A 71524-nucleotide genomic window follows, 5' to 3' on the forward strand; every position below is an offset into this window, starting at 1 on the left:
CAACTTGATAGACTTCGGCGAGGCTGCGGAGTGTTCTTTTTCGCACATTGTTTGATGCGAAAGTCTCGAAGACTGTGAGAACGATACTGGTGTCCTCGGGCTGGCTTTCTGCGGCCTCCAGGATTAAGAGGTCCTCGCCAATTTTGGTCACCTGCCGGAGTATCCAACATGCTCTAAGGCTGTGAGTTGGTGTGGCGTCCTCTGTACTGTGAATTCTACAGGGTCCATCAAGCCACCTTTCCAGTACGGTTCCGTGCCCTGTAGAGGGTTTTGGCTTTCTGGTGTTTATCTCGGGTGTCCTATGATGATGCACCCTCTTAGTTCGGACGGGATTACTATTCAAGGCCGGATTATCCCAAAATTGTATTTCGGTTTTCCAGGCGCTTTCCATCGCACAGTATTTTTGTACTATGGACGCCAAGTCACCGAAGCGTGTAATATCACGGCGACTTACGGCGTTAAGGATTCCCTCGTCCGTGCAATTACTGCAGAAAATTGAGATTGCGTCTTCCTCGCGGCAATCCTTTATCCTGTTCATAACCAGGAGGAATCTGGCCCAGTAATGATGTACTGTTTCCTCGGGCCTCTGCCTGATTTGGGAGAGATCGCTTATGTTCGGGTGGGCGGGTGTCATTGAATCTGAAACCTTACCCAATCCAAGATTCGGAGGCCGAAGAGTTTCCGAACTCTGAAGTTCGGATTCTTGGATGTTGTCCAACGAATCTAGCCCGTTGCCTGATCCTAAGCTCAGGTCTTGAGTTACATCCTCCCCTCCGCGGGTATCCGGCTTGGAGGAGTCGGGAATTCAGACGTAGCTAGTCCTTAAAATAGATGAAGGGTCGCCGCACTGCGCCTCTACCACGGCAACGTGGTGGGTGACTTGGGGAGAGTTAATTTCTCTTAGATCGGGTTTAAGCCCAACCTGATCGTAATCCGTAGCGACCCCTAGGGCGGCGATGCGATCCAAGAGCTCGTTTACGGAAGAGAGCTCCATTGGATCTAGCTACTCGACGAGCTCCGAGCTGACGTGTAGGTTGCTTTTGATGACCCGACAGGTCACCGTCGGCGCAACAGCCGAATAGGTGGTCATGAGGAAACCACCTAGCCGGAGGGTCTGGCCAACAGCCAAGGCTCCCTTAGCAACAGCACCGTCTTTAAAGACGGGAAGAGGCATCCTTCCTGATTGTGACGGCACAGAGGAACTCTCAATGAAAGCACCAATGTCGGTGTCAAAACCGGCGGATCTCGGGTAGGGGGTCCCGAACTGTGCGTCTAGGCCGGATGGTAGCAGGAGGCAGGGACACTTTGTTTTACCCAGGTTCGGGCCCTCTCGATGGAGGTAATACCCTACTCCTACTTGATTAATATTGATGATATGGGTAGTACAAGAGTAGATCTACCACGAGATCAAGGAGGCTAAACCCTAGAAGCTAGCCTATGGTATGATTGTTGTGTATGGAGTTGATTGCCTACGGACTACAACCCTCCGGTTTATATAGACACCGGATAGGGTTAGGGTTACACAGAGTCGGTTACAATGGTAGGAGATCTTGAATATCGCATCGCCAAGCTTGCCTTCCACGCCAAGGAAAGTCCCATCCGGACACGGGACGAAGTCTTCAATCTTGTATCTTCATAGTCCAGGAGTTCGGCTATCCAAACACCCCCTAATCCAGGACTCCCTCAGCGCCCCTCTCCACAGTTTACGCCTTCGGTCATATTGTCGTAGTGCTTAGGCGAAGCCCTGCGCGGATCACTACACCATCACCGTCACCACGACGTCGTGCTGACGAAACTCTCCCTCGACACTTTGTTGGATCAAGAGTTTCGAGGGACGTCATCAAACTGAACGTGTGCAGAACTCGGAGGTGCCGTACGTTCGGTGCTTGATCGGTTGGATCGAGAAGACGTTCGACTACATCAACCACGTTAAGCTAATGCTTACGCTTTCGGTCTACGAGGGTACGTGGACACACTCTCCCCCTCTCGTTGCTATGCATCTCCTAGATAGATCTTGCGTGAGCGTAGGATTTTTTTTGAAATTGCATGCTACGTTCCCCAACAGATGCTTCCATACTTTGTATTGTTTTTTAACTCTTGATTTCATTGCTACCACCATTGCAATATGTTACGCTTCTGTATTATGGTACATATGTTTTTATGGTCTAGGTAGTTTGCTTCCATAGTTCATGTTTCTCTCTTTCTTTGATTTTATTGTTCTCTTTTTGGGCACCATTTAAATTTAAGCATGGCACCATGTATGATATGACATATCAACTCATTTCTTCGTGTAAGCCATGCTTCCTATTATGTTTTGCATAAGTTCCCTACAACATATTGATTTCCCTTCATCCTAATTTTGTTATGCTTCCATTGCTTATCATGTATGTTGTGATAGATTAACTGCTTCTTGTTGTACATATGTTTTGCGCCAAACAATGCCAACCGTGCATCACTGCTTCCTCAAATGCATTGTACTATCCTCTCCTTATGATGCGACAGTGTCGATCTGAAGGTGGAGATGGGATTTGGTGGAGAGATGGGCGGAGACACGATTGAAGCCGCTGTTGAGGATGTGCTTGCTTACGTACTCCACCGGCTTGATGACGTGCGTTAGTTGTAGCTTTCACGACAAGCAAACTGACTAGGATAATTCCATGTGGCGGTCAATTGCTAGCAGTGGCGCCCTGGTGCTTGCTTTCATCACAACGACGACGACTTTTATTTGGTGATTCTTCACCTATGTGTTGCCTATTGTGAAGTTACAGCCTAAGACAATACCCTCGGTTCCTAGCCGTCTTAGTCTCTTAAACATGGACCTTGTATCAGAATATTTTTGTAATATAATTAATTTGTTCATTTTTTATTATATTAGACTTTTTTGTGCACGGAAGGAGATTCCCTTCTCTTTACAAGAAATCTTTTGTTTATTTGAAAACAATTTACTCACTACAGTGGAAACCATTCTATATCTGAGTGGAAGACAATTTAATTGTTGCTCACAGATGCAAATGTAATTTTGAATGGAAGCAAATTTTCTGGTCGCCTGAAACAAATTCTTGCTTCATTGCATACAAAATAATAAAAATTTATAATGGACACAAATTTCCTAAGGAATCTCTGTTAGATGGAATTTTTTGTGGCTATAGTTGAAGCAAATTAATGAGTTGATGGAATCAAACATTTGAGAAATATAAATCGAAAGCAAACTTGGCCGCATAGTTTGAGGGCTTCACGTTTCAGGGTAACCAAACCTTTTTTTTAGAAGAGGATAAGCAAACTTGATTGGACAGTTTGAGGGCCATAACTTTAGGAGAGTCGTTAGTGAGGGTGTTGTGGGTGGTAACTGGAAGCAGTTATTACGAAGCAATAAAACAATCCATGCACCGGCCTAGTAGCAGATCCAGTGACCATCATTCATCTCATCCTATGGCATAGGATTGGTCTGATAATATGCAAAGGATCAATAGTCTGATTTCTAGCGGCTCTTTTATATCTCCCACTACCATATTTGATTTTTACAACTGGCAAGAACAAAGGGAGTGATGCCCCCTTATCTTTGTTGGGTGCAAGCATCTACTTTGTGTATGCGCATGTATTGTCGACGTTGTCTGTGTGCCATCTCCTTCTGGTTCATAAATCTTGGTTCTTAACTGAGGAAAATACTATCTGTTACTATATTACATCACCCTTCCGCTTTGGAGAATCCCAACACTATTACAAGTAGCAGTTTCCTCTGAGCACGAGGGAGAGGGTCGAATCGGGGCCAAGACAACGCCTCCATGGATGGGTCGACGTCGTGGGCGTCGCCGTTGTCAACCTCGGACATCGCAAAGTAGGGATTTCTTCCAACCCAGACCACGAATCCCTAAGTCCACCGGAGCTTCTCGAACGAGCCGACCACGACAACGGGAGGAGAGCGCATCTCGTGGCACCCATCCACCACCACCAGACAAACTAGATCAAGAACACGGCAAACACGGCTCTGCCTAGATCAATCCCGCCACCACAGCACCACCTTCATCACGCCCAAAGGACCCCACCACCTCCACCGCAACCTCTGGCCTGCCCCAACAACGTCGGTGGTGTGAACTACCGTCGTCCATTACGTCGGCCGACATCCGGGCCACCACCACCCACATCAAATGGATCTGGGCAGGGAAAAACCCAGTTCCGCCGCCACCGGTGTCCACGGCCGGCCCCCACGCTGCCCTCGCAGCTGTGATGGAGCAGCCCCGCCGAGTGCCCCTTGGGTCGCCGCCCCAGCACTCAGATTCCATGTGCGTGCCGCCCTGCCTCCAGCGTCCGCAAGACCGCGTCATGCACACACTAGCGACGCCTTGCATTCGTGTCGTCGGGCACCTCCTCATCCCGGCTGAGCATCCCCACGCAGCTTTGCTCCAGACTTGAGGGAAGGGAAGGCCCATCGCCGCCGTCGCCGCGCGGGCTTTTCCCGACGGCGCTCGCCGGCTACGGCGGAGGGAGGGGTTGGTGGCGGTGTATGGGGCTGTCGCGGCTAGGGTTTCGCACCCAGGTCGCCCCGCGGGGGAGCGACACGGGGCTGCGACACGATAGCGTATACCTAAAGATTATTCCAAATTACTTTATTAGATTTGACTATACCGATATATCAATCAAACGCCAAAACGTGTCTAGATATATTCGTATTTAGATAAATCTAAGACAAATAATTCGAAACGGAGGGGACGGTTTATTTGACAACGAAATATGGGCTTGTTGTACATTAGTAACGTGTGAAGGGTCGAAATGAAGGAACATCCCAACTGAAGGGTCGAAATGAAAGAACATCCCGAGGGCCTTTTTAGTACACCAGCACACCGGGCGTTTTCGCTCCGGTGTCCGCCGTCGTATCACTAGTCCACTGTCCCCGGCGACGTGGATTGATCGCTCGCCCTACATCAATCGAGACCGAAATTTTTTCCTGTCTGCCTCCCTCAACATCCCCGGCCGATCTACCGCTGTGCGCCGCCACCCTAGTTCTGGAGGTACGCCGGAGCTCTACCTTGTCCCTCCTCGGCATTAGGTGTTAGCTTTTCTTATCAAAATTGGACTCACAAGCCTGCCACGGTCTACGAGTCGTCTCCAATTCAACTGCTGTAACCCTAGCTCCGTCCCTGTCCTTAAAACCCTAGCTCGCCCTAAACCGTGGCGCCCGCCGCCGCCCCCCATCCTGGGCTGGCGTTGGTCTTCCGAAGCGGCGGAGGCTCAGGAGTGCCCTCGATCTAGGTCAGACCTCACCGACCGGCACGCCGTGCTCACAACTCGCACATCCTACTGCCAACATCAGTTCATTTTCCATTTCGTTTTTTTTGTGGGGGCCCAACCTCCATAGCGCACGATCGAGTTCGAGTCCAGCCCTTCTTATAGAGAAGGGCAGTCCTTATCTGTACTATGCTATACAATGATTGCTTGGCTAATGGGGGGCCATTAGTCGATCTGATGATGGCTACCTATGGTTTATTTACTCTATTTTATTTGGGAGGGGGGACAGAGCTGGGGCCTGATGGTGTGGTTGATGGACCATCGCCATCACCATTACATGGCAACTTGGTCTCGTGGCCGTTGGAGTTGGACGGCGTAGATTAACCTGGTTGAACGGTCAGTCGACACGTGGTGGCGGTCTCCACCGCTCTTTTTGCGATTTATAAGGTTTTGTTTATTCAGGCTGTGCATTAGCGAACATTTTGTATTTAATTGTATGGCATGTCTTCACTGTTTTATTTAATGTTTTCAAGTGATGTTTTATCATATTTCGGGTGCTGATTAGTATCTTCACGGTGACGTGACTGTTTTCTAGGTGTTATTAAGTCTCTGGCATGCTAGCATTTCTAGTATTATTGACATCTTCGGTGGGCTTTCCTAGAAAATTTAGTACTAAATTTAGTAAGTACCCCCTCCGTTCTAAAATACTTGTCGTGGTTTTAGTTCGACGACAACTATTTTGGAACGGAGGGAGTACTTTTTTTCCCAAGTGCATGGTTCTGTTTATGTTGATTTATCCTGTAGATCTTCAGAGACTGGAACTTCCATTTCTTTCCTAGTTGAGCCAAAAGAAGATTTCAATCCAATAAGCAAAAACTGAAGGGTGCAATCTGACCCTCTTTGCCCACCACCACGACCACTGCGGGTTACCTTAATAGATTGAAATTTATAACAAAGACACTATTCGAGACATTATTTCAGTACTTAGGTTGCAAATATTCCCATATTATATAGATGCTCGATATGTCCATAAAATCCTTCCTTTTTAATTTTAGCTAACAAACACACTTTTGTTCCATGCGCTTACTTTATTTCTTTGAAAGGATCTGGTCCTGACTTCTCTCTTTTTTTCCCTTGGGATATGCGCTTGTATAGGTTGATCTAAACAGCAAGAGGGCATCACATTGTACCAGAAAGCGCCAAAGAAGGACCGATTGCAACACAAGTGATGGGATGTAATAGTCGAGAAAATAAGGCTGCGCCGGAGCAAAAACTAACTACTTTATCCGGTAAAAAGAAGTGCTTTGCTTGTAAAGAGACATCACACAATTTGGATCAATGCAGGATAAAAGACAAACTGGGTACTGCGGCTCAGCTATTTGGACATTCTACAAGGTTTCCATTCTACATGATTCAGCCTTCAAAGGAAGTTGTCGAAAATGAAAAGTTCTACCATCACTGCCTGCTGATCACATCTAATGCCTATAACTTGGACCCGGCAGCAGTGAAAATTGAACTAAATAAGTTCTGGAAGCTGACTGATGGCTGGTATATAAAGAGAGAAGGTAGACAGAATTTCGTGGCATCCTTCAACTCAGAGGATGACCTACTAAGCTGTTTAAATCCTGCCAATGTAGAAACATTTCTAGATGAAAAGGAGGTGAATTTTACTGTAGCAAGGTGGGATGAAGGTGATGGGGAGAAACTTGACTTGATCAGAGAGTGGCTTTTGGTCTATGGGGTCCCAGGTGCATATAGAAACTGGAAGGAGCTATATCAAGTTGCATCTGCAGTTGGAGTTTTGCTTGAGGTGGATGAGGAAAGTTTGGAAAGCGGAGATAAGGAGCCTATTAGGTTGAGGATAGCGTTGGGAAGTCTTGTTGGTTCTCCTTTCTCTTACCACTTTGTGTTTGGATGGTCATCTAGACCAGTCAAGTTCATGATTGAAGACAAAGCAAGAAGGATAGAAGGGCAATGGAAAGAAGTAGAAGAACGGAAGGTCAGCGTCATGAAGGAATATGCAGATATAAGAGAAGGTATTGAGGTACCTCCAGAAACATTGAATAAAGGAATGGATTTAGAGGGCACTGGAATAGTTTTCGCAGGCAATTATTCTTTGGATTTTGGAAGTTGCTCATGCAAGGAATGTAAAGAAGAACTGAAAACCACAGAACGAAATGGTAACATCATGAAGGAATATGCAGATATAAGAGAAGAAGGTATTGAGGTACCTGCAGAAACACTGAATGAAGGAATGTATTTAGAGGGCACTGGAGTAGATTTCACAGGCAGTTATTCTTTGGATTTCAGAAGTTGCTCAGGCAAGGAATGTAAAGAAGAACTGAAAACCACAGAAGGGAATGGTAGCGTCATGATGGAATATGCAGATATAAGAGAAGAAGGTATTGAGGTACCTGCAGAAACACTGAATGAAGGAATGGATTTAAAGAGCACTGGAGTAGTTTTCGCAGGCAATTATTCTTTGGATTTCGGAAGTTGCCCAGGCAAGGAATGTAAAGAAGAACTGAAAACCACAGAACGGAATGGTAGTGTCATGAAGGAATATGCAGATATAAGAGAAGAAGGTATTGAGGTACCTCTAGAAACACTCAATAAAGGAATGGATTTAGAGGGCACTGGAGTAGATTCCGCAGGCAATTATTCTTTGGATTTTGGAAGTTGCTTAGGCAAGGAATGTAAAGAAGAACCGAAGACTACAGAAACAGTTACATTGCTGGAAGTGGCAAAGTTCATTCCAGAGTTAAGAGCTGATGAAGAGATCGAGGAAAACAGCGGAAGTGCTATGGCAGCCACCACAACAAACTCAAAGAAAGCAGCAGAAGGGGGGCAATCCCCAAGTGAAAGCTCGGCAAGAGGTGATCATATGTCGGGTTTGGAAGATTGTTCTGACAAGAAACATCAAAAGAAACTGATGACCTGCGACATGGCTACATTTCTGCAAGTCTCGAAGTTCACTGAAGAGTTTAAAACTGATGGAGAGATCAAAGAAAACAATGCAAGTGCTATAGTGGGCACCAGAACGAACTCCGAGGGAGCTACAGTAGACATTCCAAAAGCTACAGAAGACATGGCTACATTGCTGCAAGCATCGAAGTTCACTGAAGAGTTAAGAACTGATAGAGAGATCAAAGAAAACAATGCAAGTGCTATACTGGGCACCAGAACAAACTACGAGAGAGCTACAGAAGACATTCCAAAAGCTACAGAAGACATGGCTACATTGCTGCAAGTGTCGAAGTTCACTGAAGAGTTAAGAACTAATGGAGAGATCAAAGAAAACAATGCAAGTGCTATAGTGGATACCAGAACGAACTCGGAGAGAGCTACAGAAGACGTTCCAAAAGCTGAAGGTGGGCAATCCATAAGTGGAAGTTCAACTTCAACAAGCTTGATTGAAGAGGTCTTCAGAGGTCAGTGAAAACTGCACATTTGTGAACTTTGCTGTGCTATATTTATCAAATATGTTTATGATGTATGTTGTGAATTTTCTTGGCACAATAACAATTGGTTGACACTTTGTTTGCTGACATCATTTCTGATCTGCCCATGAAGGTCACAAGCCATCTATAAAAAATGTGTACACAAGAAGAGATCGGAAGCAAAAAAAATCGACAGAAGGTTCCACTTTGTGTGCTAACATCAGTTCTGACAGTGCCCATGAAGGTTTACAGAAGCCACCTATAAAAAATATGTACGAGGGAAGTGATCCCAAGCAAAAAGGATCCACAGGGGGGCAAGTTGCTTCAAAGGAACTGAACAAAGGAATGAACCCAGGGAGCAGCAGTCACGCCACAAGGATTGCAACCTCAACATGCAATATGATGGACTCAGAAAGTTTATTGGAAAAGGAACACGAGAAAGAAATGAAAATGGCAGAAACAGCAGCAAAGACTGTGGGAGCTGAAGGAGCACAATCTATCAAGGGAAGTTCAGTATGCATGCTTAGAGTAACTCAGACAAAAGGTGAGTCAACCATCCTATGTGCATAAAATTGTTACACTTGTATACCTTCAAACCTTTTCTTAACCAAGTCTTTTATCACAAGTTAGAAGGAAAACATCCAATTAGCATTTGACCACCAGTCTTTATAGAAAATGAAAAGCAAACTGATTTTCAATTTTTGAGTGGCACAATTGGGAATATAAGAAAAGGGGTGTACACCAAAACATGGACTGTAGAGAGTGTGCAAGATGACAGCCTTAGAGCATGTCTAGTAGAGCCCTCAAACCCTTAAATCTGGTTTTAGTTTTAAGGGTTGAGAATTGGCCATTTTTGACACTTTTAAGGGTTGAAAAACAGGGGCAAAGACTAGAACCCTCAAACCCAACCCTTATAACAGAATATTCCGTTATAAGGGTTGGGTTTGAGGGTTCTAGTCTTTGCCCCAACCCGAACCCAAAACTGTCATTTGACATATCACAATTTTCACTAGAAAAACACAATCAACCTTCAAACAAACACGGAAATGAAGATCATTGATGCATGGTTTAATAGTTTACATCACACAATCATCATCTTCCCCCTCTCATCGGCACCATCACCAAAAAGTTGCACCTGGCGCCATCTCCTAGACCACTTCCACGTCCATCAAGCACCTCCATTGTCGCCGGTGGTGGAGTCCTCCACACCGCCATCGCCACCACCACTCATCGGAGTGTACCTCGAAGAGTAGAGGACGCACCACGGAATATCCTCTTCCTCTCCGCGATGTCCTGCTTGTACTCCTTCCACCACATCAATTGGTCTTCATCCATGTCCTTCTTGGACATCATCATGTGCTCCTTCTCTTCCACCATGAGTTCTTTCCATGCCTTTGCTTCTTTGACCTTGATCATCCTCTCCTCCAAGTCGGCCTTGCGCTTGGCATCTTCACGCCTTGCTTCAACTTGTGGAAGCTTCACCTCTTTCTTCTTCTCGTTGATAAGAAGCTTTGTCTCCAATCTCTCCATTGTCAATGCCTCCCTTGACTTCATCATATGTTCTATCTTCTCCCTTATGCTTGACGCCTCTCCTTCCATCTTCTTCCTTAGCTTATCCTTCTTGTTTCCAGCGGGCTTGTGCTCGTTCCTTCCCTCCTCTTCACTATCATCCATCCTAACCATTGCCGACTTCTTGGGTGCGGTCTCTTGATCCCTCAACTTCCACTTGTCATAAGTTTGAAGAATTTTCCAAACATGTTTAAATGGGAATGCTTTGCCCTTGGAAGCGGCCATCTCCTTGTACCTCAAGTCAGCAATTGCCTCCTACAAACCCACCAATAGCATAGTAAACATTGTTAGAGTTATAATATAAGTCATGTACCCCTTTGTATTTATCCTGTTGTATAAGGGGTTTCCTGCATATGTTCCACACCTGTACATGTATATATATATATCGGCCTATGGCCTCATGGGAATACAAGTTGCATATTCCTAACATGGTATTAGAGCTTTAGGTTTTTTTTCCGCACGCGCAACTCGTGCTCAGATCCTGTTCATCCGCCGCCGCCGCCGTCCTCTCCCCGCCGACCACCAAGCCCAATCCCAAGCCCTCCCGCTCCTCCAAGCGCTCCCGCCCCTCGGACTCGGCGCCCGCCAAGCGCGCCCGCTCGCGGCCCCCGGATCCGGACCCCGCCGCCGCGGGATCCTCCTCCTCCCCCCGCCGGCGCTGGCGCCCACGCGGATGTGCCGGCTGACGCCCCGTTCTCTGCCATCGCAAACGTGGACGACTTCGTGCTCCGGTCCGGCGTGCGCGTGGGGCTGAAGCGCGAGTTCGCCTTCGCCATCGCCTCCCAGGCCGCCCTCGCCCCCTCCCTCGGCCGCACCCGCTCCTCCCGTTCTGTGCTGGCGCTGTTTTCCTCCAGGCTGGTGTCGCTCGGCTGAAGCTTTGCTTCGTTCTACTGCAAAAAAAAATGTCTGCTGCATCGGGCTATGTTGCTGTCCCTCGCTGTCCGGTGATCTTTGATGGTACTAACTACACCGAGTTTACTGGCTTCATGCGCATTCACATGCGTGGCATCCGTCTCTGGGGTGTTCTTTCTGGCGAGGTCTGCTGTCCGCCACGTCCAGTTCCTCCGGTGGCCCCTACTCCGCCAACTCCATCGGTTCTTCCTACGGATGCTAATCAGGCCGCCAAGGATGCGGCCAAGGTTGCTGATGAGGCTGCTGATCGTGCTTATGATGAGAGGGTTTTGGCTTATGAGGAGGCTCTTCAGACGTATCATGCTGCTCTGTCTGTTTACACCCAGTGGCTTGATGATGATGCTCGTGCTGCAGCTGTTCTCACTGCTAGTGTTCTGCCTCAGTTTGCTTCTGAATTTCTGGGTCTTTCTACTGTCTTTGAGATGTGGACCCGTCTTCGTGAGCGCTATCAGCCCTCTGGTGATGCCTTATACCTCTCTGTGATCCATCAGGAGCATGCTCTTCAGCAGGGTGACTCTACTGTTGATGACTTCTATGCACAGAGTTCTGCTATCTGGCGCCAGCTTGATTCTCTCCGTAGTGCTGGGTGTCGTACCTGCCCCTGTTGCCAGGCTGTCCAGGCCAATTTGGAGTTTCATCGCGTCTATGAGTTCTTGTCTCGGCTCCGTAAGGAGTTTGAGCCCCGGCGTGCTCAGTTGTTTGCTCGTGGCCGTATTTCTCTCATGGAGGCGCTTTCTGAGATTCGTGCTGAGGAGACTCGCTTACGTGGTGCTGGTTTGCTGGAGGTTCCCTCTGTCCTCGCTACTCGTGCTCCTACGCCACTTGCTCCACCGACCCCTTTCTCGCTCGAGTGCTCCGCCGCTCTTGCCCACTCCTTCTGGAGGCTCAGGTGCTATCTGGCGCCAGCTTGATTCTCTCCGTAGTGCTGGGTGTCGTACCTGCCCCTGTTGCCAGGCTGTCCAGGCCAATTTGGAGTTTCATCGCGTCTATGAGTTCTTGTCTCGGCTCCGTAAGGAGTTTGAGCCCCGGCGTGCTCAGTTGTTTGCTCGTGGCCGTATTTCTCTCATGGAGGCGCTTTCTGAGATTCGTGCTGAGGAGACTCGCTTACGTGGTGCTGGTTTGCTGGAGGTTCCCTCTGTCCTCGCTACTCGTGCTCCTACGCCACTTGCTCCACCGACCCCTTCTCGCTCGAGTGCTCCGCCGCTCTTGCCCACTCCTTCTGGAGGCTCAGGTCGCCCCCGTCCACATTGCGCCTATTGCAACAATGATGGTCATCTTGAGTCTCAGTGCTACACGAAGAAGAAACACCTGCGCAAGGCTCGATCATCATCTTCAGGGACTTCGTCATCTACCTCGACAGCTTCAGCCATTGCTTTGACTGAGCAGGATATTCTGAGACTTAAGCGTCTGCTCGCGGCTTTAGGTTCTTCCTCGACGGGTACTGCCGGTTCTGTGACTGATGCTTCCCGCACTGAGCGATCACCCTCTACACAGTCAGGTACATCCCCATGGGTTCTGGACTCTGGAGCTTCTTTTCATATGTCTTCTCATTCTTCCACTTTGTCCTCTCTTCGATCACTGGATTCTCCTATTCATGTCTTCACTGTTGATGGTACCCCACTTTCTGTTGCTAGTAGAGGCAATCTTACTACTCCTTATTCTGTTCCTGATGTTGCTCATGTTCCTCGACTTACCATGAATTTATTTTCTGCTGGTCAACTTACGGATTCTGGTTGTCGTGTCATCCTTGACGTTGACTCTTGTTCTGTCCAGGACCGTCACACGCACACTCTGGTTGGGGCTGGCCCTCGCCGCCGTGATTCTCAGGGTCTTTGGGAGTTGGACTGGCTTCATGTTCCTTCTGCTGCCACCACCATCGCCAGTTCTTCCGCTTCTGTCGCCTCCGTCACTGGTTCCTTCCAGCAGTGGCATCATCGACTTGGTCATCTGTGTGGTTCTCGGTTGTCTTCTTTAGTTCGTCGAGGCCTTCTGGGGTCTGTCTTAGGAGATGTCTCTTTAGAGTGTCAGGGTTGTCGTCTTGGCAAGCAGATTCAGTTACCATATTCACATAGTGAGTTAGTGTCTAAGCGTCCTTTCGATTTAGTCCATTCTGATGTATGGGGCCCGGCCCCTTTCGCTTCGAAAGGTGGTCATAAATACTATATTATTTTCATAGATGATTTCTCTCGTTACACATGGCTTTATTTCATGACTTCTCGTTCTGAGGTGTTGTCTATTTATAAGCGTTTTGCTGCCATGGTTCATACTCAGTTCTCTTCACCCATTCGTGTTTTTCGTGCTGACTCCGCTGACGAGTATATCTCTAAGATGTTGCGTGGTGTTCTTGCTGAGCACGGGACTCACTCTCAATTCTCTTGTCCTGGTGCTCATGCTCAGAATGGTGTGGCTGAGCGAAAGCATCGACATCTTCTTGAGACGGCTCGTGCATTGATGATTGCTGCCTCTTTCCCGCCTCATTTTTGGGCTGAGGCCGTCTCCACATCCACCTATCTTATCAATATACAGCCTTCCGCTGCTCTACAGGGTGGTGTTCCTTTCGAGCGACTTTTTGATCGTTCTCCCGATTATTCGATGCTTCGCTTGTTTGGTTGTGTTTGCTATGTTCTTCTTGCCCCTCGCGAACGCACCAAACTGACCGCTCAGTCTGTTGAGTGTCTTCTTAGGCTACAGTGATGAGCATAAGGGCTATCGTTGTTGGGATCCTATTGGTCGTCGGATGCGTATCTCTCGAGATGTGACTTTTGAAGAGTCTCGCCCCTTCTACCCACGCCCATCTTCCTCGACTTTTTCAGTACAGGATATCTCTTTCCTCACTTTTCCTGACTCACCTATCACCCCCGCCGAGACTGTACCTCTCCGTTCCACTTCCTCTCCTTCTCCACATCTAGTTGATTTGCAGCCACCATCCTCCCCGGTCTCCTCGCCTAGCATGTCACCGGGTTCTCCACCTTCATCTCCGGTGACTTCCTCCCCGGTCTCCTCTCCCAGCCTGTCACCGGATTCTACACCTTCATCTCCGGTGACTTCTTCGTCGCCACCCCCTGATTCTACCTTGCCGATTCCTCCTTCTATTATTCCATCTTTTCCTCAGCATTACACTCGTCGTCCACGACCAGTCGATGCCTCTGTGGATGGGTCGTCATCTTCCTCTCAGCCTACTTATGGCTTGCGTTCTCGTCCTCGTCCGCCTGTTGATCGCTTTGGATTTCCCACCGCTGGTGCTGCTGTTCTTGAGCCGACTTCTTATCGTCAGGCTGTTGTTCATCCTGAATGGCAGTTTGCGATGGCAGAGGAGATTGTTGCTCTTGAACGCACTGGTACCTGGGATCTTGTTTCTCTTCCTCCTGGAGTCCGTCCGATCACTTGTAAGTGGGTCTACAAGGTTAAGACTCGCTCCGATGGTTCTCTTGAGCGTCACAAAGCTCGTCTTGTGGCTCGTGGTTTTCAGCAGGAGCATGGTCGTGATTATGACGAGACTTTTGCTCCTGTGGCTCATATGACCACTGTTCGTACACTTATTGCCGTTGCCTCTGCACACCACTGGTCTATATCTCAGCTTGATGTTAAGAATGCCTTTCTTAATGGTGAGCTGCGTGAGGAGGTGTACATGCAGCCACCACCTGGGTATTCTGTTCCTGATGGCATGGTATGTCGTCTTCGTCGCTCTCTCTATGGCCTTAAGCAAGCCCCCCGCGCCTGGTTTGAGCGTTTTGCCTCTGTGATCACTGCTGCTGGTTTTTTCGCAAGTGCTCATGATCCAGCATTGTTTATTCACCTTTCTCCTCGTGGTCGGACTCTTCTTCTTCTTTATGTTGATGACATGATCATCACGGGGGATGACCCCGAGTATATTGCCTTTGTAAAGGCCCGTCTTAGTGAGCAGTTTCTTATGTCTGATCTTGGACCTCTTCGCTACTTTCTTGGGATTGAAGTCTCTTCTACCTCTGATGGCTTTTTTATATCCCAGGAAAAGTATATCCAGGATCTTCTTGCTCGTGCTGCTCTTACTGACGAGCGCGTTGTTGAGACTCCTATGGAGCTCAATGTTCACCTCCGTGCTACTGATGGTGATCCTCTCCCTGACCCGACGCGTTATCGTCATCTTGTTGGCAGTCTTGTCTATCTAGCTGTCACTCGTCCGGACATCTCTTATCCGGTTCATATTCTGAGTCAGTTTGTCTCTGCCCCCACCTCGGTTCACTATAGTCATCTCCTTCGTGTTCTTCGATATCTTCGAGGCACGCTCTCTCACCGTCTATACTTTCCTTGCTCCAGTTCTTTACAGCTCCAGGCCTATTCGGATGCTACGTGGGCTAGTGATCCTTCCGATCGCCGTTCACTTTCTGCTTACTGTGTTTTTCTTGGTGGTTCTCTCATTGCCTGGAAGACGAAGAAACAGCTTGCAGTTTCCCGTTCGAGTGCCGAGGCTGAGTTGCGAGCAATGGCTCTTTTGACAGCAGAGGTGACTTGGTTACGGTGGTTACTTCAGGATTTTGGTGTTTCTGTCACTACACCGACTCTGCTTTTATCTGACAGTACAGGTGCTATCAGCATTGCACGCGATCCTGTGAAGCATGAGCTCACCAAGCATATTGGTGTTGATGCTTTCTATGTGCGCGCTGCTGTGCAGGATCAGGTTATTGCTCTTCAGTATGTGCCTTCCGAGTTACAGTTGGCGGATTTCCTGACGAAGGCTCAGACTAGAGCACAGCATGGCTTTTATCTCTCCAAACTCAGTGTTGTTCATCCACCATGAGTTTGAGGGGGGGTGTTAGAGTTATAATATAAGTCATGTACCCCCTTTGTATTTATCCCGTTGTATAAGGGGTTTCCTGCATATGTTTCACACCTGTACATGTATATATATATCGGCCTATGGCCTCATGGGAATACAAGTTGCATATTCCTAACAAACATATATGTACTCACATAACAATAGCATAAAAAATCAAAATAAATGTGAACAACATATATGTACTCACATAGTCACTCTCCACGGTTCCACTAGGCGATGCATCCTTCACTTGGTCCATTGCCGCACTCCAACGAGCACAATGGGGCTTCATCAACTCCCACCGGCCTTGAAGCGACCGGCAACTACGAGGGATGTACCCACCGGTCTCCGGCTTGATCTTGCAATAGAAGTCCTTTATGCGTTGCCAATAGCGTTTACCTGTTTGATCGGTACAGGTGCTTGCATCCAACCCCACATGTGCCCAAGCACGAACCAAGAGAATATCTTCGTCCTCGCTATAGTTTGTCGAGCGCACGGTGGGTTTTGCAACGGCGGCGAACGCCTCCTCTATCTCGGTCACCTCCTCCTCATCTTCCCCTTCCTCATCACCCTCTTCCTGCAAGTCATCACCAAACCCCAGGGGTTCGAGAGAAGGAGCCCCGATGTCCACCTCCGCTTCTTCGAGAAGCCCCATGAATGACATTGGCGGGGCAGGCATTCCGTCGAGCACCTCGTGCACGACGGGCGGAGGTGCGGGGGCCGGGGCGGCCGTCGGCTTCTTCCTGGAGGTGGCCTTCTTCACCTTCGGCGCCGCTGCCCCCTTCGGCCCAAGGGAGGGCTTCTTCCTCACCTTCGGCGTCGCTGCGGCCGGGGCGACGGCCGGGGCGAGCTGGGGGAGGATGACGTGCTGGCCAGCACGCCGCCTCTTCGCGCCGACGGCCACAACCGACGGCACCTCCGGCGCGGGCGGAGGGAGCGAGGACGGGGCCGGCGCAGGCGTCGCCGAGGCCGAGGCCAGGGGCGGGGCGACGGGCGGAGGGAGGGAGGACGCGGGCGGGGTGGCCGGGGCGACGGAGGAGTCCGGCGGCGCCTCCATGGCTCGCCGCGGTGGCGACGGGATCGACGAGGCGTTCGACGGGAGGGAGCGCGCGAGGGGAAATTTCCCTCCCGCGCAACGACCGGTGGAGTGCAGGTTGGAGGTGGGTTTCCCTCTCCAATCCTCACTTTTACAGATTGGGAGGGCAACCCCAGATCCAATCCGTAATTTTTTTTAAGGGTTTAGGGGTTCTATTATTTGCCGTTTTTTCGTTTCAACCCGTAAAAAAATGGTTATTTCTGTTTATTTGAGGGTTTAAGGGCTCTACTAGACATGCTCTTACCAATTGTGGTGGGGCATGCATTTACATGAACATAAGGTAAACATCTTACATTACTGCTTTACAAACAAGCTTACATAGGATAAGAATATGAACTTGAACAAAAGAAGGTTAAAACAGATGAAATACAAAAACTACTAGGGAGATGTGAGATGAGTTATGTGAAAAACAGTAACTGCTCTACTAATTTGTGGAGGGAACATTACCCTGATGGACAAAATACCCGTTTAGAAACTAGAAGAGTTTGATTATTGAATACTTCGTTTTATTGTCTTCAACCATTTTATATACTCCCTCTGTAAAGAAATATAAGAGCGTTTAAATCACTACTTTAGTGATCTAAACACTCTTATATTTCTTTACGGAGCGAGTACTGCTTAATTTCTGATCCAGTGCATTGATGCTTTTCGAAAACATTGGTTTTGGTATGGTTGTGTGTAAAAAGTAAAATAGGAGCTTAGTTCCAAACCCTTTTGCTGTAAAAGTTCGGCAATGTTTCTGATGGAACAGGGGAAACATCCCTGCTTTATTGAAGTTTGAGTTAGAAAATATTTTAATAATATGTACTTTGTTTGCACTGTTTCTGGAACGACACCAGAAGGAGCTTGGTTTGATGGAAAGCAGCCTGTTTCTAAGATGACTACGCGGTATGTGATCTGATATTTTACTTCTGTCTGTTTGTTTCTCTTTCTTGCCTTACTGTTTCATTTATATTTATGGATATTTGATTACTTCCAACATGACATGGTATAGGCTAACTCAATTTTACGAGTTCAACACATACAATGAAATCTATGACAGTTTTGTTGAGATGGGTCTTCAAGAAAATCTGCTGAAAGGAATATATGCATATGGTAATTCTTGGTTTATCTGTTACTATGTTGAGATGCTTATTTGCGTATACAATTATTTCTTGACTCGACATGTATTATAGTGAAGTCTTAATGAGATTTTGTTTGAAGGCCTGGAGAAGCCTTCTTTAGTCCATCAACGAGGAATTGTCCCATTGTGCAAGGGTCTGGATGTTATCCAGCAGTCACTGTCTGGAACAACTGTGACACTTGCCTGTGGAGTTCTCCAGCGACTCGATTATGGATCCACTGAATGCCAAGCTTTGGTTCTTGTACCAACGCGTGACTTGGCACAGGAGACCGAGAAAGTTATTGGAGCACTTGGTCAGTGGCTAGGTGTCAAAGCTCATGCTTGTCTTGGAGGGACTAGTGTTCGTGAGCACAAGCAAATTTTGTCCAGCAGCACCCAGGTTATTGTCGCTACTCCTAGCCGCGCTCTGGACATGCTGAGAACACGAGTGCTCTGTCCAGATAACGTCAGAATGTTTGTCTTGGATGAAGCAGATGAAATACTCGCAGGAGGTTTGAAGAACCAGGTTGGTTTTGCATCATCATACCAGCTCCGTTGTATAGTGATTACAATGGTTGCAAAACTTCCCTCGTAGTGCTTGTTCTATTTAATTTGAAACGATAAAAATAGATCTTGTTAATCTCATGCAATTCTTTGTGGCGTCTATTTTCGTAACATGTGACCATTCATCTTTCTTGCAGATCTATGATATTATCCAGCTTCTCCCAGCCAAAATCCAGTTTGCTGTATTCTCTACCACCATGTCCAATGAAGCTCTCGAACTTTGCCGGAAGTGCATGAATAAGCCTATGAAGGTCATAGTGCCGAAAGATGAAGAATTGGAGGGTTTTAGTGTTAAGCAGTTCCATGTTAAAGCTGAGGACGAAGAGTTGAAGTTTGAGAAATTATGTGATCTTTTTGACACCATGGCGGTCACGCAAAACATCATCTTTGTCAACGCACGTCGGAAGGTTGAGTCACTGGCCGAAAAGATCAGTGGCAGGGGGTACACCGTCTCGGCAAGCCATGGTGGTATGGACCAGCACGCCAGAGATGTTGCCGTCCAGGATCTCCGGTCGGGATCATCCCGTGTCCTCGTCACCACCGACCTTCGTGGCGCCGACGCATTGCAGGTACCTGTTGTCATCAACTATGATCTGCCAACACAACCAGTACAATACCTTCGTCATGTTCGACGAAGTGGACAGCCTGGAGGGATTGGTGTCGCAATCAGCTTCGTTGCTCGTGCTGATGAGCGTGTCCTGTCTGACATCCAAAGGTTCTGCAATACTCAGTTGGCAGAGTTACCCTCTGACGTCGCTGACCTCCTGTGAGCAATTCCGTAGTTGGATATGGTGCACAGATGGCTATCTAGACTTCTTTTTTTTTTCTATCGTTGGCCTGGAGAGCTGCGCGACAGCTCCATTCTGTTGAATTGTGGGAATCGTCTTGTGGGATTGAAACTTTTCGAGTTCTCCGGTATTATGTCATGGTGGTTTGAAACTGAATTGAATGTGGTGCAAATAGTTGTTTGAAATGTTTTGTTGGTTCATCTGTTGTTTACTATTGTTATATTGTGTTGGTGCACATATGCTGCTAGTGAGCAACGTTATGCACACAGGTTACAGAATCCTTTAAACCAGAACAAATAATGCAGGTCATGCTTGGATTGAACTTTGGACCAGATTACATATAGCAAGGTTTGGGTGTGAATGTGTAGGTCACCTATAATATCAAAGAATGTTCTTCCACTGAATGAATCTGGTGTTAGTACTAGTACGAAAACGATAAAAGTTAACTTGCTTCAGTTTGCAGGCAATAACTACAGGCACTTCAATCTTTCTGTTCTGTATTTGTATTATAATAGTAATATGTCATGTAACATGAGAAGTGAGGGTTAACTGAAATAAACTTCTAAACACAAGACTACATGTAAACACGAATTTTCAATCTTTGATGTCCTTTCCCCTAGAGAAATTCTTGGATGTCCATGTAGGTATAGGCTGCAAGTCCCTTGTCAGACATAAACACCACTTGCGAGGAGAACGAAAAGAGATCCAAAACCCTGTGGAACAAACAAAGCAAATTTCGTAAATATGTCAACCAGCTCTGATTCCACATACGAACTGATGAAACAATCAGCATTTTAGTGGGCTCACCAGAAAAACGGAAGCAACAGCTGCGGTGGTGAGCTCCTTGGCTAAGCTTCGGCTGCGCGTGGATATGGTCGCTTCATAACTGGCATATAGAGAGATCAAAGAATCAACAAAATGGTGGGTAGTCTTTTGTCAACGGACTATTCTATAAGTATATATCTATGAATGGTCCTGTGTAATTCAACATGAACAAAGAACGAAGTTGCTTCGCCTCACAACCAAGGAACTGCAAACATATACTCCCTCAGTTCCACGATACATGTCTTCCATTTATCAAAATATAGATGTATCTAGACATATTTTAGTATATAAATACATCCATTTTTGGACAAATGAAAGTCAAGTATTTTGGAACGGAGGGAGTACACGATAACCCACTCGCAAATTGAGTTGTGAAACGTCCGTAAAAAGAGAGAATCGGAGGTTAGAGTTAGCCGGTACACAAATTTTCCCTGAGGTCCAATAGCAAATTGTCCCTAGTAGGCGCGAGCACGGCAAGCACATGTACCAAACAACAGTGAATTGATGCATCTGCACTGAACACTAACTGTGCAACTTACAGAATGCAAGTGCCAATGTATAGTTGTGTTACTAGTGCCCCTGTAATATGTTCGTGTTTTCTACTCCTACATCCGATAGTACTACATCCTACAGGTTATCACAGCACACAGCCAATAAGCGGCTCTACTTGCAGGTCGAGAACCAATCGCCACTGGGTCACTGCACAATTCAGATCCAAGTACCCAAATCAAGCACGAGCGGAGCGGAGGGGAGAAGAATAGGAGAGGTAGGGGTTGGTTGCTCACGTACATGAAGAAGGAGGCGGTGAGCATGAGGCCGACGGCGACCGTGAGGACGGCCAGAGCGGGGTACCAGGCCACCGGCAGCGGGCTCGAGATCGACGCCTGCATCTCGCCAACGGTATCTCCCGAGTCAGGGGGGCGGAAGCAAAACCCTAGAAGAGATTTGAGGCGGGGAAGCTTACCATTCCGGATCTGAAGTCTGAACCTTGTGATCTCCTCTCCTCGCGAAGCGGGGTCCCTGTCCTCAGGTCAGGTACACTTTGAGTGGCCGGTGTGCAATTGCAAACGCATGTGCCGGCTCGCTCCCGGGGCTGTCCATGGTTAAGCACCGCTACGTCTTAATTTTTCTTTCTCACAAATGAAAGAATACCCAGACACTTGTATTCGTATACACGCACAAGTAACTTACATTTATGAGCACCATTGAGAAAAGCAGCAAATTTTCTGACTAAGAGTAGTCGGGCACTCCAAACCCGCCTCAAATGTCCCGACGGACAGCCTGGCCAATGACCGCTAAAAAAAAACATTTCAGACGGGCTTCTCAAACCGGCCTCAAACTCATGAGCTGACCAAAACCCCTCATATCTAGCTCAAATATGAGGCGATATGGGGAGATCTAGGCACGACCGGTCATCCGTCGGACTAACGATGGAGTCTCACACGAAAACACTCCGAAACTCGATGGTCCGAAACTCGTCTCCTCCGTCGGACAGATGGCACCGTGTGGCGCCGCTCTAGCAGGCCACATAGTGCCCTAACTCGGCTATTTAAGCCGTGTCACCGGCACTGAAACCCTATCCATCCACATTTCCTCCTCCCCTCCCCCCGTCCCGTCCGCCGCCGCCGCCGCCACTTTCCAATCGTCGTCCGCCACCACTAGTAGCCATGCCCCCATGCCTCCGGATAAGGAGCTACCCATATCTAACGTCAGAGCTCCGGCTACAGCTCCTTGAGCATATTTGGGCAAGGTGTGAAGCCCGGATCGCCGCAGGGCTACCTCCGGACGCGATGGATCCAAAGGAGGACTTGGAGGAGGAGGAGGAGGAGGTGGTGGAGGAGGACGAGCAGCAGGAGGAGGAGGAGGAGGAGGTGGTGGAGGAGGACGAGCAGCAGCAGGAGGAGGAGGAGGAGGTGGTGGAGGAGGACGAGCAGCAGCAGGAGGAGGAGGAGGATGTGGGGGACGCGGAGCAACAGGTGATCCTCGATTCCCTCCTGTCGAAATCAGAGGCGGAGGCCAATCGCCGTCGTCTGCATGAGGCGGAGGCAGAGAACCCCGTGGAAGTCGATGACATGGTTGCGTATATGGATGAGGAGGAGGCCTCCTACGCGCCCATCTACCCGGTGCCCGGCATCGAGGTCATGGACATCTCTGACAACGAGCGGTAGTTAGGATAACATGATGTGCGTAGTACGTAGAATTTCTTTTGCACGGTTTGTATGCATCTGGGGATGAAATATGAGAGTCGAATGCATAGCACAAAGTATGAGGTGTGATTGGTTAGTGCCTGCGGACGCGTCCAATCGCGTCCGCGGGCGTTTGAGAGACCGGATTTCTCAAGTTCAGCCGTAGATGCTCTAACGAAGTTGTAAACTTGAGAAATTCGAATAACACGAACACACATTTAAAAAAAATCAGCATCTTCCTAAATTAAAGTATATGATTACAAGCAGATGAACCACCTCGGGGGGGGGGGGGGGGGGTAGGCATACATGCAGTCTCTTGATGAGAGTGTGTTTCTCGATTGGCCTTCAAAGATTATCTCTACACTCACAAAAAAGAGCAACTTCTCTGATCTCACTTGTGATATGGGCATAAGCGCCCTTAATTCCTTTCTTTGGAAATCTAACTGCTCCTTGACAATCACTGGCTACCAAAATCTTTTGAGCGACAATCTCCACACTGAGGCATAGAGCTTCTTTACAAGCTAGGACTTCAAGCATTTTTGGCTTTGTCTACCCCTCAAAAACAGGTGTTAAGGCTCCTTTGTAGGCTCCATTGCTATCTCTCACAGCATCGGCTACTGAATTGGTTCTTCGGCTCTTCCCCACCGCGGCATCGACCTTAGTTTTGATCACTCCCATCAATGGGGTAGTCTAGTTTTCCTCGACCACCGTTGGTGTAGAAAGCTTTCTTCCCTGCTATTATGTTCTACCAGTTCCATGTTATTTATGTAGCTCTGGACAAATGGGTGAACCGACAAAGGGTGCTGGTAGATCTCTTCATGTAAAGCTTTACATCTTGCAAACAATATGGACCACAAGGTAACGAAGCATGTCACGTGTTCCTCTAGTCTCAAGGTATCAATCATGGTATTGATGAAGTCGCGTGGGGACTGCTTAGCCGACATACTTATGTGCTCCACTAGACACTCATCTACCAACTCCCACACACACTATGCAACATTGCGAACGATTAGAGAGTGCATCCAAGAGTCCTCCCCGTACAATGTGCGCCTGTTATCTGGGCCCATATTCGAGTGACATCGTACGTTCGTCGTTGGCAATGAGCTCTTTGCTAATCCCCAAAGAGAAGGCTTGATCTTTTCTGGTACCTTATCTTTGCTTGTTGGGCATATGAGTCGAGCCAGAGGCCCTCCGTTCAAGCCATGCCTCCCACTGATCCCTAGATCCCACCAGATGTGATATGTTGTGCAAACTAAGAAATTCCTTCACAATCAAAGTGACAGGCCCAAAAGCCCATCTAGTCTCTTATGCTTATCGAAATGTTGCGAATAATACCAACATCATTAGGAAGAAAGAAATGGTTCAGCTTTACTTCGTCCCAGTCCGAACGCTCCTCTTTAAAAAACTCGCCAACAAACGAAGGGTGTGTCCTCATGGACACAAACATTCAGACGTAGCGAGTCGTTCCTCGGGATCCACTTGGGCTTCCATGCATTTGTGGTAAGTTCATCGTCAATTTGTCAATCCCCTCATGTATTAACCTCCATACTTGAGAAGGGTTGATACTCGTGACCAGGAGCAGGGGCACGTGCCAAGAAAGATTTGTTACTTTCCCTATGGTTTTCGAACGTTTTCAATAAAACCTTCTCGTAGAAGTATTTTCACAAAGTTTTCGGTAATATTAGGAGATGCTATTCAAACCCTTCCTTTTATTAAGATTCGAATTCTTATTCTTATTATTATCTAATTATTCTTTTTTTCGCTTCTAGCAAGATTGCTCTAATGGTTGCTTATTGTCATGTGACTTGGCTATAATTGTGGGCTTTGTTTTTCCATGAAAAATGTTCCTGTTGACTTGGAATGGACAAGTGGAATTGATAATTAACACTTGGCTTTTGGGTTTAGCTAAATTTAAAGTTGGGTTCTTTTAAATTGGTGAATTTCTATACTTGAGCTAGTGCTAACCATTTTCCCTTTGTTGTGTTGTTGTTAGATTTGTGAACTAATGCCTCTACTATTGGGTTGGACATTGGATTAGGTTATGGACCTTTACTTGCATTTTTACATATGCCTTTGGTTAACTTGATCAGCTACTCCTCCTGCTAGATTATCACATAGGTTCTGATCATCTACTGTGCATATGGTATTTCCACTATTCATTTGGTCACTTCCTTTGTTCCTATAGTTGGTTGTTGCTACTCAACCCTTTGGAAATTTCTCTGATTCGGGGATCTAGCCTAGTTCCAGATTCCTTAGGTACCAGCTCGTATGTAAATGCATTTCCCTCTGGGAAAGCAACATTTTAACCTTACCCAAATATGTTCATGTTTAATGATTCTTTTGCAGGTTTTGGAAGAAGATAATGAAGAACAGGAGAAGATTAAGATTAGTTTAGAATTTCTTTATTCGCTTGTAATAACCATGTACTATTCATCAAGATCATTTTTGAAATACTTGGATAATGGTCAATGTAGCTTCTTTTGAATCCAATTGTATATTTGTAATAACTTGTAATGTATCCTTTTAAAAGTCCTTTTGTAATTCATTTGTATTATTGAATACAATTGTTTGGACATGTATGATAGTTGTGTGTTAAAGGTTGTGGTTGAGTTATTATCTATTATTTGCTATGTGAATCATTAAAAACACTAGTAGAAAGCCCATGCGTGGCCACGGGCCTTTTCTATATAAGACTCGGTGAATTTTGTCCCCTTCCAACAACATTGCCTTGGATAGATATTACACCTTTTGTATTATCATGTGCAACAAATATACAAAGAAAAACAATTATTTGTATGTGTAAGGGCATATTTATCCCTACGGTGTTTTGGTGATTGATGACAATGCATTTGCGGACTAATCGGGTGCTTTGAGTTCTTTCAGATATTCATCCTTCGGCACGGAACGATTATTTCCCCTCGGCGCTCTACTCAAGACGGTGTAGCTTCTTTCGTGACTTTGTTGGTGGACTAAGTTTCGTAGTAGTCACCGTTCTATCAAGAGGGGATCTGCTTCGGTATGGTTTGGGTGGAATCAACACGTACACGTCCTTCTCACACCCACCGTTTCTTTCCACCTCACTAGAGCTTCTCTTTTCTTCCCTGTGTGTCTTTTCCTGGACCCAGCGGTAGTACCGCAGGCCACAACGGTAGTACCGCTGAGGCTCACTAAGCGGCAGTACCGCTCCTCGGAGCGGTAGTACCGCTTGATGGCCTCAGCTGCAGTACCACTGCGGCTCCGTGCTCCTACCGCCTCGACCCTAGTGCGCTCTTTCTCGTGTCTGGGCCTTACGGCACTAGCTGCAGTACTGCGGTAGTACGTCAGTAAGCGGTAGTACCGCTCCTCGGAGCGGTAATACCGCTTGATGGCCTCAGCCGCAGTACCGCTGCGGCTCCTTGCTCTTACCGCCTCGACTCGAGGGCGCATTTTCTCGTGTCGGGTTTTGCAGTACTGGCTGCGGTAGTAGTGGCGGTAGTGCCGCTTGTGAGCGGTAGTACCGCCCTGCCTCCGCGGTAGTACCGCTCTGGGTCCCAGCCCCAGCCCCTTCTCTTCTAGCGCGGCAGTACCGCTGAGGGGGAGCGGTAGTACCGCTTATGAGCGGTAGTACCGCCCTGCCTCTGCGGTAGTACCGCTCTCTGCGGGGCTGAGTGGGGGGTAACGGTTGGATTGTTCCCCCCACTATAAAAGGGTGTCTTCTTCCCTTCCTTTGACTTACCTCTTCCACCATTAAATCTCCTTTATTGCTCCAAGCTCCATTTTCGCCCGATCTCACTCCCTAGCCAACCAAACTTGTTGATTTGCTCGGAAGTGGTTGAGAAGGCCCCGATCTACACTTCCACCGAGAGATATTTGATTCCCCCCACTAATCCCTTGCGGATCTTGTTACTCTTGGGTGTTTGAGCATCCTAGACGGTTGAGGTCACCGCGAAGCCATAGTCCATTGTGGTGAAGCTTCGTGGTCTCGTTGGGAGCCTCCAATTGAGTTGTGGAGATTGCCCCAACCTCGTTTGTAAAGGTTCGGTCGCCGCCTCCAAGGGCACCAATAGTGGAATCACGGCATCTCGCATTGTGTGAGGGCGTGAGGAGATTACGGTGGCCCTAGTGGCTTCTTGGGGAGCATTGTGCCTCCACACCGCTCCAACGGAGACGTACTTCCTCTCAAAGGGAAGGAACTTCGGCAACACATCCTCGTCTCCACCGTCTCCACTTTTGGTTATCTCGTGCCTTTACTTGTGTAGCTTATTTGTTTCATATATCTTGCTTGCTTGTGTTCCTATTCATGTTGCATCATATAGGTTGTTCATCTAGTTGCATATCTAGACAACCTATTTTGATGCAAAGTTTAAATTGCTAAAGAAAAGCTAAAAATTGTTAGTTGCCTATTCACCCCCCCTCTAGTCAACCATATCGATCCTTTCAATTGGTATCAGAGCCTCGTCTCTTTATTAAGGACTTTACCGTCCAAAGAGTATGGTTGATACCGTAGACGGAGCGGAGGAACACTCCGGTGTGAATCCTATCTCGTCTACGGGCGATGGGGGAATTTCGGTCTCTCGTGAGGAGTTCAATGTAGCCTTGGAGACATTGAAAACCTCCATGACGACCGAAGTTGAAAGCATGTTTACTAAATTTCTTGAGGGGCTTAAACTCTCCACCGCACCGTTGAAAGTGGGGGATCCCGCCAACAAGGTGTCGGATGCTATCCCCGAAAAGGGGGAAGCTAGTAGTGAAAAGGCTCCTTCTTCTAGTGGCAAGAATGGCACCGGCATCTTTGCCCATGTGGAACCACCACTTGTTTATGGTGGACCGGTTCCTTCTACTCATTTGAATCATGCCGGTCCTCCTCCTAAGATTGTGAAAAATGAGGATTTTGATTCTTGGGTTTACCGCTTTAAACGTCATTTAAATCATGTGAACACTAACCTTTGGAGAATCATTGAAGAAGGTTTCTACCCACATGATACAAGCAACTTCACTCCTCGAGAAGCCGCGGACAATCAATTCAATGAGAATGCTCTCTTCATCATTCAAGATGCAATTCCACCCGAAGACCTACCTCATCTTCGTCCCTTCTCCTTGGCCAAAGATGCATGGCATTGTGTCGTGTCTCTCTACCGGGGAAGCGCAAGCATTCAACGCTCCAACTATGAAGTGGTACAAGATGAGGCCGATGAGTTTGCAATGAAGGAAGATGAAGAACCTCATGAGCTTTATCGGAGAGTCACCAAACTCGCGGTCTCACTACGAGATCACGGGAGCAAGGACACGGATGACAATTGGATCAAGCGCAAATTCCTCAAGGCAATGATGCCCTACCACAAGGCCATGTCCTCCATCATCTGCCAAAGACCGGACTTCCACACTTTGACCTCAAGCGAGGTGTTGGATGAGTTTGTGGCCATGAATATTTTGGACAAGACCGCCGACAATGCGGTGCTCCGTTCTCAACGGGCAAAGAAGCCTAACCTTGCTTTGAAGGCCAAGCTCACCGTGGAAGAAGAAGAAGAGGAAGAGGAGGAGAGCAACCCCGAAGATACAAAGTATGCATATCATGAACACATGGCACTTGCTTCAAGGCAATTTTGGAGCAAGAAAAACTCGAGGCCCAACTTTAGCAAAAACAACTCGAGTGGCACAAGGGGCAAGCAACGTGTAAGGACTTGCTACAATTGCGGTAACGTGAGTCATTTCGTTGTGGAATGCCCGTATGAGAAGAGGGAAGACAATGGTGGCAAACTCATCCGAAAGGACAAGGCCAAGTCGTTCCCCAACAAGAACAACTTCACCAAGAAGACTCCTCCCAAGGCCTTGGTTGTGCAAGAAGAGTACAATGAGGATGATGACGATGATGAAGATGATGAGTCGGTTGCCATGGCCTCCGTCACCATTGCAACAACGTCACGAGTGTCTCTCTTCGACTCACCCAACGAGAGCATCAACGCCAAGTGCCTCATGGCTAAAGCCACCAACAAGGTAACCTCCAACATCAAAACTACCATCATTAATCATCCTTCCCCATCGGATAGCATTAATGAAGTTGAGGGAGCTAATGTGGAGGCTAACGAGTTTGAGGCCTTTATGGGCAAACTCAAGGGAAAATCCAAGAAGCACTTTGTTGCTCTCTTGGAACAACTTGGTGAGGCCAATGACATGATCGAGGCTCACGAAGACACCATCTCGAAGATGGAAGGGCATAGTCGTGACTATGCCGATGAGATTTCGGATCTTTCCAATGCTCTTGAGGAAGAGCGTGGTCTTCGTTTGGCTCTTGAGGAGTCACACAATGTTGATCATGCTAAGTTAGAGAAAGATTATAATCATGCCCTCGTTGTCTCTCGTGTGCTAAATTCCGAGAAGGCCAAACTTGGGGTTGATCTTGCTAGACTCAGAGAGGAGTTTGAAATACTTGACAAGGCCCACAAGGCCTTGAAGGGTACTCACGCTAGTCTCAAGGAGTCTCATGATCAACTCCAAGTGAAGCTAACTATGGAAAAAGCAACTTTTCCTCATATGGTTTTGGTTGATAATGCAAATGCTACTAACCCGTGTTATGAGCATATGCATCTTGTTGAAGAAAATGCTAAGTTAAAGGCGCAACTTGAGAGAGGTCTTGCGACGTGCATACAAGGCAAGAAGAACCTCAACGATCTCTTAATCAACCAAAAGGGAGGTGTGGCGAAGGAAGGGGTTGGGTACGTCCCCGACTTCAAGAACAAGAAGAAGAATGACAATACCAAACGACCTCCTCCCCTCATGCAAACCTTTGTGAGGGCGGGAGAGAGTGTCCCCGAGGAGAAGAAGAAGAACAAAGTCAAGAAGGGCAATGTCCCCTCTCCCAACAAATCCGGCGATTTTAATCCTTCTTATGTGTTATGCCGAGCTAGTGATGGGCATGTTTATGCCAAATTTGTTGGTTCTCGTCATGAGCACATTGAATGGTCTATTTGGGTTCCTAAGACCCTTGTTACTAACATCAAAGGACCCATTACAAGAAGGGTACCTAAAACCAAGCATTGATCTCTTGTAGGTGTTTGCTTCCGGTACTGGATCATGGTTGCTCGATAGCGGGGCTACAAATCATATGACCGGAAGCAAGGACTTGGTGGTGGACGTGCACAAAGTTCCATCTATGCCCACCAATGTCGAGTGGGGTGACGCCTCATCCTCTAAGGTATTGGGACTTGGCAAGGTGGTAATCTCTCATGATCTCACGATCGAGAAGGTCATGCTTGTTGAGTCCCTTGCATACAATTTACTTTCCGTTCGTCAACTTGCAATCATGGGCTTTGCCACTTTCTTTGACATTGATACCGTGGCCCTCTTGTGGAGCAAGACTCTTAAAGTAGCTTTTGTTGGGCATATCAAGAACGGTCTATATGTGATTAACTTTTCGGAGCGACCCACTAAGACCGCGACATGCCTAATGGCTAAAGTTGATGTGGGATGGCTTTGGCATCACCGTTTAGCCCATGTCAATATGAGATCTTTGCAAAGTCTCCTAAAGGGGGACCATGTCCGTGGACTAACGAATGTTAGTTTTGCTAAAGATCGTGCTTGCAGTGCCTGTATCGAAGGAAAGCTACATGAGAAGGCTCACCCTCCCACGACTATCATTTATTCAAAGAGGCCTTTGGAGCTCCTTCACATGGATCTCTTTGGGCCTCCATCCTTCGATAGTCTTGGAGGTAGAAAGTATTGCTTGGTGATTGTGGATGACTACTCAAGGTACACGTGGGTGTATTTCTTCAAGAGGAAGAGCGAGACCCAACAAACCGTCATTGACTTTGCCAATGAAGCACAACGTCAACACAATGCAAAGATCTTGACAATAAGAAGTGACAACGGCACCGAGTTCAAGAACTACACCTTGGATGAATTTCTTAGTGATGAGGGAATCAAGCATCAATACTCCGCACCATACACCCCTCAACAAAACGGTGTTGCGGAAAGGAAGAACCGGACGTTGATGGATGCGGCAAGGACCATGATGGCGGAGTTCAAGTCTCCGTACAACTTTTGGGCCGAAGCCATCAACACCGCGTGTCATGCATCAAATCGGCTCTACCTCCGCAAGGGTTTGAACAAGACTCCTTATGAGATACTCACCGGTAACAAGCCCAACCTCAAGTACTTCCGGGTATTCGGGTGTAAGTGTTTCATTCTCAAGAAAGGTGTTCGGTTGTCTAAATTTGAGGCTAGAGCTTATGAGGGCATATTTGTTGGTTATGCTACAAACTCTCATGCTTACCGTGTCCTCAATAAATCCACGGGACTTATTGAGGAGACGTGTAACGTGGAGTTTGATGAGAATAACGGCTCCCAAGTGGAGCAAAGTGGCACTTGTGATGTAGGTGATGAAATTCCTCCTCAAGCCATAAGAAGAATGGGTGTTGGTTTCATCCTACCCATTGAGGAACCCCTTGTGGCCGAAGGAGAAGGACATTGCTCCACTCAAGTGGAGCCATCACCAACCCAAGGCCCACACGCTTCTGAAGAACAAAGTGAAGGCCCTCAACCTCATGAACGAGACCTAGGGCAAGATCATACTCAAGACGGTGTTGACACACCAAGTGATGCCCAAGGTCAAGTTCTCTCCCCCGAGCAAGTTCAAAACCAAGAACAAGTTCATGACGACGCTCAAGATGATCAAGTAACCGCTCCTCAACTCACCAACGAGGAGGAATTAGAGCGTCGTGCCGCCAAAGTTGCTTCCAAGCTCTCCATCAAGGATCATCTCATGACGAATGTGCTTGGAAGCTTAAGAAAGGGGGTAAGCACTCGGAGACAATTAGCAAATTATTGTGAGCATCACGCGTTTGTCTCTTGTGTGGAACCTCACAAGGTCTATGAGGCGCTCGAAGATCCGGATTGGCTCAATGCCATGCATGAAGAACTCAACAACTTCGAGCGCAACAAAGTGTGGAGATTGGTGCCAAGGCCAACGGGGAACCACAATGTCATTGGAACCAAGTGGATATTCAAGAACAAGCAAGATGCCCATGGGATTATCATTCGCAACAAGGCTCGTTTGGTAGCACAAGGCTACTCCCAAGTCGAGGGTATCGACTACGGTGAAACCTTTGCTCCCGTTGCTCGTCTTGAATCCATTCGCATGTTGATTGCATATGCTTCTCATCATAACTTTAAGTTACATCAAATGGATGTGAAGAGTGCTTTTCTTAATGGTCCCATTAATGAATTGGTGTACGTCAAGCAACCCCCCGGGTTCGAGGATCCCTACTTTCCCGATCATGTGTATCCAACTCGATAAGGCACTCTATGGCCTTAAACAAGCCCCACGTGCGTGGTATGACCACCTTACCGAGTTGTTACAAGACCGTGGTTTGAAGTTGGGATAATCGACCCCACTCTTTTTACTAAGAAGGTCAAAGGGGAGTTGTTTGTGTGCCAATTATATGTTGATGATATTATCTTTGGTTCTCCTAACAAAGCTTTCAATGAGGAATTTGCCGCTCTCATGACCTCAAAGTTCGAGATGTCCTCCATGGGGGAGTTGAAGTTCTTTCTAGGGTTCGAAGTGAAGCAAAGAAGAGAAGGAACCTTCATCAATCAATCCAAATACACTCAAGACATGCTCAAGAGATTCAAGCTAAGTGACGTCAAGCCGGCTTCCACCCCAATGCCCACCAAGTGCCAACTTGATCTAGATCCCAATGGTAAAGTGGTGGATCAAAAGGTATATCGTTCCATGATTGAATCCTTGCTTTACCTTTGTGCATCTAGACCGGACATCATGTTGAGTGTGGGAATTTGTGCACGGTTTCAAGCCGCACCTAAGGAAAGTCACTATGTGGCCGTCAAACGAATCTTTTGATATTTGGCTCATACCCCAAACTTTGGCTTATGGTACCCAAGAGGATCAAACTTCAAGCTTGTAGGGTACTCGGATTCCGATTGGGCGGGAGACAAAGTGGATAGGAAGTCCACTTCCGGAGGATGCCAATTCCTTGGTTGCTCGTTGGTAAGTTGGTCTTCCAAAAAGCAAAGTTGTGTGTCTCTCTCGTCCACCGAAGCGGAGTATGTTGCAGCCGGTAGTTGTTGTGCACAACTCTTATGGATGAGGCAAACTTTAAAGGATTACGGTGTCACTTGTGACAAAGTGCCTCTTTGGTGTGACAATGAAAGTGCCATCAAGATTTCTCTCAACCCGGTGCAACACTTCAAGACGAAGCATATTGAGATTCGGTATCACTTCATCCGGGATCACATTAGGCGAGGAGAGATCGAGCTCAACTATGTCAACACTCATGACAACCTTGCAGATATTTTCACGAAGCCCTTGGATGAAGCAAGATTTCGCGAGTTAAGGCATGAGCTAAATATCATTGATTCGAGCAATGTTGCTTGAACCCGTGCACACCCTACCACACTCAATTTGTTGTCTAGTTTAGGTGTAGGCATGGACATAGGGGGAGTGTTGTTCTCTCAATGAACTCTCCCTCCCCCCATTATGCATAAATTGATCAAGTCTTTCTCTTTAGCCATTGTTGATGGCACGTGTGCTTAAAAGACGAGTTTTGGTCATGGGCCCAAGGTTAAAATCTTCGCGGCGCCATACCTCTTGACTCAAACATAGGTGGCTTCGGCCACCGCGCTCTCTTGAAGAGGGGTTTCTTGGCCTCTTGCTGGTATGTTCTTTTGCTTTTCGTTGCGGGTTTTCTGTTTTTTTAGCTAAGCCATGTAGTCTAGTTGCCGCGGTGTGCTGGGCGGTACTGCCGCTGCTGGCGAGCGGTACTACCGCTGATAAGCGGTACTACTGCTGGTGATGGACGGTACTACCGTGGTAAGCAGTACTACGGCCACACCAGTGCGGTACTACCGCTTATGAGCGGTACTACCGCTCCCCAGCGCGGTACTACCGCTGCGGGGCGGGGCCAGGGGTTTTTATCGGGGCAGGGGGAGGTTTCTTCTCCCCCATACCCATTCGCTCGCCCCCTCGTGCCTCTCCCTCTCTCCAGCACCGTTCCGCCGCGGAAGGGCTCCGGTGGATCTCCTCCTCTGGGGCGTTCCTCTCCATTTCCTTCGGTGGAGTCAATCCCCACCTCGTCCTCTTGCCATGGATGCCGGTATTGCCCCCGTTCCTTCTCTCTTTTGGTCTTGCTTTTAGATCTTGTGCTTAGGGGCAATGGTGGTTGCATCTCTAGATTTTTGGCTAAATCTAGGCTTGAGTTGGTTGGAGAAGGCAACTAGATCATCTAGATTGATGTTTGGTAGGATTATTTTTGAATTTGGTAGGCCGGTAGTGCCGGATCTGTCCACGGTAGTAGGAAACCACTGTTTCACCGCCTCGTGCTATGAAACTGCTGTTTATCCGCCTCACGCCGTACTACCGCTCCCTTTGGAGCGGTACTACCGCTTGACCGAGAGCGGTACTACCGCTCGGGGCGGTACTACCGCAGGCAGGTCACGGTACTACCGCTGCAGGCCAATTTCCATCATTCTCCTGGCTTACCTTGATCTTTTTGTTGTGTTCATTGGCTTATGCTCGTTTCTTCTGGTTGTTTTGCGTCTTGTTGTGTTTGGCTCCAGGTGATGACATTTCCGAGCAGCAAGGTCACCGTATCAACCCCGGGCGTGCCACCTCCAAACGCTACCGGACCTCAGAGCCTGCCCGTGGTTTCTCGAGCACCCAACCGCCTCCAGCAAGTGCTTCTGCAAGTGTTCCTCCACCTCCTCAGCAATCGAAGCGAGCCGCCAACAAGCCAAAAGGGAAGGCTGTGACTGAGATGAACAGCAAGGAGTTTTGGGAGAAGCGTCGCCGCAACCCCTATACGGTGGACCAAGAACCCACTTTGGTCAACCGTCCGTTCTGGAACCGTTTTCAGTTTGCCATCTACTTTTATGTGATCAAGGCCAAGAAGAACCTCTATGTTGATGTTCGCTCCATTGACACTGATGCTATGGAGAAGGATACAGAGTACTTTGGAGAAGCCTTTCAGATGTGCACTCAGCTGAACATTCTCAGGATCATGCAGTTCAACAAGGATTTCGATGCGGATTTGTTGGCTCAATTCTATGCCACCGTCCATCTTGGAACAGATAGCGACAGGACTCTGACTTGGATGACCAATGGCAAGCGGCTTTCTGTCAAGTGGCGGGCGTTCATGGAGTTACTTGATGTGGTGGATAACGGGCTTGAGACTCCTGTCGGTTTCCGTCCTCACCGCCATGTTACTTCCACCCACAAGCAAGCCCTTTGGCCCTACTGCACTGTGAAGGTTCACCCTGTCACTGAGAAGAAGACCTACGAGCTATGTCCGTATCTGGACATTCTTCATCGCATATTCCGTGAGACTCTCTTCCCTCGCATTGGGAATCTGGATCAGGTTCACTCCTACCTCGTGGACATGCTCCTTTTCTGTCAGCATGAGAAGGAAGCAAACACTGGAGAGAGCCTGGATATCTCTCATGTCATGTGGTCTGAACTTGTATCTGCCGTGTCTGAGCGCAAGTGTCCTATCTATGGTCCCTTCATCATGAGGCTCATTGAGAGGGCCTGGGCACAGACTTATCCCAGAGTGCTGCTAGAAACTGGAGAGTTGGTGTCCCATGAGATCAAGCGTCTGAGGAAGAAGGACAACTGGTCAGCGCCTCACACAGGGGGTCCTTCTGCTACTGCTGCCACGGGAGGCCCGTCTGCTGCTGCTGCTGCCATGGGAACTGAGGGTGAGGCTGCTCCTGATGCCCACGATGAGGACTTTAGCCACTCCAGTGCAGAACCATCTTGGGCCCAGAAGCTCAAGCGCAAAATGAAGAAGCTCTTCTGCATGGAGTCCCATGGTCAGTACATGACTCATGTGGCGGAGAAGAATGCCAGGATGCGCCACAAGGAGATCATGCGTCAGTTGGGAGCCACAGTTGTCAGTGGGTCTGAGGGACAGATCACTGAAGAGGAGGACTGGATTCATCAGAACTGTCACTGGACCGACTCCGATGCCGAGCATTTTTCAACCCACGATGAAGATGCAGAGATGTGATGTTCATGACCTTCCTCGCCCATCACCTGGAGTCGTAGTGTCCCTCTCTGCCCTTTTTGGTGTCTCGATGCCAAAGGGGGAGAGAGTTTAGGGATTTGTGTTTGCGAGTGTGTCTTTGTGTCGTTCGTTTGCTTTCTCGTTGTTGGTTTTGTTTGGTTTTGTGCTTGTGAGACCTAAGTTCCAGACATATGGTGTAAGACATATGCTACCTTTGTTATCTTATCTATGTGTTATGCACCTCGGTATCTTATAGCTTGCATGCTTATCCTATCATATATGTTGTTCTCATATATCTTGCTTAGGTTGTTGGTCTCTAAAATATAGGGGGAGCCGTGATCCTAGTATGTGTGCCGTGCAGTCCAAAGCACTTATCTAGTGTGCACAACATCTAGGGGGAGCCTGTCTATTTTTTAGAGGAATGGGTTCTCTTGCATTCTATGTCATTACTCTTTTCTGTGCAAATCCCGTATTGTCATCAATCCACCAAAAAGGGGGAGATTGTAAGGGCATATTTATCCCTACGGTGTTTTGGTGATTGATGACAATGCATTTGCGGACTAATCGGGTGCTTTGAGTTCTTTCAGATATTCATCCTTCGGCACGGAACGATTATTTCCCCTCGGCGCTCTACTCAAGACGGTGTAGCTTCTTTCATGACTTTGTTGGTGGACTAAGTTTCGTAGTAGTCACCGTTCTATCAAGAGGGGATCTGCTTCGGTATGGTTTGGGTGGAATCAACACGTACACGTCCTTCTCACACCCACCGTTTCTTTCCACCTCACTGGAGCTTCTCTTTTCTTCCCTGTGTGTCTTTTCCTGGACCCAGCGGTAGTACCGCAGGCCACAGCGGTAGTACCGCTAAGGCTCACTAAGCGGCAGTACCACTCCTCGGAGCGGTAGTACCGCTTGATGGCCTCAGCTGCAGTACCACTGCGGCTCCGTGCTCCTACCGCCTCGACCCTAGTGCGCTCTTTCTCGTGTCTGGGCCTTACGGCACTAGCTACAGTACTGCGGTAGTACGTCAGTAAGCGGTAGTACCGCTCCTCGGAGCGGTAATACCGCTTGATGGCCTCAGCCGCAGTACCGCTGCGACTCCTTGCTCTTACCGCCTCGACTCGAGGGCGCATTTTCTCGTGTCGGGTTTTGCGGTACTAGCTGCGGTAGTAGTGGCGGTAGTGCCGCTTGTGAGCGGTAGTACCGCCCTGCCTCCGCGGTAGTACCGCTCTGGGTCCCAGCCCCAGCCCCTTCTCTTCTAGCGCGGCAGTACCGCTGAGGGGGAGCGGTAGTACCGCTTATGAGCGGTAGTACCGCCCTGCCTCCGCGGTAGTACCGCTCTCTGCGGGGTTGAGTGGGGGGTAACGGTTGGATTGTTCCCCCCACTATAAAAGGGTGTCTTCTTCCCTTCCTTTGACTTACCTCTTCCACCATTAAATCTCCTTTATTGCTCCAAGCTCCATTTTCGCCCGATCTCACTCCCTAGCCAACCAAACTTGTTGATTTGCTCGGAAGTGGTTGAGAAGGCCCCGATCTATACTTCCACCGAGAGATATTTGATTCCCCCCACTAATCCCTTGCGGATCTTGTTACTCTTGGGTGTTTGAGCATCCTAGACGGTTGAGGTCACCGCGAAGCCATAGTCCATTGTGGTGAAGCTTCGTGGTCTCGTTGGGAGCCTCCAATTGAGTTGTGGAGATTGCCCCAACCTCGTTTGTAAAGATTCAGCCGCCGCCTCCAAGGGCACCAATAGTGGAATCAATGCATCTCGCATTGTGTGAGGGCGTGAGGAGATTACGATGGCCCTAGTGGCTTCTTGGGGAGCATTGTGCCTCCACACCGCTCCAACGGAGACGTACTTCCTCTCAAAGGGAAGGAACTTCGGCAACACATCCTCGTCTCCACCGTCTCCACTTTTGGTTATCTCGTGCCTTTACTTGTGTAGCTTATTTGTTTCATATATCTTGCTTGCTTGTGTTCCTATTCGTGTTGCATCATATAGGTTGTTCATCTAGTTGCATATCTAGACAACCTATTTTGATGCAAAGTTTAAATTGCTAAAGAAAAGCTAAAAATTGTTAGTTGCCTATTCACCCCCCCCCCTCCTCTAGTCAACCATATCGATCCTTTCAGTATGCATCTCATCTGGTTGTGTAAAACTCGATGAGGTTTTAGTTCAGTTCATCATAGTTACGTCAATGGCTTTGTTAGTCAACATTTCAAAGTATCATCCGAAGACTTCAGTTTTTATCTATGATCCACAAAAGTGAAAATATAAACATATAATAAATGAAAAACTCATATACAATATATATTCATTGGTCAGCTGCTAGATGCGAGCATGTGACCTTTTTAACCAGAGTGATTTGCATCACACTTTTTAGTAGAGTAGTTCACATCTAAGTTTCAATAAAGTGTAGGCTTACCTGTAAATCATTTGTTGGTAATTATTATCAAGAAATGACTTGTTAGTGTATGTAATATTATTTGCTATAAAAAAGTATGTCATATTTCTCTCATAGCAAACAATCGCCTTTACCTAAAAAAGCAAACAACAGCTCCATTTTTTTCTTGATTAAAAAAGCTATTCACTCTCTCACCCCATGACACATTGCTCACACTCACATCTCATTCCCCCGGCCTACTCTCCCCGCCACGGCCTAGCCGCCGCATCTCTCCCCACCATGGCTTCTCACCACCTACGCATTGCCATGGAATAGTGGAATAACAAAGTGACGAAATAATTTAGAATGTGCTTTGAATATGTGACTTTTTTTTTCATTCACCTAGCATCAACTAATTTTCTCTCCCATTCATAATTCATTTTCAACTTGGTAATCATCGTGTCTACTTAGCCGCCCTTTCATTGTAGGAATACAAAAGTGACATCTGTCTCTTTACCCCCTCCATCCCCTCCACCTTCATTCTTGCCACCATGACCAAGGACAGGAACGTTTGACTCTCGGATGTAATTACACCCGAATTTTAAAAAAATAGTTGTTTGTAAGAAAATAAAAAAATCTGAATTTTTTTTGCGAACAAAGTAGATTTGTTGTTGCACTCGTCTAAAATCTTTCGCGAAGAAATGACTTCCATGTTGTTGTGGACGAAAAAACAAATTTGTCACTATACATGAGGTACTGTTCATACTATTGTCAGAATATTTGTCATTTTTGCCGAAGGGTATTTCATTGCAGAATATTTTTGTACAACAGAAACGACAACTCAAGTTTGTTGGGTTTTTTAAATGATTGACTTTTTTGAATTGTTTAAAAATAAAATCAGGTATCAGGTATAATTACCACCATGTTCCAAAGGGCATTTTCCCATGCCCAATCACTATTTTCAAAATCTTACACTGCCACAAATTATAAACTTTTAACGATTTCTTTTGATCTCTTTTTTGGTGTTTAGTCAGTTGAGCATTCCCTCTTTTCATATTTTATTATTTAATTTAGTAGTCGTTCTCATCAGCAACCCTTGCTCTAGTGTTATTGTCAGTTCAAAGTCCGTCGTATCACCTTTCAAAAGTCTGTCATCTCACCATACCATCGCGGACCCCTTTTTTCAACCGTTATTAGACTGCGACAAACATAACATTTCTCTAACAAGAGAAGAGTATTGAAAAATTAATAATGCCTCCATTCGAAACTACGAGGTGTAATTTGCCATATAATTAATCAAATAATGTGCACAAGTAGTTTATATTACATAATATAGACATAGCTACTTCCTCCGTTCCTAAATATAAGTCTTTTAGAGATTTTAGTAAGGACTACGTAAGGATGTATATAGACATATTTTAAAGTGTACATTCACTCATTTTGCTCCGTGTAGTCCGCATTGAAATCTCTAAAAAGACTTATATTTAGGAACAGAGGGAGTAGATTTCTATTCAAGCTCGCTTTCATATGATTATGTTTTGTAACCACCAACTAATTTTTTTAAGAAAAATTATAGGCAAAGTATAAATTTAGAAAAGCTAAGTACAACTTGTATTTTGAAAATGGGGGAAGTACAGTATATCCACGACTTAGTACCCCCTTTCATGGTACATGTGTTGTACACTTCATAAGCACCAACAGATGTATGTCACACCTTCATCATAATTTAGGAAATTTTGATCATAAATTACAGGCATGATCCATAGTTATTAACTTACATATAAAATGAGTAAATTTTACCAAAAAGTTTGAAGTCACAAAATATTATTAACAGTTAAATCATATCGAAATAAATGCCTGCTCTATCACAAAAAATTCAAAATTCAAAATAATAAGATACTTTAACATTATTATCTATCTTGCTACTGCTGCTCATCTCACTCGAAAAGAGTATTCACAAATGATAATACTTCTGCTCATATCTCTTCTAAGCAACCTGATCAACATTGTAATCAATGAGACATCCTTGGTGCTCAAAAGGTGAAGTTCTCCTAATACTTCACTCCTTGTTTGCTTTAATGATTGGCACATAATCAAATCAAGGACTGCTAATCTCTTGGGCATATATCAGATCAAACAAGAGGACATTCTACACAATTGTTTCCCTCTTACTAAAACTGAAGGTAATGGCCTTCGAGTGCTTTTTCGCACACTTTATCTGCTACCAACATGTGCCTACAGTGGAAACATATTTTGGCCCCTTGTCTAGCTTACAGCACCCGTTCCTTACCACCCACTTCGGCTTCTTCGGCTGCGGGGCCACTGGAAATATCTCAAGGAACGCCTGCACCCTGGCTCCTTCAGTTCAATGGTGGTACTGTTTTTCATGAAAATACTTGTATTAAGATTGAGTTAATGCTGATCTTTGTTTGGCTTTGTGCTATTTTTTTGTCGAACCTTCATCCATAGCACAAGAAAGGTTGTAATTCTTAGCTGATGCACTTCTCTAACTGAAAAGCTATGTATAAAAATGACTGGTCCTAAGGTACTCCTGTTATCATTCATCCCGTCAAAACACGACTAAATTGCTCCAGCTAGTTTTATGATAATTACACATGAATAAGAAGGTGTAAATGTAATAAAACGGTATGAGCACAGATGGTATATATACCTCGTTGTGGTCATCGTCCTTCTTGAGGCGAGTGGATCCCATCCTTAGATTATGTCCATCTTCGATTAGTAGAGAAGCAATATCAATATCTCAATAAGCGTTTTGAATCTTTCAGACTTGATATTCAGTTAAGAGTGGCGTACATGGCTGAGACGACAACATGGGCGGCGTTCATCTCACCGTTTACTACCTTACTCGAGCAGTAGAGAAGCACTATCAATAGTCTTGATAAGCTTTTTCTGGATATTTCATACATAATAGTTCACAAAGAAGGGCATGGCCAAGGTGACATCACAGACTTGATATTCAGTTAAGAGTGGCGTACATGGCTGAGACGACAACATGGGCGGCGTTCATCTCACCGTTTACTACCTTACTCGAGCAGTAGAGAAGCACTATCAATAGTCTTGATAAGCTTTTTCTGGATATTTCATACATAATAGTTCACAAAGAAGGGCATGGCCAAGGTGACATCACAGACTTGATATTCAGTTAAGAGTGGCGTACATGGCTGAGACGACAACATGGGCGGCGTTCATCTCACCGTTTACTACCTTACTCGAGCAGTAGAGAAGCACTATCAATAGTCTTGATAAGCTTTTTCTGGATATTTCATACATAATAGTTCACAAAGAAGGGCATGGCCAAGGTGACATCACAGTTGGGTACATGTCCCTGGCTATTACCACACTCCAGCTTTGTTTTGTTTCTCTGACCATCAATGCCACATAAAGATAACCACAAGTGTCACATCTTCACTGTGACCACGCGGCAGTCCAGGAGCCTAACCAAAATATCCTCAAGCATGAGTACAAGCCATGACCGCTGCACTTTCTTATACCTCATATTAATAAAACAAGAAAATTGTAGTTTGGTGCAGCTAGGATAGATAACATTGGTACTTTAGTACTTTCCACTTAGGGTTTTTATCATTTTTGCCACTAGTTGTGTCCCACTACTCAGTTTTGCCATTAGAAGTTACAACTACTAAAAAATGCCATCGATCCGTGAGATGTTTGCTCAAAAATGCCATCGTTCCGTTAGATGTTTCCTCAAAAATGCCATTAGACATCGTTATTTTCACATCAAACTCATTGACCATGTTATATGACAAAAATAAGCCTAGACCCACATGTCAGTTCTCTCTATCTCACAATGATAAGTGTGGCCCCACTTGTCAGGAGTAACCAAGCGAATAATTTTATAGAAAAATAAGAACATCGTTGGGATCAAGTGGGCCCCACACTTTATTGTAGTAAGATAGAAGGAGAGCTGGCATGCTGGTTCATAGGTATTTATGTCATTATAACATGGCAAAAGAGATTTGAGATCACAATAATGGTGTCCAGTGGCATTTTTGAACATATGTCTAACACAACGATGGCATTTTTGAGCGGTTGAAATTCCTAGTGGCAAAACTGAGTAGTGGGAGACAACCGATGGCATAAATGATAAAAACCCTTCCACTTAACATGAAAACTGCACAAATATATAGAACAGAAGAACCTTTGGCAGGAACAAAATAGGATAGCGAAAAATCAGTTGATAGGCAAATATATATAGTTAAAACATAAACAAAGGTTTGCACCCACTAAAGGGAACAGAGTAGGACGGATGCGGTAGCACCATTTGATATGCATTGACAATAGTTCATTTCAGAGTGCTAGGATTTGAACGCCATGTATAAAACATCTTCACAAAATAAATTTGGACCGATAATAATAGCTTTCAGTCTGGAAACAAAAGGATTATAACCTTCAAACTGTAGCTTATACGGTACACATCTTGCTAGCAGGAGCAGGACTAAATTTCTAGCTAATATAAAACTATGCTGTAAAACTAATGATGGAATAAAAACAGGTGTCAGGGTGGTACCTTTATGCATCTTGCTCGCAAGTTCAGGATCATACTATAACTCTTCGCAGAGATTTTGGAGGCTTTGTTAGGAGCAACAACTAAATCAGTACTAAAGAATTTTGCAAGCCTATTTCTGTATGCTTGAGATTCGATATCTGAGATGATTGCTTGTGCTTCATGCTTCCCTGATCCAAATATATTTCTCAGATCATTCAAAGGAATAAGCTGCAATTTTTAATCACAAAAATATTTATGTTAAGATACTAACGTATAAGAACACTTCGATGGATAGTAATATAAATTTTGGAAGACAATGCATCATGTATTTAGAGTCTCACAATCAACCCATCTTATGAACTCTTAAAATAATAGGGCAACTCACAGCTCATGTACCGTTGAAAAACATATGGCAATTTGTGGTGATAGACATCTGCACTATGGTAGCAACAATCAAAAGAATCGACCAGCCCTAAGAAAACATTTTATGCAAACATTGTAGGTGCTCGTAAGAAAATGTCACTAATCTTCACATACTCATCCAATTTAAACATGAACTGCAGCACCATCTGAATTTTATTATCTTTGTAAACAGGCAGTCTTCATGTCTTGAACCTGTCCTTGAATGGATAAATTGAGTATACAGGCGTTTGCTTTTTATCATTATATATCATAATCAACAATCATCTGAACGGTAAGGGTCAATATAGATATGATGGATGACACAGTGATATGACAGAGGTATTTTTTAGCTGTATCTCCTTCGTACCCTCCCCCCTCTCAATTCGCTCTCTCAAAAGCAGGATGCGCAACAGAACAATTCACTCTCTCAATCTCTCCCTATCCCTGTCTCTCCCATTCTCTTCTCATTCTCAGTCTCAAAATTACTCTCAATCCAACTGAACCAGCAGCCTGCTCAGTAGCCGCAACCCTCATCTGTCCCTCCGCTCTCATTTCTACCAACAACAAAACCATCCGCAATCAGTAGCCACTCTGTAACACTAACAACAAAGTTAGCTCAGCGACAACAGCTAGCACGAGTGGATCACACCCCATCGTCTCTGCCACCGTGGGGCTTGCCACCTCTCCTCGTCTTCGCTTGTCTCGTCTCCCTCACCTGTCCCGCAAAAAACTGTGCGGCAGCTCCGCTACAAGGCTTGGCACACATCCCACACCCACCAAATGGGGCGGCCATTCGCGACCTCCACTTCCTCGTGCTCCAAAAATAACATTGGGCTCCAACTGAGCTTGAAATATTTAAAAATATGCTTGATTGGCTCAAACTAGCTCTCAAAACTATTAACATCAACATGGATTGTTGACATAGAATACAACATGTGATACCAATGTTAAAAGGGATATGCACGTACATAAGGCAGAAGGTTTACCTACCATGAACTTGAGTTATATCATGCTATTGTTCACTCGTATATGAGTGCATGTTTATTGAACTGATTAGTGTTCTACTTCATAGCATAGATGTTACTTCTACTGCTTCCACGAAATGGCACGAGATGATTGTGCCATTTCTCATTACTGGAATATATGCTGACTAACTGTTAGTGAGTAAGATATATGTAACACGTAGCAAACCCCCTAAAATGTACATTCCTTCTTCTTTATATCATCACACTACAAAAATATCAGTGCAAAATAAATAAATAGAAATCTATGTAACAAATTGGATGGCATCCGCAACTATTCTTGTAACTTAGCAAGAAAGTATGTGACATATCATGTTATATATTTGCTTCAAGCCCACAGAACATGTTGTATATTGCCCAAGTCTTCCGGTAGGAATATTGCCTATCTAAAAAGTGCCGAAAACAATCTTTGTTTTGTCAAAATAACTACTAATGACATGAATCAAGAGGTCATCAAAACCATGAATGAACATCTCCGAAAATAAAATTTCATCAGATAGTATATCAGAAAATATTGCTTCCAAGTATAGAATGTGTTCTAGGTAGCATATGAATCTTCATGTTCATTAGGAGGTCACAAATCAGCGGGGAAAAAAATTGTTGGATGAGAAAGGATAATGCACTTTTTTTAAACGCTCAAAAGATATCTCACCATGTGTCGGATGCTTCAGTGCAGTGCGGAGCTTGCACACGAGGAGAACATTATCGGCAGTCGTCCTCGATCTTGCTCGGCCATATAGGACAGGTCTGAGTAGAGCAATGACAAGATATTAGACATGTACGTCACCATGGCAACACAAATCAAGAGAAGAACATGAGGCCATGGTCGGCTCGCACCTGATCTAGATGCATCCGTCCAATGCTCAATCTTCAACCGCCACGACCACAGAAATCAAGATCAGGTGCGAGCACCTGATCTGGAAGTGTCCGTCCTCATCCCGGCTTCCACATGGCCCCTGCGACGCTACCGCCGCTTGACCGCAGCCCGTGTGCCCAAGCGCTTCATGAGTCGCTGCTAGTCATGGCCGAGCGCGTTGGCCAAGGCCGAGACACACCGTGCTTGGGCTGCATCGCACGGCCTCGACGAAGGCGAGCGAGGCGTGGCGTCGTGCCGTGGGTGCGTGGTGCCGGAATCAGCGTCGGCATTGGGCGGGGCGGGCGAGGCGAGGCCCTGTGGCCGCGACGACGGGGGTGAGTGGGGGCGCGGCGGCACATACATGGAGGGCCGGGCCGAAGCAGAGGAGCTGCCGTAGGGAGGGCAGCAGGCAGGGAAGGAAAGAGGCGAGGATAGGGGTGCGGTGGGGGAGGACATGCTTAGGTTTCATTGGGTCTGTTTGGTTTTCTCTCCACCGGTTTATGTGTTACGTATGTGTGTGGGGACGTGGTGAGGAGGTGTGGAGGGGTGGTGTTGGTAGTGGGAGGTAAGACGGGGAAAAACCAGACGAAAAAAAGCTTGATGAAAAAAGACCGTGAACGGAGACTACCAACTCCTTCATTGAAAATAGAGATTTTCGTAAAATTGATTTTTTTTAATTAATGTGATTGAGCAATTTTTCTTAAAATTAATTACTTGTTTTCTAATTAATTTGATTGAGCGATTTAACGTAAGGTTAATCAATTTGGATTTGATCTTTAGAGACTGATCGTGATTGATTCTACATTATTAAATAACTTGTGCCAGCATGGATAGTTCTGACCCGTTTAAATTTTTTTTATTGTGTGAGAGGGTGACGCGAAAATAAACCGATAAAGTGAGGAAGAAGAAAAAAAACCTAAAAAACCAACGAAAGTGGGAGGTGGATAAAAAACCCCGAAACGAAGACTACCAACAGGTGCTTGGAGTAGAACACTTAGGCTTTGTACAATGGGAGGTGCATAGAGAAATGCTTAAAAAAATAAATTGGGTTTTTCTGAAGCACCGGTGCCTATTTCTACATGAGAGACACTTAGTTAACCGTCTATCCTGTACAAATAAGCACTGGTGCTTAAAGAAAGCCTGATTTATTTCTCTAAGCACCTCCACTAAGCATCTCTCATTGTACAAGGCCTTAGAGAACCAATTGCCAAAGACACAACAGGTGCTTAGACTAGAACACTTAGGCTTTGTACAATGGAAGGTGCTTAGAGAGATGCTTAGAAAAATAAACCGGATTTTTCTAAAACACCGGTGCCTATTTTTACATGAGAGACGCTTAGTTAACCGTCTATCCTGTACAAATAAGCACTGATGCTTAAAAAAAGCCTGATTTATTTCTTTAAACACCTCCACTAAGCATCTCCCATTGTACAAGGCCTTAAAGAACCAACTACAAAAGACACAACAAGTGCTTGGACTAGAACACTTAGGCTTTGTACCATGGAAGGTGCTTAGAGAGATGCTTAGAAAAATAAACCGGGTTTTTCTGAAGCACCGGTGCCTATTTCTACATGAGAGACGCTTAGTTAACCGTCTCTCCTGTACAAATAAGCACTGGTGCTTAAAGAAAGCCTGATTTATTTCTCTAAGTACCTCCATTAAGCATCTCCCATTATACAAGACCTTAGAGAACCAATTGCCAAAGACACAACAGATGCTTGGACCAGAACATTTAGGCTTTGTACAATGGGAGGTGCTTAGAGGGATGCTTAAGAAAATAAACCGGGTTTTTCTGAAACACCGGTGCCTATTTCTATATAAGAGACGCTTAGTTAACCGTCTCTTCTGTATAAATAAGCATTGGTGTTTAAAAAAACCTGATTTATTTCTCTAAGCACCTCCACTAAACATCTCCCATTATACAAGGCCTTGCCAAAAACACAACACGGCTCATGGCACCATCAAATGCAAGAGGGTGGCGAGGTATGCCAAGTCCATCATAATTCTTTAACCAGTTACATTACTAAGACCTCTGGATTTGGAACGGAATGCTTGAGACCCATCAATGGATAAAGGAGGATATTTATCTTTAATTATTCTGGGTGTAAAAAATAAACAGGACATTTTGGGTTGGCCGTTGGAAATGCTTTTTCAGAGTGAAAACAAGTCGACAGAACAGGGGCAAATGTTACCAGACGATATATCAACGATAATCAAATTTGCAAACATTATCAGTGCCACAAGTCATAAAATCATTTTCCTTTACACCCAGAACGCATTCCTGGGTTCCGAAGATTAGCAATGACTATATACATAACCTACCACATCAAAATGCATCAAACAGCCCGCCAGAAGCATAAACCAAACAATTTAAAGGCTTCCCTACATATAAGCTCAGATGGCAACAGCTAGCTGCTTGCAAAGACGATCTCTTACAGCACAAATATAGTTCTATCAAACCAATATTGTTCCTAACACGAAAGGCTTTGTTTTCAGGGTCTCCTAACGCTCTGCATATGGAAACTAAAGAATACAACACAGCTTTAATCTGTAGCCGCTACACCAAACTACGGGCAGGCTCAGCAACAAAGATTACACTTGTCCCCGGTTACGACTTTAATTCAACAAAACCAAAAATGTTCTGATGCCTCTGATTAGGTAACTCAAGATGAATGCCCAACTTCTAGGAGATCCCATGGAGATGAGTGCGCTTATTGCATCCTAGAAAAAACCACAGGGGTTTACACTCATTTCCCATAGGGATGGTACCTGCTAGAGCCCCGACCACCTGCACTCCCACCACCACCTGCAGCACCCCCCGCCCCTGCTCCTGCTCCTGCTCCCCCATAACTACCATATCCACCAGCACCGTAGCCACCAGGAGCGCTGCCACCATAGGCGCCGCCACCGTAAGCACCCGCACCATAGGCACCGCCTCCGTAAGCACCCGCACCATAGGCACCGCCTCCATATGCTCCGTATGCACCATAAGCACCACCGTACATAGAGCCACCATAGCCACCACCAAAACCAGATCCATATCCAGCATTGCCTCCATAGGCGGCAGCAGCGGCGGCGGCGCCATAGCCTCCTCTACCATAACCATATCCCGTGCTATCATAATAACTTCCTGCAGCAGCAGATCGATGACCAGCACCATAGCCATAGCCACCGCCGCCGCCGCCGCCGCTGCTACTGCCACCACTAGCAGCAGCTCCACCACTACGGTAAGAACTACGGTAACCACCACCACCAGAGTGACTAGATCTCCCATTGCTACAGTGATCACCTCCATGTTTCTTTGGTTCAGCCTTCTTTATTTCAACCTGCGAAGAAAATTACTCTGATTGTCAACTAAAAGCACATCAAGCTAGCAGCTTAATTTGAGGGTAAAACAAATAATCTTCTATCAGCAAGTAGATGCATCTGAGATAAAAGTTTCCAATCCATCTGGCACGGCAAGAAAATACCAGCAATGCATAAAAATGTCTAAATACAAAAAGGACATGTGCAATACAGTGGCAGAAATAACCACAAGAAGATGAACCACAATCAGAAGCTTTTAGACCACTTTGGAGCACAATCAGATGGGTGCAGAAATCCTCATGCTCGTTTATCTCTACTATCCCTACCATACATATTTGCTACTCCCACCATTCCATAATTCTTGTCGTTTATGGAACGGAGGGAGTATTAAGATAATGGAGCTCAGGAAGAACTACTGAATAAAAAGATTTGGAAATGGGAGAAAATACAGACCTGCTTCCCACCAAGATCACGCATTCTTCCCTCAGATATGACCCTTTCAACAGAATCCTCACTTTCAAAAGTGACAAAACCAAAACCTCTTGAACGCCCAGTGCTGTGATCCACCATTATCTGATGTTCAACCACGTTGCCATACGAGGAGAAGTGATCCCTCAAATCATCTGAAATTACAAAGCTTGTAAGTTTTACCATAACCGAAATAGGTTCAAGATTGGTGATTTGCAACGAATACCTTCGGTTAGTGTCGAAGGTAGCCCACCAACAAAGATCTTTCTTGTCTTGGGGCCATCTTTTGAGGACATTTCTTCCCTCGGGACTGTCCTTTTGACTTCAACCTGAATAGTTCAGAAGTTGAGAGAGATACAGAGAAGCTGAACGCTCCAAATCAACTGTGCAACTATTAACTAAGAATAAAATTTACACTGAGGTCCCACATAACGGCCAATCTAGATTAAGATATCCTACCGTTCTTCCATCTATATTGTGTTCATCCTCCAAAACCTTGTCTATTACAGATGGATCAGAAAATGTAACAAATCCAAATCCACGAGGCATCTTAGTATGCTTGTCCTTCATAATTACAGAATCAGTTATAGCCCCATACTTCCCAAAATGCTTGGAGAATGATTCTACATACAAACAAATAAACCATACACAATTGTCAATTGGGGAAAGAAAATTAACTTGATTGATAAAAAGAAACCAGGGAGTATTGAAGAAATAGCAGTGTTTGTAACAAGGTAGAAACGTTTCATATAAAAGCAGTAACAATAGCTAACCTACTCAGAAACCAAGAGCACCAATAGACACACAAACAGTACTAGAAAAAACCTGTTCTTAAAAACTGACTCATTCCTACCTTCGTTTAAGAACTATCAGTATATTAATGCATGAACCAAATCCATATAACTGAATTCAAAGGAGACTACTCCCTCCTTTCTGGTTTATAAGGCTCAATTCAAAAATCTCACCAACCAAGGTAGATGATGAGTGGTGGAATATTTTTTGTAGTTTGCAAAAGTACCCAATTAATGCTCTTGTTTTCCTCAAAAAATTATGTTTACGAATGCATTAATTGCAATGCATGCATGCATAAAGTGCATGCATTGGTCAGTTTTCTCTTAATACTTGCATGCAATGATTTAATGCACCTTGAAGTCTGAACATGTGATGGGGAACAACCAAATTGAGCCTTATAAAATGGAAAAACTAAAATTTTGAGATAAGCCCTATAAACCGGAAAGGAGGGAGTACTGTGCAACATGCGAGAGTGAAAATTTCTAACATAACTAATAAAGAAGAAATAAAGGAGATGCAAAGATGAAAGAGAGTTGTTCTTGCCCGAGCATCTTTCATCCAAATATATGTAAGCTATCAATAACAATATAAACCTAAGACAGGATGCAGATAGATACGGTTAAATGCACTGACCACAGATTTGTTGATCTTCTGTATAACATACCATAGTCTTATATTAAACAAAACTAAAAATTAGACAAGACATGATTCATAAGTGGTTCAAGTATTAGTTTGCAAAAACTAGGAAGGTGTTTGGTTCACCAATTTGTAACATCATCTGTTTACGCTGGTAAGGGATAACGATGAATCTTGTTTGGATCGACCCGGCTGTAATGAGATAACGCGGTATCAGGTCCCAGCCTAGTTGTAATCTCATTACGCCCAATATGACGTGTAATCTGAAACCATCGCACGATGCTTCTCCCGTTTGCTCTGTGGCCTCCGCATGAAGCGCCACGAACACAGTAATAATCTGATCTCACCTCTCCCGCACCACATGCTACCATCCCACGCGCCGCCGCCTAATTCATGTCTGCCATCACTGGACATGTTGCCGTCGACGGCTCAGCCAGCGCCACGGCAGAGGCGTTGGTGCACTAGTACATGCTGGCCGGCTGGCTGCACGAGGAGGCCGGCCGGAAGCTGGTGGTGGACTGCGCCGGTAAGGGCGTGGTTTTCGTGGAGGCCGACATGGACATCACCGTCGCCAAGCTCAGCAACACGAGGTGCCCGCCATTCCTGTTCTTCCGAGGAGTTCATTGGCGACGACAACGTCTACAGGGCATCGCCGCTGGGCGTGCTGCTTGCCGCGGTCGCCGACAAGCCCCTGGTGTCCGTGGTCCACCAGACTTCCCACTGCATCAGCGACGTCCCCGTGTGGCACCCCTCTGCATCAGCAATCACGACCATGCAAGACCCAGAGAGAGCCCTGCCGTGGCTGCTCCTTTGAGATTTGTTAGTTTTTTTCTTTTCTGAAGACGAATTGATTACGTTACAGTCCGCTACCAAACAAGTTCGAGTTTCATTCGTTTACGTCTACGGTACTGGCGTGCTGGTAACTCCATTACCTTTACGTTTGCGATGTTTCTCTCAAACCAAATACCAGGACTAACCCCTCAAGCAAAAGTGATCGAGCTAAAAGAATTTTCTGTTAGGATGGGATTACAAACAAATGCAATAACCCAACTATAATGAAACCTGAAAGCAACAGTGCAAAACAAAGTATAAACAGCTATCCTTTGCGAGATGTTAAGAACCAAAACTGTTTCTAAGTACAAACAACTGGACCAGTATGCACATGAAAGTTTTACAACACGTTTACCGAGACATCACTTTTTCCTGTTAGCTGATTGACAAAAGATTAATAGGTACACATTCCAACCACACACATTATTGAAGTAATTTGCATTACCTACGATATTACCAAAACGTGCAACCCCCCCAAAAAGCATATGAATAGGATCAATCTATCATAGCTACACAAATCCTCAAAATGTAAAACAAGAACTGACCACTTCTGGATATCTTAACATCCGCGGATCTGCCATTAGAAAAATTGCAGCAGTGTATTAAAAAAACACTACTTCTAACACTGAGATGAACGGCATGTCTTAGCTAATTTTCTCTTCAGATTTTCTTCAAGATGAAGAATCTAACAAAGGCTGGACAATTAAAGATTGGCCTTTGAACGAATGTAACAGCCCTAGACATGAATGAAGTAGAAAGAAAGAACAAGAGCCGTCTTATACCTTCAGTTGTCTCCCATGCAACGCCTCCGACGAAAATCTTCCTGCAAAGACTCCAAGCATCAGTATACACAAACACTAGTCGAATCCAAGACAAACAAAAAACAATAGTTCCAATCACTTACCCCGACGAGTCACCGCCCCCAGCCCTCCCGTCATCCCCACCGGCGTCGCCATAGCCGCCACCATCGCCCCCATCTCGCCGCCCCCTCCGCCCCGGGCGGCCCTCCTCGTCGACCTCCTCCACTTCTTCGACCTCATCCTCGTACCCGTTCATGGCGTGCTGGTTGTCCTCCGGGTACCCCGCCATGCCACCAGCTCGCAGCCGCCGCCTGCAACAACCAGCGGAATCTGAGCGCCCACACGAAGCGGAAAGGAAATACTAGCCCGCGGCCGGGGAGAGGGCGCGAGGGGCCGATGGATTACCTCTGCCGGAATCGGGGCAATCTGGTGGTAGGGTTTGTGGCAGGAGCAAACCCTAGGAGCGCTGCTTCTGGTGCGGGTTTAGAGGGGGAGGGAGGTGGGGAGAGGAAAAACGGAGGCGGCGCGAGGTCAAGTCCAACGCGGAACCGGCTCCGGTGGCCTTTATAAAGTCGTGCACGGGAGAATGAGCAAAACGAAAAGGGTTTATTCCTTTTTTCCTTTTTCTTTTTTTCATCAGGAAGTGCCTCTTGGACCTTAGGATTTTTCTTCATATATATGGATTATTCCTTTTTTTAGGATAAAACCATTGCATTACTCAAGCAGGAATGAGTTCCCCCTACACACACAAGGTATTTTTTTTTGCGGGGATACGGAAAAGATGTTACATCGAGAAGAACATTGTATTAAAGATCAAAGAGAGAGAAATCATCTAGCTGCTAGCTATCGGCCCGTAGGGCTGTGGTGAACTACTCACACATCATCGCAAGGGCATCAAGATTGATGTAGAGCCCCACCGTGATCGATTCCCCCTCCGGCCAGATGGGATCTCGTGAGAACATAAACTTGTGGCGGCGGAAAAAATATTTCGGATGGCTCTCTGATGTTAGGGGAATATTTGAGAATTTATAGAGGCGGAATTAGGTCAAGAGGTGCCACGAGGGGCCCACAAGCCTGGGGCTCTCCCCCCACCCCCCCCTCCCTGGGGGCGTGCCTCCCGAGCTTGTTGCTCATTCGTGGCTCGTCAGGTCTTCTCCCAAACCTTCTAAGGTCTCTTCTGGTCTAGAAAAAATTAATCCAAAGTTTTTTCTCCGTTTGATATTGATTTCTTTTTTTTGAAGTAAAGCAAAGCTTTAACATTAACGGTGTCCAGACAAATCGCCCTGGACACAAGCCACTATCGTGGCAGGTACAGCAGTGTTCTACCTCACACAAACGACCCAGAGTAGCGAGCTCATGGGCAACAGAATTGGCCCCTCTCCTACATGACGCTATTACATGATGAGAAAACCAAAGTTTCAGTTGGAGTTTGATGTCCTCGATGACTGCCGAGTAGGCCGACGAGTCTGCCCTTCTCAGGTCCATTGCATCCGCAGCAAGTTGGGAGTCGGTTTCAAATATCACCCTCGTCATACCAAGATCGGCCGCCAATGCAACACCATGAGCCATGGAATAGATCTCTGCACCAAAAGCATCTCCTACATGTTCCTGACGACCTGCACGAGCACAAATGACAGTACCCTCCGAGTCCCTCGCCACCACACCCCAACCTGCATGATGTTCCCCAGGCACTACCGAGCCATCGACATTTATTTTAACCATGTCCTCCTGAGGCGGTCTCCATCTAGTGTCACACTGTTTTCCGAGGTTCTTGGAGAAGATCTGCTGGTATTCTAGAGATAAGCTGTGAGTGCGCCGCGCCACCTCCTCCGCGGACCAGGAAAGATCGCCCTCCCTGAGTTTATTGCGATTGCTCCACCACAACCACCAGGCGGTGAGTATGCGTATTCTTTTCTGCTCATCGATTCTCCACAAATAATTCATCATTTCATGTACTGATGTTATGTCCTCCATCTTCCTCCTCTCTTCTTCCAATGACAGGCCCTCCACAGATCTTTCACCACCTTACATTTTATGAATAGATGTGCTCCATCTTCTGCTGCCCGTCCACAGAACAAACACGCAATATCTTCAATTGGTACACCCCTCCTTGCCAAGTTTGTTCGCAGCGCCAACGACTCATGTTTAACGCGCCATGCAAACATTTGTAACTTCCTGGGGCAGGGGAGCTTCCATATGCGTTTCCATGAGTCATCTTGGCACGCATCCAAGTTGCCCAGCACCGTAGTGCTGCTACCTGCTCCTCCATCTTGTGCCATCCTCTCCAGCTGCGTGTGTAATTTGTATGCACTTTTCACCGAGTGCTGTCCTTTGGGGTCAAACTGCCATGCAATAAAGTCCTGCACCCCCTCCCGGATTGGAATCTGCAAGATACACTCCGCATCAACATGCCAAAAGGTGTCCCAGACTAGTTGCTCATCCCAGCTGCCTGTTATTGGGCTGATCAAATCACAGACATACTCCAGGATGTTTCCACCCCGTGGCGTGATTACTTTCCTTGCCCACGGCCTCGGCAACCAAGGCTCAGTCCAGAGCTTGATATTAGTGCCATCACCAATCCGCCAGACATATCCCTCCCGCACAAGCTGCACCCCATGGAGAAGGCTTCGCCACGAGTAGGAGATGCCGTCCTTTGGCTCCGCCTGAAGCACATGGGAGTCCGAAAAATAGCGTGCTTTCAGAATTTGGGCACAGAGAGAATCCGGATGCTCAATCATCCTCCAAATTTGCTTTGACAACATGGCAATATTGAAGCCATGCATATCTCTGAACCCTAGACCGCCTTGAGCTTTGGATCTTGTTAGTTTATCCCAACTAATCCAGTGGATTGTGTTCTCCTTATCCTGCTGCCTCCACCAGTAGGACCCCATTAGCGAGCTCAGCTCTTGGCAAAACGTTTTAGTGAGATAGAAACAAGACATGGCAAAGGTTGGAATAGCCTGAGCAACAGCTTTCACAAGAGTTTCTTTCCCGGTCTTCGCTATCAACTTCTCTAGCCACCCGTACATACGTCCGGCCATAGCTCCCTTAATATACGCAAAGGCTTTCCTCTTGGATTTCCCCACATGTACCGGCAGCCCAAGATATTTCTCATTCCAGTTCTCGCTCACGATTTGCAAAGCCCCTTTCACCCGGTCTCTGTCGCATGCTTTAGTGTTAGGGCTGAACATCACTGCAGATTTTTCAGTGTTAATACATTGCCCCAAGCAATTTTCGTACAGCTCCAGAATGTTCCTCATAGCCACAGCTTCCTCCTGATTTGCCTTCATAAGTAACATCGAATCGTCCGCAAAGAAAAGATGTGACACTACCGGTGCCCTGCTGCAGACCTTGATGCCACTAATCTGCCCACTCCGTTCGCCCTCGTGAAGGAGAGCTGACAAACCTTCTGCGCAAATAGCAAATAAGTATGGGGACGCCGGATCCCCCTGTCGCAGGCCCCTCGATGGACTGAATTGCTGGGTAAATATTGATTTCTTGAAAAGCCAGAAACAAGCAAAAAAACAGCAACTAGCACTGGACACTAGGTTAATAGGTTAGTCCCCAAAAAATGATATATATTTGCATATAAAAATCCAAGATTGATACTATAATATTATAGAACAATCAAAAAATATAGATACGTTGGAGACGTATCGGCGCCTCCCAAGCCTGTGGCTCCCTCGTGGACTTTCCCGGCTATGTTTTCTCCCAGATTACTTGTCCTGCACAAAAAATCATTATATATACTCCTCGCTCTTTTGGACACTTCATCGCAAGTTTCTCCTATGTTCTTGTTTCGGCCTATTTTTCTAACAGATCTAGATCGCCATGGCTCCTCGAAGGCTCCGTACCAAGCACCGGATCGTGCAACCTTCACCCGGCAAACGTCCTTTCAGCGAAGCGTATTACGAGTAGTCGTCCAGAGTGGATGACACCGTCGAGCGGGAGCAAGCTAAGGAGGTCATGGGAAGACGGACCCATGAAGAAGGAAACCAACCCATGCCCACAGAAGAGGCTACAAAATAGGGAGACGTCCTGCAAACCCTTTATCATAATCTCTCTCCATTTGAAATTGATACAATAAAGATCTTTGAAGCAATTTGTGCCCATAAGCCATCGCTTACTCATGAGGTCATCGTACTGGAGGAACAAAACCATGCTCTTCGAAGGATTTACAATAATTTGGGGTACTTATTGAAGCTGAAGGAAAAGCCTACCACCTCATCACCACCATCACCGAAGAAATACACTTGAGTACATGAGTATGGACACCACCCTTGGCTTGTTCCAACTTTGGGGGAGGTGCCCCGGTATCGTATCACCATCACTTTTATTATCTTTACCTATCCTAGTTTGATGCTTAGCTATTTCGTGATGACTATCGATTTCGGCTTTCACTTGAGGACAAGCTAGGTCTAAGTTTGGGGGGGTTGATACGTCCATTTTGCATCATGTTTTCCTACTGTTATTTATTATGTTTTGGATTGTTATTTCACTTTATGATGCAATTCTTATGCCTTTTCTCTCTTATTTTGCAAGTTCCACATGAAGAGGGAGATTGCTGGCAGCTGGAATTCTGGACCGGAAAAGGCTACAGCAGAGATAGCTATTCCGCACAACTCCAAATGACCTAAAAATTTAGGGAGAATTATTTTGGAATATATAAAAAATATTGGCGGAAAAAATACCAGGAGGGGGCCACCAGGGAGCGACAAGCTCAAGGGGCGCGCCTTATGAGCCTGTGGCCCCCTTGTCGGGCTTCGGGTGCCCATCTTCTGTTGTATGTGGCCATTTGCCCTAGAAAAAAAGAATACTTTCGGGACAAAGCGCCGCCATCTCAAGGCAGAACCTGGGCAGGAGCACTTTTGGTCTCTAGCGGAGCGATTCCGCCGGGGAAACTTCCCTCCGGGAGGGGGAAATTGAAGCCATCGACATCACCAACGATCATCTCATCGTGGGAGGACCAATCTTCATCAACATCTTCACCAACACCATCTCATCTCAAACCCTAGTTCATCTCTTGTATTCAATCTTTGTCCCCAAACCTCAGATTGGTACTTGTGGGTTGCTAGTAGTGTTGATTACATCTTGTAGTTGATGCTAGTTGGTTTACTTGGTGGAAGATTAAGTGTTCAGATCCTCAAGAATATTCATTATACCTTTGATCTTGAACATGAGTATGATTTGTGAGTATTTACGTTTGTTCTTGAGGACAAGAGAGAAGTCTTGTCATGATTAATCATGTGATGTTGGTATTCGTTCGATATTTTGATGATATGTATGTTGTTGCTTCCTTTAGTGGTGTCATGTGAACGTTGACTAAATGACACTTCACCATACTTAGGCATAAGGGAAGGCATTGTGGAGTAATAAGTAGATGACGGGTAGCTAGAGTGATAGAAGCTTAAACCCTAGTTTATGCATTGTTCCGTAAGGGACTGATTTGGATCCATATGTTTCATGTTATGGTTAGATTTATCTTAATTCTTCTTTCGTAGTCGTGGATGCTTGTGAGTGGGGGTAATCGTAAGTGGGTTGCTTGTTCAAGTAAGAACAATACCCAAGCACCGGTTCACCCACATATCAAATTATCAAAGTAACTAACGCAAATCAACTAAACATGATGAACGTGACTAGACGACAATTCCCATGTGCCCTCGAGAGCACCTTGCTTTATATAAGAGAACTTTCCAGCTTGTCCTTTGCTATAAAAAGGATTGGGCCACCTTGTTGCACATTGTTATCATTGTTACTTGTTACTTGCTATGAATTATCTTACTACAAAACTATCTGTTACCGTTACTTTTAGTGCTTGCATGAAATACCTTGCTGAAAGCCGCTTATCATTTTCTTATGCTCCTCGTTGGGTTCGACACTCTCACATATCGAAAGGACTACGATTGATCCCCTATACTTGTGGGTCATTAAATACCTTGTCCCTTGACTTACCAACAAGATGTTTTGTGACTCCATGAACTAGTGCATGATGTTGAAGTTGGTTGCACAAGTTCTTGCCATGAATGAGTATGAGTGAAGTTTGTTGGCGGAGTCACCCTCAAGAACTCTCTAGTTCTTCTTCCTTGGCACCCACATCAACTTGGTGGAAATCTTCGGAGTTGTAGTTGTACTTGATGAAGTAGAACTTGATGAAGTCTTGGGAACCCACTTGACCAAGACTTGAGGTGGTTCTTCAAATGAGTCAATCTCTTGTTGAAGCTTGTCCTTGCCTTTTAGATTGTGGTCTTGTGGTGGAAGATCATCTTGAGCCTATGTCCCCTTGAAAGAAGTAGGATCATACTTCTCTTGTTGAGGAACAAACTTCATCTTGGGGTATTGATCTTCTTCCCACTCAACTCCACTGGCATTGAACTTCCGTTCAAAACCAACACCTTGGTTCTTCCAGTGCCTTCCTTGCTTGCGAACAATCTCATCAAATTGCTTACTCCCGACAAGGCTCTTGTAGACACCATTTTCTATAATTCCTTTCAATAAATTGTTTTCTTGCTCAAGTCTAACTTGGCTAAGAGAATCATTAGTGGAATCAATAGAACTACTAGAAGTAACAACATTAGATTCAGCATTCTTATTGTTATTACTAGAGGTAGAACCTTTCTTACCCTTGTTACTAGTTTGCATAGATTTAACTTGTGGCATAAAGGTAGACAAGAGAAGACGTTTGGAAATGTAAGAGGAACTCTTCTTTCGAAGATCATCATTGATAGCTTTTAGATGCTCATGTTGTTGCTCTAAATTTAGCTTCTCAAAGCGTAGCTTCTCATGAGTTCATAGGAGCTCTCTATGATCCTCTTGAGTTATTTCATGAGCTAACTTAAGAGTGTTTAGTTCTTTAGTTAAACACTCAATATCCCTCTTAGAATTTCATCCGTTTCATCTTGACTATCATGATTACTAGCAAGTTCATTGTAGCTTACATCACTAGATTTATTAACAAGCAAGTCATCATCACCTAGCAAATCATCCTCATCGCTATTAAACCCAAGGTACTCGGGGTGTTATACCATGGGGCCTTTAGCCATGAAGCATCTTCCAATTCCTTCATTTGGAGTTGGAGGATACGAGAGCAAGTCTGGAAACACCTTCATCTTGACTATAGTTGGAGTTGGAATGACAACTTCTCTCGGATTGGTTGTTAGAATCGGAGTTAGAAACCAATTCACCAACATGAGCTTGATGTCTTCTTATAGAGTAGCTCTTGGTTGACTTGTCTTTCCTTTCTGAATCCTTGCTTCTTCGAGAAGGTTGTCGTTCATAACGATCATCTCTAATCCTCTTCCTCTCTATGAGGTGATTCATCTCTTTTACTCTTTCTTCTAGGTGATTCGTCTCTTTTCTCGTGAGGTGCCATACACTCATTAGAGTTGTTGGGGAACGTTGCATGGAAAACAAAAAAATTATACACACATGCTATATCTATCCATGGAGATGCATAGCTACAAGAAGGGGAGAGCATCTACATACCCTTGTAGATCGCTAAGCGGAAGCGTTTATCAACGCAGTTGATGTAGTTGTACTCTTTGTGATCCGATCACGATCCAACCGGTCTAGTGCCGAACGGATGGCACCTCCGAGTTTAGCACACGTGCGTCTCAATGACATCTCCTCCTTCTTGATCCAGCAAGTGGGAGAGGAGAAGTAGATGGGATCACAACCAACACGACAGCGTGGTGGTGATGGTGGTAGTGCAACATCGACAGTGCTTCGCTAAGCGTCGCCGGGACGAGGCGGTGGAACTACGGAGTAACGAGAGAGAGAGGGGCGCCAAGGGCTTGGTCCGTCCTCTTGGGGCGCCCCTCCCCTCTATATATAGGTGTAGGGGCGTGGGAAACAGCCCCTCCAAGCCCTAGGGTGCAGCTAAGGGGAAGAGGACTTCGACTCCAAGTCCAATCCTATTCCTACTAGGACTCCTTTTTTTGCCTTCCCTAGCCACATGGGCTTTTGAGGACTTGGTGCGCCTAGCCCAATAAGGCCAGGGTGCCTCCCTGCAGCCCATGCTAGCTCTTGGGTCGTGGTGGACCCACTTGTGGACTTCCGGACCCCTTCGGAATCCTCCGGAACCTTCTGAAAGCTTGCCGGTACAATACCGAAAAAACTGCACCTTTTTTCGGAACCAAAAATATGACTTCCCATATATAAATCTTTACCTCTCGACCATTCCGAGACTCCTCGTGATGTACGAGATCTCATCCGGGACTCCGAACAACATCTGGTAACCACTCGTCAAATATCCCAATACTACTCTAGCGTCAACGAACGTTAAGAATGCGACCCTGTGGGTTTGGGAATTATGTAGTCATGACCGAGACACCTCTCTGGTCAATAACCAATAGCGAGACCTGGATGCCCATATTGATTCCTACGTATTCCACGAAGATCTTTTATCGGTTGAACCTTTATGAGAACATACGTAATTCCCTTTGTCTGTTGGTATGTTACTTGCCCGAGATTCGATCGTCGGTATCTCTATGCCTAGTTCAATCTTGTTACCGTCAAGTCTCTTTACTTGTTCCGTAATACATCATCTTGTAACTAACTCCTTCATCACTTTTCTTGCAACCTTCTTGTGATGTTGTATTACTGAGAGGGCCCAGAGATACCTCCCCGTTACGCGGAGTGACAAATCCCAGTCTCGATTCACGCCAACTCAACAGACACCTTCGGAGATACCTGTAGAGCATCTTTATGATCACCCAGTTATGTTGTGACGTTTGATAGCACACAAGGTATTCCTCCGATATCCGGGAGTTTCATGATCTCATGGTCGAAGAAGCATGTATTTGACATTAAGAAAGAGTAGCAATAAACTGAATGATCATATGCTATGCTAATTAATGGTTGGGTCTTGTCCATCACATCATTCTCCTAATGATGTGATCTTGTTATCAAATGACAACTCATGTCTATGGTTAGGAAACCTTAACCATCTTTGATCAATGAGTTAGCCTAGTAGAGGCTCACTAGGGACACGGTATTTGTTTATGTATTCACACATGTATTTAAGTTTTCGGTCAATACAATTATAGCAAGAATAATAAACCTTTATCATGAATAAGGAAATATAGTAATAACAACTTTATTATTGCCTCTAGGGCATATTTCCATCAGTCTCCCACTTGCACTAGAGTCAATAATCTAGTTCACATCGCCATGTGATTAACACCCATAGTTCACATCGCCATGTGACTAACACCCAAAGAGTTTACTAGAGTCAATAATCTAGTTCACATCGCCATGTTATTAACACCCAAAGAGTAATAAGGTATGATCATGTTTTGCTTGTGAGAGAGGTTTAGTCAACGGGTCTGCCAAATTCAGATCCGTACGTATTTTGCAAATTTCTATGTCTACAATGCTCTGCATGGAGCTACTCCAGCTAATTGCTCCCACGTTCAATACGTATCCAGATTGAGACTCAGAGTTGATGACCCACAAGTGTAGGGGATCTATAGTAGCCTTTTCGATAAGTAAGAGTGTCGAACCCAACGAGGAGCAGAAGGAAATGGTAAGCGGTTTTCAGCAAGGTATTCTCTGCAAGCACTGAAATTATCGGTAACAGATAGTTTTTGATAAGGTAATTTGTAACGAGTAGTAAGTAATAAAAGTAAATAAGGTGCAGCAAGATGGCCCAATCCTTTTTGTAGCAAAGGACAAGCCTGGACAAACTCTTATATGAAGGAAAGCGCTCCCGAGGACACATGGGAATTATCGTCAAGCTAGTTTTCATCACGATCATATGATTCACGTTCGGTAATTGATAATTTGATATGTGGGTGGACCGGTGCTTGGGTACTGTCCTTACTTGGACAAGCATCCCACTTATGATTAACCCCCCATTGCAAGCATCCGCAACTACAATAGAAGTATTAAGGTAAACCTAACCATAGCATGAAACATATGGATCCAAATTAGCCCCTTACGAAGCAACGCATAAACTAGGGTTTATGCTTCTATCACTCTAGCAACCCATCATCTAATTATTACTTCCCAATGCCTCCCTCTAGGCCCAAACAATGGTGAAGTGTCATGTAGTTGACGTTCACATGACACCACTAGAGGGATGACAACATATATCTCATCAAAATATCGAACGAATACCAAATTCACATGACTACTAATAGCAAGACTTCTCCCATGTCCTCAGGAGCAAACGTAACTACTCACAAAGCATATTCATGTTCATAATCAGAGGGGTAATAATATGCATAATGGATCTGAACATATAATCTTCCACCAAGTAAACCAACTAGCATCAACTACAAGGAGTAATCAACACTACTAGCAACCTACAGGTACCAATCTGAGATTTGGATACAAAGATTGGATACAAGAGATGAACTAGGTTTTGAGATGAGATGGTGCTGGTGAAGATATTGATGGAGATTGACCCCCTCCCGATGAGAGGATCGTTGGTGATGATTTCCCCCTCCCGGAGGGAAGTTTCCCCGGTAGAACAGCTCCGCCGGAGCCCTAGATTGGTTCCGCCAAGGTTCCGCCTCATGGCGGCGGAGTCTCATCCCGAAAGCTTGCTTCTGATTTTTTTCTCGTGCGAAATACCTCATATAGCAGAAGATGGGTATCGGAAAAGTGCTCCCGTGGAGTTTCAGGACTTTTGGAGATGTGCAGAATAGGTCTCTAATATTTGCTCCTTTTCCAGCCCAGAATTCTAGCTGCCGACATTCTCCCTCTTGATGTAAACTTTGTAAAATAAGAGAGAATAGGCATAAGTATTGTGACATAATGTGTAATAACAGCCCATAATGCAATAAATATCGATATAAAAGCATGATGCAAAATGGACGTATCAAGTCCCCCAAGCTTAGACCTCGCTTGTCCTCAAGCGAAAGCCGAAATTGAAAAATATGTCCACATGTTTAGAGATAGAGGTGTCGATAAAAATAAAATACGGACATGAGGGCATCATAATCATTCTTAGAACAGCAACATATGTATATATTGTCATATTATCTCTTATGCTAAAGTAACAATTCAATCACAATTTCAAGTATGAATCATAAACTTCATTGAGAACCAACAAACTCTAATCTTAGTCATCGAGGCAATTGCAATTTATCATAACATAGGAAAGAGTCAATATAAGAGCTTTTCAGCAGGTCCACATACTCAACCATCTTTTAGTCTTTCACAATTGCTAACACTCACGCAATATTTATGGGTATGAAGTTTTAATCAGACACAGAGAAAGATAGGGGCTTATAGTTTTGCCTCCCAACGTTTTACCTCAAGGGTAATGTCAAGAATAATAGTTCATGAAGACTCACATCCAATTAGCTATATATATATCAGGATCTTTCCAACACATTGTGCTTGCCAAAGGATAAAATGTAAAAGGTAAGGTGAAGATCACCATGACTCTTATATAAGGTAGAAGATAAAAGTAAAAGATAGGCCCTTCGTAGAGGGAAGCAGAGGTTGTCATGCGCTTTTATGGTTGGATGCACAAAATCTTAATGCAAAAGAACGTCACTTTATATTGCCACTTGTGATATGGACCTTTATTATGTAGTCCGTCGCTTTTATTTCTTCCACATCACAAGATCGTATAAAGCTTATTTTCTCCACACTAATAAGTCATACATATTTAGAGAGCAATTTTTATTGCTTGCACCGATGACAACTTACTTGAAGGATCTTAATCAATCCATAGGTAGATATGGTGGACTCGCATGGCAAAACTGGGTTTAGGGATATTTGGAAGCACAAGTAGTATCTCTACTTGGTGCAAAGAAATTGGCTAGCAAAAGAGGGAAAGGCAAGCTCAACATGTTGGATGATCCATGACAATATAATTTATCTCAGATGAAAGAAACCATAACCCATTACGTTGTCTTCCTTGTCCAACGTCAACTCTTTAGCATATCATACTTTAATGAGTGCTCACAATCATAAAAGATGTCCAAGATAGTATATTTATATGTGAACCTCTCTTTCTTTATTACTTCCTATGAATTGCAACGATGACCAAAACTATGTTTGTCAACTCTCAACAACTTTTATTCATCATACCCTTTATATGTGAGCTCATTACTCTCCATAAGATCCATATGATCTCTTTATTTCTTTTTATTCTTTCTCCTTTTATTTTATTCCCTCAAGATCATAGCAAAAATAATCAGTCCCTTGAATCAACACTAAACTTTGTTATATAGCTCACGGACTCGATTACATAGAGGGATCATAAAGCAAAACTCAAAACTAGATCATACCAAAAACTTTATTCTACTAGATCAAGATAATACCAAAAGGATCGAACTAAGAAAAATGGTAAAGATAAAAGTGATGGTGATACGATACCGGGGCACTCCCCCAAGCTTGGCAGTTGCCAAGGGGAGTGCCCATACCAGATACTCAGTTCTTCTTTGTTGGTGAAGAAGGTGGAGTTGTTGATGATGGATAGTCGCACATCGAGCGTAGGAGGTCCTCCAACTTGCGGATAATGCCCTTGAGTGCGATGATATGCTCCTTCAACAAAATATTTTCACGTGTGAGATACTTGTTTTGTATACGAGCTAACTCAATCATCTTGAAAGCTTCAATCTCAGTTGGGGTAAGAAGATTGTGATCAAGTTGAAGGATGTCTTCTGCTGCCAGAACATGGTCCTTCGTGGCCTTCTTGATCCCTTCATCCTTGTTGATCTCCATAGGTTCTTCCCTCTTCAGTTCTATCTTCATTAGCCAAGCATCATTGTCACCATTGTTGGAGGAGGGGGACGACATGATGCCTGGCCTTGACAACCCTGACAGAAAACAGCTCGAAACAAGAACAGAGGATATTTGGGTGGTACGGGGGTCAAAACCATCAGGAGATTATATAATGAATTTTTACCGACCAAAAGAAGTATCGTGCAAGAAAACGGAGTCTGGAGAGCACACGAGGTGCCCATGAGGCAGGGGCGCGCCCAGGGGGTAGGGCGCGCCCTCCACCCTCGTGGAAGCCCCGTGTCCTTTCAGTTCTGCTTCTTATTTTCCTATTTTTTATATATTTCAAAACGGAGAAATATTGCCATTAGAACTGTTTTGGAGTCGGTTTACTTACCGTACCACATACCTATTCCTTTTCGGAGTCTGAAATATTCCGGAAAGTGTCCCTTATGTATTCCTCCAGGGTTACGATTTCAATGATATTAGTTTCAACATTTATAGGATTACCCGAGATATAATGTTTAATTCTTTGACCGTTCACCACCCTCGAATTTGTGCCTTCGAAGTTGTTGATTTTTATGGCACTAGAACGATAGACCTCCTCCATAACGTAAGGACCTTCCCATTTAGAGAGAAGTTTTCCTGCAAAAAATCTTAAACGAGAGTTGTATAGCCATACATAATCACCTACATTGAACTCACGCTTTTGTATCCTTTTATCATGCCATCTTTTAACTTTTTCTTTAAACAGCTTGGCATTTTCATAAGCCTGGGTTCTCCATTCATCAAGTGAGCTAATGTCAAAAAGCCTCTTCTCACCAGCAAGTTTGAAGTCATAGTTGAGCTCTTTAATAGCCCAATATGCCTTATGTTCTAATTCAAGAGGTAAGTGACATGCTTTACCATAAACCATTTTATACGGAGACATACCCGTAGGATTTTTATATGCAGTTCTATAGGCCCATAATGCATCATCAAGTTTCTTGGTGTTGGGGAACGTAGTAATTTCAAAAAAATTCCTACGCACACGCAAGATCATGGTGATGCATAGCAACGAGAGTGGAGAGTGTTGTCCACGTACCCTCGTAGACCGAAAGCGGAAGCGTTAGCACAACGCAGTTGATGTAGTCGTACGTCTTCATGATTCGACCGATCAAGCACCGAACGCACGGCACCTCCGAGTTCTGCACACGTTCAACTCGATGACATCCCTCGAACTCCGATCCTGCCGAGCTTTGAGGGAGAGTTCCGCCAGCACGACGGCGTGTGAAGGAAATATGCCCTAGAGGAAATAATAAAGTTATTATTTATTTCCTTGTATCATGATAAATGTTTATTATTCATGCTAGAATTGTATTAATCGGAAACATAATACATGTGTGAATACATAGACAAACAGAGTGTCACTAGTATGCCTCTACTAGACTAGCTCGTTAATCAAAGATGGTTATGTTCCCTAACCATGGACAAAGAGTTGTTATTTGATTAACGGGATCACATCATTAGGTGAATGATCTGATTGACATGACCCATTCCATTAGCTTAGCACCCGGTCGTTTAGTATGTTGCTATTGCTTTCTTCATGACTTATACATGTTCCTATGACTATGAGATTATGCAACTCCCGTTTGCCGGAGGAACACTTTGTGTGCTACCAAACATCACAACGTAACTGGGTGATTATAAAGGAGCTCTACAGGTGTCTCCAAAGGTAGATGTTGGGTTGGCATATTTCGAGATTAGGATTTGTCACTCCGATTGTCGGAGAGGTATCTCTGGACCCTCTCGGTAATGCACATCACATAAGCCTTGCAAGCATTACAACTAATGAGTTAGTTGCAAGATGATGTATTACGAAACGAGTAAAGAGACTTGCCGGTAACGAGATTGAACTAGGTATTTGAGATACCGACGATCGAATCTCGGGCAAGTAACATACCGATGACAAAGGGAACAACGTATGTTGTTATGCGGTCTGACCGATAAAAGATATTCGTAGAATATGTAGGAGCCAATATGAGCATCCAGGTTCCGCTATTGGTTATTGACCGGAGACGTGTCTCGGTCATGTCTACATTGTTCTCGAACCCGTAGGGTCCGCACGCTTAAGGTTTCGATGACAGTTATATTATGAGTTTATGAGTTTTGATGTACCGAAGTTAGTTCGGAGTCCCGGATGTGATCACGGACATGATGAGGAGTCTCGAAATGGTCGAGACATAAAGATTGATATACTGGACGGCTATATTCGGACACCGGAAGTGTTCCGGGTGATTTCGGAGAAAACCGGAGAGCCGGAGGGTTACCGGAACCCCCCCGGGAGAAGTAATGGGCTATATGGGCCTTAGTGGAGAGAGAGAGGGCAGCCATAGGTGGGCCGCGCCCTCCTCCCCCTTGGTCCGAATTGGACTAGGAGAGGGGGGGCGGCGCCCCCCTTTCCTTCTCCCTCCCCACTTCTTTCCCCCTCCTAGTAGGAGTCCTACTCCTACTAGGAGGAGGACTCCTCCTTGGCGCGCCATAGGGGCCGGCCGGCCTCCTCCCCTTGATCCTTTATATACGGGGGCAAGGGGGCACCCCATAGAGACACAAGTTGATCCACGTGATCATATTCTTAGCCGTGTGCGGTGCCCCCTTCCACCATAGTCCTCGATAATATCATAGCGGTGCTTAGGCGAAGCCCTGCGACGGTAGTACATCAAGATCGTCACCACGCCGTCGTGCTGACGGAACTCTTCCCCGACACTTTGCTGGATCGGAGTCCGGGGATCGTCATCGAGCTGAACGTGTGCTAGAACTCGAAGGTGCCGTAGTTTCGGTGCTTGATCGGTCGGGCCGTGAAGACGTACGACTACATCAACCACGTTGTGCTAACTCTTCCGTTGTCGATCTACAAGGGTACGTAGATCACACTCTCCCCTCTCGTTGCTATGCATCACCATGATCTTGCGTGTGCGTAGGAATTTTTTTGAAATTACTACGAAACCCATCAGTGGTATCAGAGCCTAGGTTTTATGTGTTGATGTTATATGCACGAGTAGAACACAAGTGAGTTGTGGGCGATATAAGTCATACTGCTTACCAGCATGTCATACTTTGGTTCGGCGGTATTGTTGGACGAAGTAGCCCGGACCGACATTACGCGTACGCTTACGCGAGACCGGTTCTCCCGACGTGCTTTGCACAAAGGTGGCCAGCGGGTGACAGTTTCTCCAACTTTAGTTGAACCGAGTGTGGCTACGCCCGGTCCTTGCGAAGGTTAAAACAGCACCAACTTGACAAACTATCGTTGTGGTTTTGATGCGCAGGTAAGATTGGTTCTTGCTTAAGCCCATAGCAGCCACGTAAAAACTTGCAACAACAAAGTAGAGGACGTCTAACTTGTTTTTGCAGGGCATGTTGTGATGTGATATGGTCAAGACATGATGCTAAATTTTATTGTATGAGATGATCATGTTTTGTAACCGAGTTATCGGCAACTGGCAGGAGCCATATGGTTGTCGCTTTATTGTATGCAATGCAATCGCGCTGTAATGCTTTACTTTATCACTAAGCGGTAGCGATAGTCGTGGAAGCATAAGATTGGCGAGACGACAATGATGCTACGATGGAGATCAAGGTGTCGTGCCGGTGACGATGGTGATCACGGCGGTGCTTCGAAGATGGAGATCACAAGCACAAGATGATGATGGCCATATCATATCACTTATATTGATTGCATGTGATGTTTATCTTTTATGCATCTTATCTTGCTTTGATTCACGGTAGCATTATAAGATGATCTCTCACTAATTATCAAGAAGTGTTCTCCCTGAGTATGCACCGTTGCGAAAGTTCTTCGTGCTGAGACACCACGTGATTGGGTGTGATAGGCTCTACGTTCAAATACAACGGGTGCAAAATAGTTGCACACGCGGAATACTCAGGTTATACTTGACGAGCCAAGCATATGCAGATATGGCCTCGGAACACGGAGACCAAAAGGTCGAGCGTGAATCATATAGCAGATATGATCAACATAGCGATGTTCACCAATGAAACTACTCCATCTCACGTGATGATCGGACATGGTTTAGTTGATTTGGATCACGTAATCACTTAGAGGATTAGAGGGATGTCTATCTAAGTGGGAGTTCTTAAGTAATATGATTAATTGAACCTAAATTTATCATGAACTTAGTACCCGATAGTATCTTGCTTGTCTATGTTTGATTGTAGATAGATGGCCCTGTTGTTCCGTTGAATTTTAATGCGTTCCTTGAGAAAGCAAAGTTGAAAGATGATGGTAGCAATTACACGGACTGGGTCCGTAACTTGAGGATTATCCTCATTGCTGCACAGAAGAATTACGTCCTGGAAGCACCGCTGGGTGCCAGGCCTGCTGCTGGAGCAACACCAGATGTTATGAACGTCTGGCAGAGCAAAGCTGATGACTACTCGATAGTTCAATGTGCCATGCTTTACGGCTTAGAATCAGGACTTCAACGACGTTTTGAACGTCATGGAGCATACGAGATGTTCCAGGAGTTGAAGTTAATATTTCAAGCAAATGCCCGGATTGAGAGATATGAAGTCTCCAATAAGTTCTATAGCTGCAAGATGGAGGAGAACAGTTCTGTCAGTGAGCATATACTCAAAATGTCTGGGTATAATAACCACTTGATTCAATTGAGAGTTAATCTTCCAGATGATTGCGTCATTGACAGAATTCTCCAATCACAGCCACCAAGCTACAAGAGCTTCGTGATGAACTATAATATGCAAGGGATGAATAAGACTATTCCCGAGCTCTTCGCAATGCTGAAAGCTGCGGAGGTAGAAATCAAGAAGGAGCATCAAGTGTTGATGGTCAACAAGACCACTAGTTTCAAGAAAAAGGGCAAAGGGAAGAAGAAGGGGAACTTCAAAAAGAACAGCAAGCAAGTTGCTGCTCAAGAGAAGAAACCCAAACCTGGACCTAAGCCTGAAACTGAGTGCTTCTACTGCAAGCAGACTGGTCACTAGAAGCGGAACTATCTCAAGTATTTGGCGGATAAGAAGGATGGCATGGTGAACAAAGGTATATGTGATATACATGTTATTGATGTGTACCTTACTAATGCTCGCAGTAGCACCTGGGTATTTGATACTGGTTCAGTTGCTAATATTTGCAACTCGAAACAAGGGACTACGGATTAAGCGAAGATTGGCTAAGGACGAGGTGACGATGCATGTGGGAAACGGTTCCAAAGTCGATGTGATCGCAGTCGGCGCGCTACCTCTACATCTACCTTCGGGATTAATATTAGACCTAAATAATTGTTATTTGGTGCCAGCGTTAAGCATGAACATTATATCTGGATCTTGTTTGATGCGAGACGGTTATTCATTTAAATCAGAGAATAATGGTTGTTCTATTTACATGAGTAATATCTTTTATGGTCATGCACCCTTAAAGAGTGGTCTATTCTTATTAAATCTCGATAGTAGTGACACACATATTCATAGTGTTGAAACCAAAAGATGCAGAGTTGATAATGATAGTGCAACATATTTGTGGCACTGCCATTTAGGTCATATCGGTATAAAGCGCATGAAGAAACTCCATACTGATGGGCTTTTGGAACCACTTGATTATGAATCACTTGGTACTTGCGAACCATGCCGTATGGGTAAGATGACAAAAACACCATTCTCCGGTACTATGGAGAGAGCAACAGATTTGTTAGAAATCATAGATACAGATGTATGTGGTCCAATGAATGTCGAGGCTCGTGGCGGATATCATTATTTTCTCACCTTCACAGATGACTTAAGCAGATATGGGTATATCTACTTAATGAAACACAAGTCTGAAACGTTTGAAAAGTTCAAAGAATTTCAGAGTGAAGTTGAAAATCATTGTAACAAGTAAATAAAATTCCTACGATCTGATCGTGGAGGAGAATTATTTGAGTTACGAGTTTGGTGTACATTTGAAACAATGTGAATAGTTTCGCAACTCACGCCACCCGGAACACCACAGCGTAATGGTGTGTCCGAACGTCGTAATCGTACTTTACTAGATATGGTACGATCTATGATGTCTCTTACTGATTTACCGCTATCGTTTTGGGGATACGCTAGAGACGGCCGCATTCACGTTAAATAGGGCACCATCAAAATCCGTTGAGACGACGCCTTATGAACTGTGGTTTGGCAAGAAACCAAAGTTGTCGTTTCTTAAAGTTTGGGGCTGCGATGCTTATGTGAAAAAGCTTCAACCTGATAAGCTCGAACCCAAATCGGAGAAATGTGTCTTCATAGGATACCCAAAGGAACTGTTGGGTACACCTTCTATCACAGATCTGAAGGCAAGAACTTTTGTTGCTAAATTGGATCCTTTCTAGAGAAGGAGTTTCTCTCGAAAGAAGTGAGTGGGAGGAAAGTAGAACTTGATGAGGTAACTGTACCTGCTCCCTTATTGGAAAGTAGTTCATCACAGAAACCGGTTCCTGTGACACCTACACCAATTAGTGAGGAAGTTAATGATGATGATCATGAAACTTCAGATCAAGTTGTTACTGAACCTCGTAGATCAACCAGAGTGAGATCCGCACCAGAGTGGTACGGTAATCCTGTTCTGGAGGTTATGTTACTAGACCATGACGAACCTACGAACTATGAAGAAGCGATGGTGAGCCCAGATTCCGCAAAATGGCTTGAGGCCATGAAATCTGAGATGGGATCCATGTATGAGAACAAAGTGTGGACTTTGGTTGACTTGCCCGTTGATCGGCAAGCCATCGAGAATAAATGGATCTTCAAGAAGAAGACTGACGCTGACGGTAATGTTACTGTCTATAAAGCTCGACTTGTTGCAAAAGGTTTTCGACAAGTTCAAGGGATTGACTACGATGAGACTTTCTCACCCGTAGCGATGCTTAAGTCTGTCCGAATCATGTTAGCAATTGCCGCATTTTATGATTATGAAATTTGGCAAATGGATGTCAAAACTGCATTCCTGAATGGATTTCTGGAAGAAGAGTTGTATATGATGCAACCGAAGGTTTTGTCGATCCAAAGGGAGCTAACAAAGTGTGCAAGCTCCAGCGATCCATTTATGGACTGGTGCAAGCCTCTCGAAGTTGGAATAAACATTTTGATAGTGTGATCAAAGCATATGGTTTTATACAAACTTTTGGAGAAGTTTGTATTTACAAGAAAGTGAGTGGGAGCTCTGTAGCATTTTTGATATTATATGTGGATGACATATTGTTGATTGGAAATGATATAGAATTTCTGGATAGCATAAAAGGATATTTGAATAAGAGTTTTTCAATGAAATACCTCGGTGAAGCTGCTTATATATTG

General features: G+C 45.4%; 3 protein-coding genes and 1 long non-coding RNA gene across 6 annotated transcripts; 1 reads left to right on the forward strand and 3 right to left on the reverse strand.

The window, feature by feature from the left end:
* The first annotated feature begins 4832 nt into the window (after positions 1 to 4832).
* Positions 4833 to 20203, forward strand: LOC125512389. 2 transcript variants are annotated; one of them, XM_048677481.1, is made up of 7 exons: positions 4833 to 5006; positions 6379 to 8654; positions 8797 to 9207; positions 17875 to 17923; positions 18030 to 18130; positions 18239 to 18663; positions 18839 to 20203. In XM_048677481.1, exons 2-7 carry the CDS (start codon positions 6452 to 6454, stop codon positions 19469 to 19471), a joined length of 3822 nt encoding a protein of 1273 aa, XP_048533438.1. In that variant the 5' UTR covers positions 4833 to 5006; positions 6379 to 6451; the 3' UTR covers positions 19472 to 20203. The 2 variants fall into 2 exon arrangements, with proteins under 2 accessions (XP_048533438.1, XP_048533439.1); XM_048677482.1 differs by lacking the exon at positions 4833 to 5006 and adding an exon at positions 5058 to 5247.
* On the reverse strand, positions 19965 to 21437 carry LOC125512391 (transmembrane protein 258-like). Of its 2 annotated transcripts, none has more exons than XM_048677484.1 (4): positions 21279 to 21437; positions 21104 to 21198; positions 20297 to 20375; positions 19965 to 20202 (listed from the first exon to the last, which is right to left on the reverse strand). In XM_048677484.1, the coding sequence occupies exons 1-4, from the start codon at positions 21279 to 21281 to the stop codon at positions 20155 to 20157; spliced, it is 225 nt and encodes a 74-aa protein (XP_048533441.1). In that variant the 5' UTR covers positions 21282 to 21437; the 3' UTR covers positions 19965 to 20154. The 2 variants fall into 2 exon arrangements, with proteins under 2 accessions (XP_048533441.1, XP_048533440.1); XM_048677483.1 differs by having other exon boundaries at positions 21104 to 21204; positions 21279 to 21406.
* Positions 21438 to 39774: 18337 nt separating this feature from the next.
* Positions 39775 to 45184, reverse strand: LOC125512393. The gene is made up of 6 exons (XR_007285344.1): positions 44663 to 45184; positions 44478 to 44572; positions 42423 to 42629; positions 40691 to 41331; positions 40548 to 40606; positions 39775 to 40253 (listed from the first exon to the last, which is right to left on the reverse strand). It is a non-coding gene; the product is annotated as an uncharacterized LOC125512393 (long non-coding RNA).
* Positions 45185 to 47038: 1854 nt separating this feature from the next.
* Positions 47039 to 52079, reverse strand: LOC125512394 (heterogeneous nuclear ribonucleoprotein A0-like). Its single transcript, XM_048677487.1, has 7 exons — positions 51920 to 52079; positions 51619 to 51825; positions 51497 to 51537; positions 48915 to 49078; positions 48682 to 48784; positions 48441 to 48610; positions 47039 to 48007 (listed from the first exon to the last, which is right to left on the reverse strand). The coding sequence occupies exons 2-7, from the start codon at positions 51801 to 51803 to the stop codon at positions 47429 to 47431; spliced, it is 1242 nt and encodes a 413-aa protein (XP_048533444.1). The 5' UTR covers positions 51804 to 51825; positions 51920 to 52079; the 3' UTR covers positions 47039 to 47428.
* Between the last annotated feature and the right edge of the window lie 19445 nt (positions 52080 to 71524).

The sequence above is a fragment of the Triticum urartu genome, chromosome 6 (genome assembly GCF_003073215.2).
Source record: "Triticum urartu cultivar G1812 chromosome 6, Tu2.1, whole genome shotgun sequence".
NCBI classification, from domain to species: Eukaryota; Viridiplantae; Streptophyta; class Magnoliopsida; order Poales; family Poaceae; genus Triticum; species Triticum urartu.

Excerpts from the sequence above, each read along its gene's own strand:
- LOC125512394 (XM_048677487.1), bottom strand. The coding sequence starts at position 51,803 with ATGGCGGGGTACCCGGAGGACAACCAGCACGCCATGAACGGGTACGAG. Across the intron at positions 51,538-51,618 it reads GGGGGCGGTGACTCGTCGGG|GAAGATTTTCGTCGGAGGCG; the intron begins GTAAGTGATTGG and ends GAGTCTTTGCAG. Across the intron at positions 49,079-51,496 it reads TGCATGGGAGACAACTGAAG|AATCATTCTCCAAGCATTTT; the intron begins GTATAAGACGGC and ends GTTTGTATGTAG.
- LOC125512389 (XM_048677481.1), top strand. The coding sequence starts at position 6,452 with ATGGGATGTAATAGTCGAGAAAATAAGGCTGCGCCGGAGCAAAAACTA. Across the intron at positions 9,208-17,874 it reads TAGAGTAACTCAGACAAAAG|AAGGAGCTTGGTTTGATGGA; the intron begins GTGAGTCAACCA and ends GAACGACACCAG. Across the intron at positions 18,131-18,238 it reads GAAAGGAATATATGCATATG|GCCTGGAGAAGCCTTCTTTA; the intron begins GTAATTCTTGGT and ends TTTTGTTTGAAG.
- LOC125512391 (XM_048677483.1), bottom strand. Across the intron at positions 20,376-21,103 it reads CTCACCGCCTCCTTCTTCAT|TTATGAAGCGACCATATCCA; the intron begins GTACGTGAGCAA and ends TCTATATGCCAG. Across the intron at positions 20,203-20,296 it reads CTGTTGCTTCCGTTTTTCTG|GGTTTTGGATCTCTTTTCGT; the intron begins GTGAGCCCACTA and ends TTTGTTCCACAG.